The sequence below is a fragment of the Rosa rugosa genome, chromosome 3 (assembly GCF_958449725.1).
Source record: "Rosa rugosa chromosome 3, drRosRugo1.1, whole genome shotgun sequence".
NCBI classification, from domain to species: Eukaryota; Viridiplantae; Streptophyta; class Magnoliopsida; order Rosales; family Rosaceae; genus Rosa; species Rosa rugosa.
Genome location: NC_084822.1, coordinates 56,399,346 through 56,470,528, shown reverse-complemented (window position 1 = coordinate 56,470,528; position 71,183 = coordinate 56,399,346). Strand labels below are relative to the sequence as shown.

The following is a 71,183-nucleotide window of genomic DNA, read 5'->3' as shown; positions in this document are numbered from 1 at the left end:
GCCCCTGCTTCTTAAAGTGAAATACCCAAAACACCCCCTCTGCTGGGGGGTGATTGGCCCTCCCCACCACGTGTCCCTACGGGTGCCCCACGCAAGATCTTCTCCTCTACAGTTTTACAGTTAGTTTTACTAACACAAAATCCCAAGTGATTTGGGCTTCTTCAGCTTAAATTCTCATGCTGCATTTGTTGGTCCATTGGGGCTCATAATAAGGCCCAAAAGAAACTTTTTATTTGTTTTTTGATCATCAAGAAAAGCAACTAAAACCTCTGATCTTCAGGTCAAGCTTGGCCCAGAACACTAGGATGAGTCTAACTTAGACTGCTACACACAGCCTTTGCTTCGGTGAGAAGGTCCTTCCTTTATATTAGCAAAAGATTCCCAGTGAATAAAGAAATACCAAGAACATAGAAGTGATCAAACTAAACTGAAATGAATCATTTTGAAAAAATGGGAGATCCCTTATCGAACAGTTTAGCTCTCATCGTCTTTGCCCTGCTTCTCATCAAGCTTTTCATAACCAATAATAGATCACAAAAGTACAAGAATCTACCCCCAAGCCCTCCTTGCCTTCCTATTATCGGTCACCTCCATCTTCTCAGACAACCGATCCACCGGACCCTCGAATCACTCTCCGCAAAATACGGCAGAATCGCCATCGATAGTGGAAGAGTGTTTCACTAAGCACGACAATGTCTTCTCCAATCACCCGCTCCTGCTCGCTGGAAAACACTTCCACTACAACTACACTGTTAAACAACGACAAGCGTGGCCCGTGGCCCACCATTGTACCGATACTGTCCCAATTTAACCACCCGTTAGGTGTTGGGTTTTAATCACAAAAGGCCTCGGTACAATTGGATGAGATCCACCCACTTATAAGTTATATTTTATTTGTCACTTTTCCAATGTGGGATCTGAGTGAAAACCGTTATTGAATAATTAAATACACAACGGTGATTTAGTGTAAGATTTTGTGAACTAATCAATATCAACTAAAGTCACAGTAACTTATTACTCTTCATTATTTTGTTCTAATTGCATTCCTGTTACAATAAGGATATGAAGATTGTATTACATGGCCATGCCTTATTACATTAGGTAAAACTGTTCTGTACACACTTCAGGAATATAGTTCCTATTGCTAATAGGTTTAGGAAAAACTTTTATGGGAAGGAGCCTAAACTAAAGCCTATATATAGGACTACTTGGTCCTTGCTCTAGCTATCAGCAACCATCATCAATTGAGAATTCATAATCTCTGCCCATTGGAGACTCTTACTAAAGGATAGCTCAGAGGATAACAAACCAAGTACATCAGCTCACAAATTCAAACTGTTGTCTTCAACAATGGCTGCAGCTCCAGGTAAATTTATGTATTCTTATATTGAGCACAATGATCATATGCATGCTTTCCAGTTTTCAACTTATATTTGGTATCAGAGCCTTTGTGCTCAATTAAGAATCGACTTAATCTTATGCAAAAATTATTTTTGTTTTCATACACAAAATAAATCGGAGCCTACAGTTTTTCTTCAAAAAAAAAAAAAAAACACCAAGGGGGAGAGAATTAAGTCATGTCTGTTTAGGGCCTGCTTCATTAAACCCGGCCCAAATCTGGCAACCCCACCCAAAAGCCTGAACATAAAAAATAAAATAAAAACTGAACGAAGCAAATCTTCTTTTAACGTTGTTTGACTACGGTTATTCCCAATTCTGGGTTTGCTTCAGATGCCAGGGTTTCTCGATTAAGCCTTCAACAAGAAGATTCCGCCTAAATACTCTCTATAGCTTGTTGAATCCTTAATCAAAGAGCCTCTGTATCTACAATTTTTGCTTTCGGATCGTCATCAGTAATCAGACCTTCATAAATCTCAAACCCAGGTGCACGACTTATACATGCTCCAGTTTTTGATTCTTTTTTGCAAAATTTAAATTCGAATAGCCTTGTTGAGGCCTATATATATGTAATTTTTGCAGGTTGATTGTGTTTTGATTGAGTTTTGTGATTGTTGAATAGTATGCTTAGTCTCCAGTTTCATTGAGAAGGAAAAAAAAAAAAACTTCACAATAAGATTATAATCATAAAACTCTTTTCTAGCACTTAATTGTCTTGGTCCAGTTTTAGTTTAAGTTTTTTTTTTTACAGATAGTACTGTCGATAGCAGTCCCTTGTGAAAAGATTTATACTAAAACATTAGTACTGGATCAGCAGCTTGTGACATTGATTTTAGTAGCTTGAATCCTTGCTCCATACAGGAGGTATAAATGATTAGAGCTTCTGAGGTCAATGTCAGCATATAACAAAGTCTAAAACTTGCCTTAAGAAGGTAACATGAACTGTTTTCTTGCCACTCTAGGTGTTAACATGTTCAAGATACCTACAGTTGAGTTTCTTAGATTTTGTGTATATGATTAAGGCAAAATAAGTGTCAAAAGTCTTTTTGCCACTCTAGGTAAAGCATGACACATTCAACATTCATATAGGAACTTCATTCATTGCCTCTTCAGTTAACTAAATGCATTGTTTACTAATAAAACTTCTAAAATTTTCAGCTATGAATATGCTTTTTAATTGCAACCAAATGGAAACTCTTAATGGTTCAAACTTTAAGAGATGGAAACAAGACCTAGAACATGTCCTGTATGAAGACCCCCCAACTGAGTTAACACCTACCAGTACTAGGGAAGCAAAAGATAAATATGCTCAGTGGCATAAACATAACATAATGGCCCTCTAGTTATCATGAAAAGATCCATGTCAGAAGCTGTGAAGGGAGGTATACCAGATGCAAAACTAGCAAGGGAGTATTTTAAGAATATTGAAGAAAAGTATCAAGTGTCTGACAAGGCTGAAACTGGAGCATTAATGAATGCTCTTACTGGCATGAAGTTCGATGGAGTAGGGCATTAGGGAATACATTCTGAAGGGGACAGAAACTGCAGCAAAATTAAAGGCTTTAGGTGTCACCATTGATGATCCCTTTCTAGTTCACCTAATTCTGAATTCATTACCCGCACAATACTCTCAGCTAGAATGCAGCTACAACACACAGAAAGAAAAATGGAGTGTGAATGAGTTGATTTCAATGTGTGTGCAAGAAGAAGATAGAATTAAGAAGAGAAAAGGGGTAGCTATTAATCTGGTCAGCAAACCACAATTCAAGAAGAAAGCTTTTAAGTCCAAGTATTCTGCAGCATCTACCTCAAAAACACAAAATGAAGCAACTCAGGGATCTAACAACTTTAAGAATCAAAAGTCAAGTTCAGTTAAGTGTTTCTTCTGTCGTAAGCCAGGGCATGTTAAGAAAGATTGTAGAGGTTTTAACTGGATGAGTAAGAAAGGTAATAATTTCAGTTTTCAAAATAAAATTGTTTTTCATTTAGAGTAAAAAACTGTCAGTGTGTCTAGTAGCTCTTGGTGGTTTGATACTGCATCTCCAATTCATGTTATTACATCTATGCAGGGTTTTCTAAGAAAGAGGATTCCAAACAAGGATGAAGCTAGGATTAGCTCGGGGAATGGGAACTGAGTAGCTGTCAAGGCCATAGGAGTCGTTAGACTTGTTTTTACTACTGGTTTTTCTTTAGATTTAGAAAATGTGTTTTGTATTCCTTATATGCAAAGAAACCTGATTTCAGGCTCTCTTTTAGTAAAAAACAATGGTTGTACTTTTACAGGCAATAATAAAGGTTTAGATTTCTTCAAAAATTCTGATTTTATTGGTGATGCTTCTTTAATTGACGGTTATTGACATATGAATTGCATGAATTCTGTTGAAGTGTTTTTGACTGAAAAATCTGTTGGTTTTAAAAGGCCTAGACTGAATGAAAAATCTGCTTTTCTTTGGCATAAACGTTTGGGTCATATTTCATAAGAAAGGTTGAAAATCTTAATCAAAGAAAATGTTTTATCTTCTTTAGACTTTTCAGATTTCGGTGTTTGCATAGAATGTCTTAAGGGTAAAACCACCAATCTTAGGAAGAAAGGGTCAATTAGAAGTCAAGAGCTATTAGAACTTATTCACACTGACATTTGTGGTCCTTTTCCTCATAAAACCATCTGTGGAAATCAATACTTCATTACTTTTATTGATGACTTTTCTAGATATTGTCAAATTTTTCTTATTTCTGAAAAATCAAAAGCTCTGGAAGTTTTTAAAATTTTTAAAGCAGAGGCAGAGAAACAGCTGAACAAGGTTATAAAAGTTGTTAAATCAGATAGAGGTGGAGAGTTCCATGGCAGGTACACTGAATCAGGGCAAAACAAGGGTCCCTTTGCTCTCTATCTTCAAGAATGTGGAATCAAGGCTCAGTACACCACACCAGGAACCCCACAGCAGAATGGAGTCGCAGAGAGAAGGAATAGGACTTTGATAAATATGGTGAGAAGTATGATCTGTAAGTCTGGTTTGCCGAGATATTTATGGGGGGAAGCACTGAAGACAGCTAACTACATATGTAATAGGACCCCTAGCAAATCAGTTGAGAATAAAACACCTTTTGAGTTATGGTTCAACAAGAAACCTAGTCTACATCACTTTCATGTATGGGGCTGCAAAGCAGAAGCAAGGATTTACAACCCTCAGCAACAAAAATTGGATTACAGAACCTCTAGTGTTTATTTTGTTGGTTACTTGAACAAATCTAAAGGGTACAGGTTTTATAGTCCTCATGGCAGCACACAAATATTAGAAACCAATAGAGCCGTTTTTGTTGGAGAATTAGATGGTTCAGACATTGTCGATATTAGTAAATTTGAAGAAATTGATGAAACTGATACTAATGATACTTTTGAGTGGTTAGTTTACAACAGTGATGAAGGAATAAGCACTGAAGTGATGGATCAGATTGAAGTACCAGCTATGCATAATGTTGTGCCTCCAGCAGAAACACCTGCAATTGAACATGATGACATTCAACCACAATTTGAACAAAATGAAGCTGCACAACAACAAGAACCTCATGATGAGCCTCATCGACATGATGAAAATGTTCAACAACCTCAAGAAGTAGAACCACAACAGCAACAACAAGAACCAATACAATTGAGAAGATCACAAAGGGAAAGAAGATCAGCCATTCCAGATTGTTACGAAACAACTTTTCTGACAGAGACAGATTTTGATCTTGGAGAAGAAGAAGATCAAGTTACTTATTCGCAGGCACTACAATCAACATATGCAGATAAATGGATAGAGGCCATGGAGTCAGAATTGAAGTCAATGGAAATAAACAAAGTGTGGGAATTGGTTGATAAACCAGAAGGATACAAACCAGTGGGATGCAAATGGGTATTCAAGACCAAGAAAGATTCAAGAGGTAATATAGAAAGACACAAGGCAAGGTTGGTTGTCAAAGGATTCACTCAAAAGGAAGGAATTGATTACACAGAAACATTCTCACCAGTGTCAACTAAAGATGCCTTCAGGATATTAATGGCTTTAGTAGCTCACTTTGATCTTGAGCTGCACCAAATGGACGTCAAGACAGCTTTTCTAAATGGAAATCTTGATGAAGAGATATACATGGTGCAACCCGAGGGTTTTATTGTTGAAGGACAAATCGACAAGGTATGTAAACTTAAGAAATCCATTTATGGTTTAAAGCAGGCTTCTAGACAATGGTACCTTAAGTTTGATTTAGTGATTACTTCATTTGGATTTGAGGAAAATAGGTTAGATGAATGCATATATATGAAGATCAGTGGGAGCAAGTTTATTTTCTTAATCTTATATGTTGATGATATCTTGTTGGTGATGTGAATATGTTAAAAGAAACAAAGAATTTTGATATGAAAGATATGGGTGAAGCTGCGTTTGTACTTGGTATAGAAATCAAGAGAGACAGAGAAAGAAAAGCTTTGGGATTGTGTCAAAGAAACTACATTGACAGAGTGCTTAAGAGGTTTGCAATGGAAACATGTAAAGCAGGTGAGTCACCAATGTCAAAAGGGGATAAGCTACACTCAGGGCAATGTCCCAAAAACTCACTAGAAAAGAAAGAGATGGACAAAAGACCATATGCTAGACTGGTTGGGAGCTTAATGTATGCTCAAGTGTGCACAAGGCCAGACATTGCCTTTTCAGTTGGGGTATTGGCAAGATATAAGTCCAATCCTGGGAATGATCATTGGGTTGCAGGCAAGAAGGTACTCAGGTATTTACAGAAAACAAAAGATTATATGCTGGTATATAGAAGAATTGAAGATCAGGACCTTGAGATCATTGGATACACATATTCTGATTACAAAGGTTGCATCGATGACTTGAAATCTACCTCAAGGTATATCTATATGTTGGCAGGAGGTGCAATATCTTGGAGAAGTGTTAAACAGTCTCTAACAGCCACTTCAACTATGCATGCTGAATATGCGGCTATTCATGATGCTACTGGTCAAGCTTTATATATGGTTGAGAAATTTTATGAATGAAATAAAGGTGGTAGATTCAGTACAAAGACGGTTAAAGCTTTATTGTGATAATGCAGCTGCAGTGTTTTTTGCTAAGAACAATAAGAGATCCACAACCTCGAGGAATATAGATGTGAAGTACTATGCAGTCAGAGAAAGTGTGAGAAACAATGAAATTGAAATAATCAAAATCGGCACCCTAGCTCAACTTGCAGATCCTTTCACAAAGGCCATTGCAGTAGCACCTTTTCAGGTACATGTCAAAAATATGGGTGTCTTAGAGAATTTTGACATGGCTGAATGAGTGGGAGTTAATTATGAGTTCATTATATGAATCATACTTTAATATCTGAAAACTTTAAAATTGCCTTAAGTAAAATTTATTTTAGAAGTTTATTTGTTCAAGGCTCTCATCATTATAAAGGTTCTGCATACATTGTTAAGCTTGAAAGTTTAGAATTTTTCAAGAATGTCAAATATCAGTTGCAGATTTGCATACTTGTGATGAGTCAATATGAACTTGAATTTTTGTGCATGCTTGATTCTGTTATTGAATCCTTCAGGTAGGCCTCATCAAAAAGCCTGCGGATCAAGTGGGCCGATGGAGGCCCGCCGGCCCTGAGGGCTAAAAGCCCGGCCCGGCCCGTTAAAAAGCCCGCCTCGGGTGGGTAGTGGGCCGGCCCGCAAAAAGCCAGCAAAGTCCGGCCCGCCAAAGGCCCGCTAGGCCCGGCCCGTAAAAGCCAGTAAAATATTATATATATATATATATATATATATATGTGTGTGTGTGTTTATAAATATATATGTACACACATATAGATATATATTTGTGTGTGTTTATATATATATATGTGTGTGTGTGTGTGTGTGTGTTATATATAGATATATATTTGTGTGTGTGTTTATATATATATATATACAGATCCTATCCAGAGCGGAGCTTCGCTTTGAAAATTTACGTGTGAAGTTCAAGTTTTGGGTCTCTTTTCGGTCGCATATCCACATCTCGATCGTTCAGTTTTTAGGTACTAGTGTATAGATCGTCTCTGCAAATTTTCAGCAAAAATGATGATCGTTAAGGCATTGATAATTGCCTTAAAGCTAGTACGGTTCAGGTTGACAGATTCAATCCGTCCAGTGGTTTAAGCGAGTTAGATACCTTAACGATCATCATTTTGGCTAAAAACTTGCAGAGACGATCTATACACTAGTACCTAAAAACTGAACGGTCGAGATGTGGATATGCGACCGAAAAGTGACCCAAAACTCGAACTTCACACGTTAATTTCAAAGTGGAGCTCCGCTCTGGATAGGATCTGTATATATATATATATATCAATATATCATGTATGTGTGTTTATATATATATAGAGAGATATATATATATATATATATATGTGTGTGTGTGTGTGTGTGTGGAAGTTCTTATACTTCTATATAAAATATGTATATATATATATATATTCTAAATATCGGTTGACCAATTCGATCGAATTCGAAAATATGGTGAAATTGGCTAAATTTTTTACCACACTCATAATTTATTGTAATAAACTCATCCAACGGTCGGTTTTTCCATTTTGTTTGAATTGATAGGGGTTGCTCTTAGGAGTGTATGATATATAAATATAGGTTTATAAGAGTAACTACGTTTGACCTAGTTGATCGAATTCGAAACGATAACCAAATTTGCTAGATTTTTTACAACCACCATAAAATATTACAATCTCTCAATCGAGCGGTTGGTTTCTCCAAATTCATCTTCCACTTCATGGTTGTTTTAGAATGGACCTCAACAATTTAAATGCAATGTATAAGTCATACAACTTTAGGAGACAAATTAGTATAGGCCAACGTATTTGTAATTAAAAATTGAAATTTTTATCTTATGTCCACACACATCCATCGATGAATTATTTACAAGCGTGATGTAAAAAAATAAACAAGTTTTGCGTTCATCACGCCATCGGTCAACCAAGAAAACATGCAAGTGACTCCAGTTGACCAATCCGATCGAGTTCGAAACTATGGTGAAATTGACTAAATTTTTAATCACACTAATAATTTATTGTAATAATCACATCCAACGGCCGGTTTTCCCATTTTCTTTGAATTGATAGGGGTTGCTCTTTGGAGTGTATGATATATAAATATAGGTTTATAAGAGTAACTACGTTTGACCTAGTTGATCGAATTCGAAACGATAACCAAATTTGCTAGATTTTTTACAACCACCATAAAATTATTACAATTTCTCAATCGAGCGGTTGGTTTCTCCAAATTCATCTTCCACTTCACGGTTGTTTTAGAATGGACCTCGACAATTTAAATGCAATGTATAAGTCATACAACTTTATGAGACAAATTAGTATAGGCCAACGTATTTGTAATTAAAATTTGAAATTTTTATCTTATGTCCACACACATCCATCGATGAAATATTTACAAACGTGATGTAAAAAAATAAGCAAGTTTTGCGTTCATCACGCCATCGGTCAACCAAGAAAACATGCAAGTGACTACAGTTGACCAATCCGATCGGGTTTGAAACTATGGTGAAATTGACTAAATTTTTAACCACACTCTTATTTTATTGTAATAATCACATCCAACGGTCAGTTTTCTTATTTTCTTTGAATTGCTATATATTGCTCTTTGGAGTGTATGATGTATAAATATAGATTTATAAAAAATTAGTGCCTTTAAAAATTTATTTATCAATAAATTAGTATCTATATATAAATAAAGATTTTTTTTTGGTACAATATAGAATTATAGATATGTTATCTTTGATTGTATTTGATCATTATCCAATGAATTTCCAAAGCTTGATTAAAAAAAAATATATTTGTGTCTTTAAATATTTATTTATACATAAAGCCCGCAAGGCCCGGCCCAAAAAAGCCTGCAAGGCCAAGCCCGGCCCGGCCCGAAAAAGCCCGCTTTATATGGACGGGCTTGGATCCGTCTATTTTTAATAAAGCCCGGCCCGCTATTATTTAAAAATATAGCAAGGCCCGGCCCGTTGACGACCCCTACCTTCAGGAAGGACCTTATATGTGTTGTTATATTTCATAAAGCACCCAAGATATATTTTTGTGTATAGATCATTGCTCCTGTGATCTGTGGTTGCAGCATTATGGTAATGAGGTACTGCTGTTTGGTTAAACATCTGTCTTCTCATTGTCTGATGGTGTTAACTGCAGATTGACTGAGCTGTGAGGATGATTTGGAATTCATGACTTATCTAGCGCGCATTTCATAATTACAATATCTGGTTTAAAGTGATATTTCTTGCTGTGTTGAATATTGATAAGTCCAAGTGGGAGACTGTAAGGTTCTGTGGACTAATCAATATCAACTAAAGTCACAGTAACTTATTACTCTTCATACAGAACATGTAATTGGACTAAGTTATGTTGTTCTAATTGCATTCCTGTTACAATAAGGATAGGAAGATTGTATTACATGGCCATGCCTTATTACATGATACGCCCAAAATAGACGCTCACCTTAACCCTGCAAAATGTAGTCGTTAGCAATATAGAGTAAGCAAGGATGGTTCAAGCCGGGGATTGAGGGTAACAAATTAATCACACAAAATAAAAACAAACTAACTAAAACACAAATCAAACAAATAAAATCTAAAACTAAACAAAACAAAAACGTCAAATACTAGAAAAGAGAGAAAAATATGGCAGGAAACAGAAGGGGATAGAAAGGGGCTCTGCAATCCTAAGCAAGAACAATATTTTGGGGTTTTTGGTTTTTAACGAAAATAAAAGAGAAAACAAAAGGAAAATGAATTTGATTTTTGATTTTGAGAAAATAAGATGGAGAACATGTTAGAAACTTGGAAATCCACCACCAATTACTTTCGAACAATGTTAAGTTAACCTAGTTTCAATTACTAAGGTGTGAACAAAAACCAACCAAGAAACAAGTCGGAGCAGATCATGTCCCTTATTTATGTTTCCCTAATTACTTAGTCTACGTGAACGCACAATAGCTAAGCCTATCAAACATGCAATCAAGGTATAGAACACTATCCTATCAACAACACATATAGTGTCAACACATTTGAAGCATTAAGATCTCATGGAAACGATTGATTATAGAGTTGCAGTCTAGTGTAGAACGTCTACCTAGCACGCTCTTCTAGTTGTTTAAAACATCAGCTTTTGTCCAAAGCCTTGCATACTTGTGGATTAGAAAACAAGACGATTATGTGAATTATTTTCTAAACCTAGCTCCAATTACATGCATATATCCTAAGTGTCGACCCAAAGAACATAAACACATAAAAGTTTTCAATCAAGCAGAAATAAACAATCAATCCACACCAAAGATCAAGAAACTAGATTTAAACAAACATATGTTCTACATAATTGGGGCTTCAAACCTCACCCCTAACAAAAAGAATGTTAGTTACACATTGTTTGGAAAACCAAAATAAAACAAATAGAGAAAAAGAAGAAAAAGATGATGGCGGATGAATAAGAAAGAGAGATAGAAGAGAATGTGAAAGGCGTGGTCGTGCTCTGCAGCGTGTGCAGAAGCTCAATATATATCAGAGCTAGAAGTGCAGCCCTAGTTTCCTTCTTCAACAATGCTTTGAAAACCTTCCCTAGTTGCTTGAGGATTCCTTTAATTGGTGCTCAATTAAATGATTTTCAAACCTTGGTAATCTTGTCATAATCTTGTAGAATTATTCTAGAACTCTCCTTAATATTTGCAGCAGCAATAACCTTCCAGAAATGCACCCAAAATCCGTCCAAAGAAGATTTCTGCCAAACTGTCCTGTTTTGAATAGGAGTCAATTTCTGTCTCTGAAGCTTCCTTCTTGGACAAGGAACGACTTCTTTTGCCAAATTTCTAGATGGTTCTTGACTCCCACATGTTCTATCACTACAAAAAAGAATTCAATTGGCTTCACCAATTTGCGTCGGCGTGCAATTGCCGTCGCCAAAGCCTACTCTTTTGCGACGGCAAAACTTGACCGTCGCAATTGTGTAAAAGTTATGCAACGGTATTAATTTCCGTCGCCACTTGTGGTCGCCAACCCCTACGATTTACTTCGGCAAGAATTTGCCGTCGCAAGGTAAAACAATTGGCGACTGCAAAAAACTTGCCGTCACGTTATCCTAATTAACTCTGCTCCACCCTCTTTCGTCTTTCAGTTCTTTGAGCCCATAACTCCATCTCGATCTGATACCCCGATGATTACCCAGATATCCTCCTCGTCTCCTCCTCTTTCCATCACCTCCTTGAGCTATTTTCCTCTCTCGATCTACCAAATTCTGCAGAATACAACCGACGACTAAATGAACCGATTTAGGTCAACTCCATCGAGTTTATCAGGAGATCTACCAACCAGTCGTTCCTCTCAATGTCAAAAGCCTAATCTAATACATTTCACCTCACCCACCTGCAGCCCCAATCGGCTGCAACGTTCCCGAGTTCACCTATCTCTTCAAGGTATCATCTTCATGCTTCTACCTCTAATATATGGCATTTTGTTTACAATTTGCTAGGATTTGTAGCTCAAAATAGACATAGCTAGCTGCTCTTCATCCTGTCATAATAGAGGAAAAGATGAGATATAAGAGAAAAGAATAGACTAATAGAGGAAAAGAGGAGATCTCGGCGACAAGGTATTTCTGAGAATCGGATTTGTGGTTTTCAATGATAGATATCGATTGTTCAGAAAGTGGGTTGTTTTGTGTGCGAATTTCAAATCCAAAGATTCGTTATTTCAAAACAGATCTGAGGTAACAATGTTTAGAAAGAAATTTGCTTTTGTTTGTCAATTGATCTGTTTTTTTATTTGTATGTTTTTGCAGAGGAAGGTTGAAAAAGGGATTGAAATCGATAAGCTTCCAAAGTTTGAAGCTTTCATTTTGGTTAGATTTTAGAGGTTGTTTTTTTTTTTTGGCTGGAATTGGGTTTTGGGTTTGATTTGTTCTTTGGTCTTTCGTACAATTTTGAAACTTTAATTTGATAATTTTGTGAGTTCTTTCTTTTTTCAATTTCTATCTCTGAATTTGTGATTATTTATTTCTGAATTTGTGATTAATTTCTGTTTCTGTTTCTAATTGTATTAAAACAAAGAGTATGGTTGTTTCAAATGCTGTAGATACTGATAGATTTGATAGATTTTATGTTTAGATGTTTCAAACTGTTTTGGGTTTAGGACTTTGGGATCAGTTTGTACAGATTTGATCTCTTTCTTGGTTTTTTTTTTCAAAATAAATACAACATCCAGCATGTTCTTGAAATGGAAATCATATGAAAAATATGGTGATGATTGAATGAGATTATCATCCCAGGTCCAAATAGAATAAAAATAAATATTTTGATTCTAAGACTGACCCCTGCATCTTTAAACGAATGATGGTATGGGAAGACCAAGTCTGTCCTTCTAATTTGCTATCTTTCTTTGATTTTCTTCTCTCATTATCCCAGCGAGCTCACGACTCGATCTTCAATCATCCTTTCATTTGTTGGACCTCCATGGATAGCTTCACTCTGTTCTTATTCTTTTGACCCAGGTGAGTACTCTGCAGTGTTCATACTGTCATAGTCAAAATAGCTTTTGCTTTTTAACTTGACTGATTAGCTTTATTGTTGTTTGAATTAGCCATTGTATAAATCTGAGATCTTTTTTAAAAAGAAAACAGTTAGATATGATATGTTTGAAGAAAAAGGCCAGGGGGTCCAAAAAGTTTGGTTTTTAAATGTGGTTCTGACTAACTTTCATTTTCATTTTGGGTATTTTTGTCAGCCAAATTGCAGCGTTATTGATAGAGCATTCACAATCTGCATAAATAGTTGGAAGATTTAGCTATTTCTCATTTCTTTTGTGTGCTGGATTTGAATAGGGTATTTTTTTTTTCTCTGTAAATTTTCAATTCAGTTATGATTTATCGGTTGTGATACAAGCTTTGAAGAATTCATGTCAGTGAATTAACTATTCACTTACTATATAACTGTCTCATTCTCCAGTTGCACTATCTTGGGCTTAACAGAGAGTGGCGGTAGTGTGGTTTTTTTGCTGTTGGTTTTCTTGGGTGAACAAACTATTCTGCATTTCAATATTAGAGAAAAGTTAGAAGCAGAAGAGAGAATATATAAAAGCCAACAGGATCATGTACATATACCCTTGACCATGTGCAGGTGGCAGCACTATCTTGGGTTTGTTTTTCCTTCTAGCAACCAGATCATGTAGTATATGCATAAGGGTATTTGTACGTATATGATTTAATTATTTTCTCAAGTGAACCATCCTCTATTCTTACCTGTTTCGCATGATAGATTTGAGTTTGGTTTGAAGAGTAAGGATTGCAGCTTTGGAAATCCTGTATTTTGCTGTTCTGTTTTTTTTTTTGTCTTTTTTGATTGGAATCGTTAAAACATATTGGCATTTGATTGCAATGGTTTTATCAATTTTAGTAACTCTTAAAGTTCAATCAATTTTTGTGTTGATCAAGACAAAATCATACTGGTAGGTTTTAAGTAATTTTTATTTGTAATGCATCAATTAGTCTTTGCATTTCCTTGCACATGGTGCGTATTCTATTTGTTTCCTGTTGGACATGGATGCCTTCCCTTTTCTTTAGTCTGTTTTATTTTCTTTTTTCTCTTTTTTTTTTTTCGGAGTTAACTAATGGCAAATGAAATGTAGTTTTATCCCATCTCAGCTCTAATCAATGTCTCACATATTTGCAAGATAAATGAAGTGTTAGTTGTAATACAGCAATGCAATGCATGACAATTTCTATGTCATTATCATTCATATCTATTATGTATACCAAACCTAACTGTATCAGCGTGGTTGCTCACATACTTGCATCAATTTGAAATAAGAATTTGCTGTTGTAACAAAAATTCTTCTTCCTTATTTTTGTCATTTTTTTGTCTTTAGTTTTTGCTTTGGTTTACAGAAATATTGTATTGGCATTGCTTTCAGTAGTTATATAATGATGTTACAGTTATGTTTTCTTTTTACAGATTTTATGCAAAAGAGTCTACATATCATTTGGCTGCCACTGTTCCTTGGTCTACTGTTTAACGTTGTCTGCATCTTTCATTCTTATTCAGGTATGAACTTTCAATTTTTGTTAGCTCAGTTAGTGGTATAGTTTGCTTTCACTGTGTGCTGTTTTTCTACAAAATGCATTATATAACTATGTTCATTCAAGTAACTATGTTGCATTTTTGCAATTGCTTTTTGCTTTAGCTTCTGGGCACAGTTTCTACTGCCTATGCTTTCTGTTTTCAAAAAAGGCTCAGGGAGATTTTCCTTAAGCAGGATAATCTTATCTAAGGTATAATTGTTTATTGGCTTACTTGCTCTTTTCATAGTTAAGTATTGGATTCTCAAGCCATGGCTTTTGAGATGTTATTTCTGTCAAGTCTTAGAGGCATTAATTTTCATGATTATCTTTTGTTGAATAGGTCGTTTCCTTGCTGAGCTGACAAAGCAAGTGTTTTCTGATCTTTCTGCCAGTAAATATCAGGTGCTTTCATGCTCTGCTACTTTTGTATAGGTTTTAGTGGTTTTATTTCCCTTTTTTTTAATCATCAATTATGAAGAATGATAGACTGCTAGTGTGGATTAACGCTCCAACTATTAATTAATTCATACATACTTTAATTTCCCAATCTGTTGGATGTAAATACTAGTGTTTATAATAATTTAGATATCTGGATCAAGTTTAGGTTTCTGAATTATCCTTCCTTGCCTCTCTGAATGTTCATTGATATGGAACAAATGACCACTCCTCTCCATTCCTTCTTGTTTGTTTGTCTTTCTTATTTCTCTGCATGTCCAGATTGGCTCCTTGCCTGATGCTCTGTTTGTATACTGCAGATGGCTGAGCACAGAATATCAAAATATGGCAGGAAGCAAAGTGAGTGGGACCAAATGGCTAGTTGGATAGTGAACAATGAATTGTACAGTGAGAATGTTGTATGGTTGATACAGGTAAATGCAAGATTACCTTTCAGAAATAGGTCATATGAATTTGGGGGTTCTAGTAACAATGTTAGATTTAGGGTTTAGGATTCTGTAAAAACTTGAATTCTTATTATGCAATTTTTGTCTTCTTTCAGCTGCCACGGCTGTACAATATATACCAGGAAATGGGGATAGTCACATCATTTCAGAACATTCTTGACAATATCTTTATACCGCTGTTTGAGGTTAACATAAATCCAGATTCCCACCCGCTGTTGCAGGTTTTTCTGAAACAGGTTAGCCATCTCTTCGTTAAATTTTTTTTTATTGAACTTGTAGCTTAGTTAGGCTAATATACACGCTCAGTATTGAACTTGATTACTGGAAGCTACAATTTTGTTTTATTGTTTGCTTCTGAGTTTTAATTGGATATGAGACAGAACTATTCAAGGAAAAGGGAGGTTTTCTCTTAGAAGATTTAAGAATCGTAGCCAACTTTTTAAGATTAGAGAATTGTCTTCATATTCTTCGAAATTAAAGTTATCTTAGGTATATTTCTGGTTTCCCCTGCACTTTATCTTGCTTTAGAGTCCTCTATTCATCTGACTATGTGATTGTGTCATGCAGATGCGGTTCATGATGTGTCTCAGCATATGGAAGAGGTGAGCCATGATATTTTTATAGGAACTGAGCTACCAGAAACCAATCACATGGGCCTCTTTGCCATTAACTTTTTTGGGACATATTGTGCTCAGAGCATTAGAACCAAATGATAGATAATTGAATGTAATTTGAATTATGCTAATTTCATTATGCAGGATGGTCTGGTAATTTGTTTGGGTAAATTTTCTCAAATTCCTTTTAGATTAATAGGCATGGCTTAATTATTGTTGTACCTATAGCTTTGTAGTTGCTTCTACATTTGCAAGGCAAAAATTATTTCTGGAAAGAAGTTTCTGAAGAAAACTGTATGTATTTTTTTTTCTCTGTCTTTTAAGACTGATATCTAGGTAGCTTACTCTACTGCTAGGAAAAAGATGATGTAGGCCATCATTTACTGCCAATAAACCTTGCCTTAAGAATAAGGATGACTGAGATAACCTCTTTAAAAGTTTTGCCTTTTCTTGGATTTCTTTTTCATGCAACTGATGTATTATTGTTACTGGTCTCCAGCTTTTTGGTCTCTAATGCCTCCTGATCAAGGTAGAATATATGCCCCAGTTGAGCTTTCGTCTTCTTTGTCATTTAGGTCAGTTCACGTCACTATATTTGAACTGTGGTTATCTGGCTTATAGTACAACTGCTGTATGTACGATGCCTTTTATATTTCTCAATTGTACTTATGTAATCTCTCACGTTAGACATCTTACCTGTCCGATTGTCAAACTAGCTAGTTAATTAAGTGCTCAATCTAAAGATTGTCTACTTATGTATATTCCAAGTTCGAAAACATATCTTTTTTCTTGTCTGGACATTATTCCGCCATGTTAAAAGAAAAACCTTAGTTATGACTCTTCATCACATCTTGGTGTTTTTGATTTTGATGAAGAGACTTAACCAATTTGGTAATTGGTTTTTCCATACATATGACTTTGTCTAAATTATTTTTTATTGTTTTTGGTTACAGGTTCTTTGTATTATAATCTCTGTGTTCGATCTGTGGCATTTGTCTTCCTCTTACCATAAGCTCTATCTACTATGTTTTGATTCCAGGTAAGGCTCCTCTTTTCGTTATATTGTTGTCAATGACAATATTTGGTTGTAAATGTAGTGGAAAGTTATGCCCTTGATCTTTCTCTGTTGATATAAAATCTATGACAGAAATTCTATAATTCTTATTATTATTTTTATTACTCAATGTCTTCTCCAAAGTAATGAGGCTCCCTTATTGTGCATGTGTTTTATGAATTTGCATATACCTGTGCACATTGGATTAATTAGATGTTAATCTAATATACATACTGTATCATTATGTGATAGGTTCAAGATGCATCCAGTGGCCATGAAATTAGAAGGGAGTCCATAGGAGGAGTTCATCCAGATTCAACTAGTGATCAAGAATTTGAGCACGCTCCAGTACTCACCAAGCCCTCTAGTTAATGATAAATAGTATTGTGGTCAAGTCTGCTTTTGAACAATATTAAGTTTGGGAATGTTTCTTCCAGAGTTTCAGTTATCTAGTATGGTAGATTCTTAGTAGATTCGTATAATTATGAAAGACTGGTTTGTTTGGTTAATTTCAATTTATACTTGGTAATGAAATATAACTTGGCACTTATCAGTTGTGAGATAGCTATGAATGAAAGGATTATTTTGGTGCTTTATATTGTTTTACTATATCTTTTGATTGTGTGTAAAATGGCAGAAAAAATTGGGTGGTCAATTGGTTGTCGCTAAAGCTTCATATGGACAATACTTGAGGTGGCGACGGCAATGACGCCGTCGCAATTAATTTCACTTGGGGTGGAGGGAAAATTTCATTAAAAAAAAATTAGTTTATTGCAAGCGATGGCATCTGCCGTAGCAAATAGGTTACTTGCGACGGCGTTCTCAGTCGCTACATGCCGTCGCCAAATAAGCGACCAAATCATTGCTACGCTCGTTGCCGTCGCTAAATACGGTTGCGACGGCATTTTGCCGTAGCCATGAGCAATGGCGACGCCACCAACGACAACGGCGTAATTGCCGTCGCCTAGCCGTCGCCATTGGTCTTTTGCGACGGCAAATATACTTTTCGCGACGGCACAAAGCCGTGGCCAAATGAATTTTTTTTTGTAGTGTATGACATCACATCTTCTAGAATGATCAATAACCTTCTGAAAAAACTCCAAGAAAGTCGCCGGAAAAGATCTCCCAAAAAGCTTCGTGAAAAGCTGACAGTTTCTGCTTTATCGGGAAGCCTACTTTGACTTTGATTTCCTGCTGCCTCGTTGACGCTTATGACCAGTTCTTTAGCTGTAGTTGAAGTATAACATCATTTATTTAAGGATCGCTGGCCCTTTCTGCAAAGGTGCAGCTGGAAACATACGATAATTGCTCCCCAAAACAGTTCCCAGAAAGCTGATTCTGAAACTGCAGTTTTCTGCTTTGCAGCAACTGTTTTGCACAACGATTTCCATGGACTTCCCTTGTAATTTCTGGCCAAATGGTTGATCAATTTTGGTCCTCTGCATCAGTACTTCATGATACATGGCTTCGTTACTCCCTTTAAGCTCCTATTTCTCTTGAATCACTCCACGAACTACCTAAAACAAAAATAAAGTTAAAACAGACTTTTTAAAGGAAATAGCTAAGAAAAGTGTAAAGTATTGCACATTATATTCGTCGCATTTATGCTCCTATCATTACATTAGGTAAAACTGTTCTGTACACACTTCAGGAATATAGTTCCTATTGCTAATAGGTTTAGGAAAAACCTTTATGGGAAGGAGCCAAAACTAAAGCCTATATATAGGACTACTTGGTCCCTGCTCTAGCTATCAGCAACCATCATCAATTGAGAATTCATAATCTCTGCCCATTGGAGACTCTCACTAAAGGATAGCTCAGAGGATAACAAACCAAGTACATCAGCTCACAAATTCAAATTGTTGTCTTCAACAATGGCTGCGGCTCCAGGTAAATTTATGTATTCTTATATTGAGCACAATGATCATATGCATGCTTTCCAGTTTTCAACTTATATTTAGTGCTAACGGTATGTGCTAAGTATATCTACAACGATTTCTGAATAAAAGCCGTTGTACTTTATTAAGTTCAACATCGGTGAAGTACCGTTGTGGAGTGAAGTGTTAAAAGACAACACTCACCTAAACAACGAAAAAATATTTTTTCAGACAACGGTGCGGAACCGTTATCTATTTTTGATTTTGTACTAGTGCTGGAAGCCTTGTGCAAACCACGCCCTTTGATGCAGAGGCTTTAATATGGAAATTAATTAGGATATGAAAATCGAACAAACTCAAAAAATCATTCATACGTCATACGTGTGTTGTAATTTGTAACTGAACAATATTCATATCATACAATTCAATCATTGTCTAAGAGGAATGTATATAATGGTTTAATCAGGTCGAAATGTCTTGTAATAATAGCAGTTAGTACATTCACTACTACAAATATGGGCTCTACTAGGACACCCAATAAGGACATAGTTTTATTGAGGTGTCCTAATAACCTTGAGAGGACGAGTTAAACAAAACAGGAGCAGCCCCGCCCATTTTTTTCGCCAAAAGTTAAAATTTTCAATTTTTGTTTTCCCACACACATTTTATTTGACCACTCTCTCACTCTCTCTCATCTGCATCTCTTCCTCGCTGAATGAACCAAACCAAATTGAAGCTCAGATTCTTTAGCTCTGAGGAAAACAAATTCACTCACCACAGATGGGTGATTCTCTCTCCTTCTCGATCTGTCTCTCGCCTTTTCTTCTGGTCAGATTTGTATGCTTTAGTTCATGATTAGAAATGCCTTATTTCTCTCAAACCCTCATTTTCTCCCACAAACCCTCTTTCCCTTTCTCACCGATCTCAAAATCACCCACCAAATTAAGTTTCGAAGAACTTGGTGGCCACTGGGTTGACCTGGATTCAAGGATTATTTGCTTTGGGTATCTCAATTTAGTCTCATCTCTTGTCGAACCCGATTCAACTCGATGCTTCAAATTTTCAACAGCCAGGTTTCTCGTGTCAGGCTCGTCCGAGCGGCGTGTGGAAGCACTTGATCGAAGCAGCAGTAGCAACATGTTCCCCTCCACCTCTGTCGCCAATTTGGTGAACATGGTATGTAATGTCTTCTGGTCTTGAGAATCTTTTCCTTCTATAAACTTGCAATGTTGCATGTGGTTGTTGAAATTTGGGTATGTGACCCCTTTTTTTTTTTTTAGTTAGGTGCGGGATACCAGGGTAGGCTTTACCCTTCCAGGGGTTGATGTTGATGAATGAGATATCCAAGCTAGGGGTGAGCATTCCCTTTGTTGTGTTACAGTTTGGCCTCTAATAGAAATTTTGTTGCTTCTGAATTTACTAGCAAAGGCTCCTTTGATATAGAAACTCCCGTCCCACAGTTTGCAAGTTTGGTATAGAAACTCCTTTGATATACTAGCAAAGACTCCTTTGATATAGAAACTCCCGTCCCACAGTTTGGCCTCTATGTTCATGCTTATATGTTTCTTTAAGTTTAGCTGCATTATGTCACACGAGCAGTACATAAATCAAACTAATGTTGACTGGTGGTCACTTTCCCCTTTATCATATAGGAGTCACTTTCCCCTTTAAGTTTAGCTGCATTATGTCTACTGGTGGTCACTTTCCCCTTTATCATATAGGAGTTACTTTGTAGGGTAACTTACTTTGTCTGATCACTTACATAATGTTGGAAATTCAAAGCTTTTCCCCTAAAGAGCTACTGTTGGAAATTGGTATAGGGACTGGTCCTAGTTTTATTTTGTGTTGTCTATTGAGTTGTATATTTAATTTTTGCTTACAATGGCCTGCTTTTGTAACTGATTTCCATGTTGCAGGATTGAATTTTTTTTTTTTTTTTGGTTGCAGGATTTTGGTTTGGGTACACTTGTGACTATCTTGTGGATTTTCTTATTGCAGGTAATTGCTTTACTTCCTGCATCGTCTTAAAATGTAGATGTTTTTCAACTGATTTTTGCTATTTGTTATTGGTTGCGCTATTAGTAGTGAGATTGTTTTCATACAAAGCCTGCATCATATAGCATTGCTGTTTTCATGGACATGTCATGTTGGGAGACCATTGATTAGTTTTCCTCAGGTATCTTTCATTCCTTCCAATAATTTTGTTGACTTGATTAGTTTAAACTTGATACACGTACCGATATGATTGAATTGAACTAATCTGAAAACTACTTTGTAGTTCAGATTCCCCCACAACTGTACAATGCTTTTATGGTTGCATTAGAGAAAGGAAACATAAGTATTACTGGTTGTGACCTATTAGAAATGTAGTACATTAGCTCTATTAGTTTTGTATCTCGATCCTTTAATAATTGTATGCATGTAGTGCTTATGTTTTTTAGTGCAGATACATTGTATAAATTATCTAAATCTCTGTTTATTGGCTTGTTTGTTTAGGTTCTGATTTTGGCAAGGACAAATCATTGGAGTTCCTGTAGCTCTGGATCTATTGAAGGTTGATAGAACATATCTAATGAGAAAATTAGTATAGTAGTTACATATCTAACGACTGCTAGATATCTGTTGGTTGATCTTTTACTGGTTTTTCTTCATTCATTTTCTCTTACTTGACCTGTAGAACTCAATCCATTTGCAAGTATGGATAAGCATTTTGTTTTTTTTATTTTTATTTTTTATTCCATTTCTTCAGGCTTGGAGGAGCACTAGAGATTTGTGCGTACATGTTTGAACTCTACAGGTTAGGCTATTAGTTTCAGACTTTCAGTTATGTTAGTTTGCTTGTTTTGATTTCTCATACGCTTGTGCCTTGACTTAAACTACAAGATTGTTTTGTCAATTTCTCAGCTATAGGTCATACACACCAAAGAAAAGTGTGTTTAGACCTATGATGCACGGAAACGCCAAAATGCCCTCGTTTCCCGTTTCGGAACCGGAAACGGGTTGGAAACGCTCGGAAACGCGGATCCGGATTTGGAAACGGGTTGGAAACGTACGTATCCAATGTGGAAACGCCAGCAAGTAAATAAATAGGAAACGTGGGGTAATACTGACTTTTTACTCTGCAAAAATTGAAAAAAAAAAAAAAAAAAAAACAATCAAAAGACCTAGACGCGACCTCAGACCGTCGTTTCTCTTCAGATCGAGATAGACGCGACCTCAGACCCTCGTTTCTCTTCAGATCGAGATCGTTTCGCCCAGTTCGGTCGGACGAAGGAGGAAGGGAGATCGTTTCTCTTCTGCTCGGACGAAGGAGGAAGGACGAGACCCAGTTCCTCTTCTGATCGTTTCTCTTCCGGACGAGACCAGTTCGGTCGGACGAAGGAGGAAGGGAGATTGTTTCTCTTCTGATCGTTTCTCTTCTGCTCGGACGAAGGAGGAAGGACGAGACCCAGTTCCTCTTCGTTTCTCTTTTGCTCGGACGAGACCCGGTTCGGTCGTTCCTCTGCTCGGAATCTTTTCTGCTCAAGACCGCTTCAGGTATGTTTGTTCTGCTCTTCTTCTCATATTTGTTCTTCAATTTCTTCAATTTGGAGCATGGAGCTGTGGAGCTTGTTCTGAACTTCTGATATTGTTATGCGATGTGTGTATACTATGAGATATTGTTATGCGATGTGTGTATACTATGGGCTATGGGCTAGTTCTGATAACGTTACACACTTACACTGTATAGCAGCAACTATGGGCTACATAGTTCTTAATTTCTTATTGGTGTAACGTTGAGAATGGGGATTAGAAGCAATATTGCTTTATTGTTTTGGCTGAGCTTATCTGCTAATTGGGTCTACAAGTCTAAATATTGGCTTAATTTCTTATTGGTGTAACGTTGAGAATGGGGATTAGAATATAGTAATTGAATTGTGTATTTTTCAGGAACCATGAGCAGCGGAGGAACACCTCCTATTAGTTCTAGTGCCGGGGGTTTTGTTTGAAGATGAAGACCTTGAGGATGTTGTCCAAGTTGAATGAAGTTGATGGTTGTTGACTTGTTATTAGTGGTGTTAACCTTTTATTTGACCCTTTGGATTGATAATGTTTGATTGTCATAAACTAGTAATTTCTAATTTGTTTATGTTTCATATTTTTTTTTTCTTCTAATTATATATATATATATATATATATATATATATATATATATATATATATAATTGGCGTTTCCTTCACGTTTCCGTTTCCTATTACATTTAAGATTTGCCGTTTCCACGTTTCCGATCGTTTCGTATCCGGAAACTCGTACCCGTTTCCGTGCTTCTTAGGTTTAGACTCAGGGGACACTATTCAAAATGGTGTCTGCTGCCCCCTTTTGTTGTAGTGGTTACGTGCATTGTGGGATCAATGGTTATTGTAATCCATGTGCCTTAGGAGCATACTCTGAGTTCTATACATGAAATATGGACTATTGCAACTCAACCAGGTTTATGACTTTGTACTCCCTTTGGTTTCTATCTTCAATACTAGTTTGTCATAAAACTTTAGTGGTTTTTTATTAACACTTGTTTTTGTTTTCTTTTTCTACCAACGACCTTTCTAATGTACGTTGGTGCTTCACTTTCTCTAGTGTTAGTTTTGGATCTGCATTTTGAACCTCGCTATGGGCTAACAAACATACTAGTCTACTTGGGAATCTGTTATTTGATGGGTTGACTTGCGGTATCCTTCTCTTGTTCCTTTATGTCTCGTGTGTTGTTTAGATGCTTATCTGTGTAGCTGTGGTTGTAAATGATAAAATCGTGCAAGCAAGCTCTAGCTTCATCTTTGTTAATTTCATTTAATTGTTTTTAATATATTCTATATATGCATATTCTGTTTATGTCTCATGATCATACCACCCCTTCATGAATTAATTTTGTTTAATCATGCCACCGATTCATGAAAAGGCTTAATTATGTTTTTTGTCTTCATATTTTGCTTTCAAGCTTCTGGACATGACCTATGTATTATATATGATTGATTATGTCATGCACCTAGTTATGATGGGATACAACATATATATCTTTGTTTAGATGTAAATCTTGTACGTTATGTTGTTATTGTTTTGTATAGATGCTTTTCATGTGAGACAATTTGTAATTGTCAAATCTAATTAGAGGCTTGACTTCAGCTGCCAAATGATTGGCATATGGCAACGACATCATGTATTTCTTTCCTTGTAGACTAATATTAATTTAGTGCTTTTAGATTACTCTTGCACAATGATATTAGTGTTTTAGTTAGTAGGTTCAGAGTTGAATATATTTGTTAAATCTTTATTTCTGAGATTGTCTTTTTGACGATGTATTATATGATTGCAGATATGATTGCAAGGTGATGGGAGGTTCACGTACAATCTTGTTGCAAGGGAAGGAGAGGGCTGGAAATTCTGAGACATTGAGTCTATAGTGTCGAAAACTAGGAAGTGACATTATTTTGACTGAAAAGGTTAGAAAGTTTTATCTTTCATATAAATATATAAATTTAGATACACATGTATACATGAATACTGGGCTCAATTATATGTAATAGTATTTTTGCTTAGTTGTGCATGCTTACTGAGCTGCTTCTTTTTTTAGTGCAATATCCACTATAATGCATGTGATATATATCTATTGATCATTTCAGTTCAAGGGAAAAGACATTTACTCTCAAGAAGGGATTGATGTAGTTCCAGTAGGGTGGGCAAAGCAGATTGATGGATATATCCAAGATTAGCATGCATATGCAGATTTCTTATTTGTGGTATTATGAAGTTATATAAATTTGAAGTCTACTTAGTGTAGCAGCTAGCAGCTAGCAATTTTGAATTAAATTTGTCGACTATTTACAGAACTGAGGACAAATGTGTGTCCTATTATATGGAACTCTTTATATCCTCTTATGGATTTAAGGACTCTATTTTCAGATTTTTGAGGACACAAATTGTGTGTCCTAGTATAGAAAAGAGGACACATATGTAAAGTATTTTTTGTGTCATATAGATTTAAGGACTCCATTTCCAGAGCTTTTAGGACACAAATATTTGTGTGTCCTCGTATAGAAAAGAGGACACTTATTTGATAATATAAGGATGCCATTTAGGTGTCCTCTCATAGATATAAGGACACCACATCCAAAGCTATTAGGACACATAAACTGTGTCCTCGTATAGATAAGAGGACACATTTCCAGTGTCCTTGTTTGGGACTTATGATAACTCCTGGATAGAGGACTCTTTTTTAAAGAGTCCTTGTATGTATTTAAGGTCACGGTTTCAATGTCTTTAAATCATGTTATTGTAGTAGTGATTCTTAGAGGTAAGACATTTTCTACCCAATATCAGAGTCCTGTGTCGAAATGCCTTGATAGCCTATGGCATCAATTTTTGTAAATACAAGACAAACAAATCGTGCCTCAACATAATTTCCAAAATTTTTGGATTGGCGAATCTTCCAGATATCTTAAAAGCATCACTTGAGTAATAGATGATTGCCGGTCACCCGATATCAATAAAAATTAAAAAATGGCAATGGTCTACTTAATCAAGTAGAGCTAAATGTGGAAGTGTTTATATAAAGGACCAAAGATAATGATATACTGAATGTCTGATCACGTTTAGTCCATTTTCCAGACTTACCAAAAAGAACCAACCTTTCAAACAAAATGGGAGATTCACTATGGTTCAGTGCTTTAGCTTTCATCATCTTCATCACTCTCATATACAAGCTCTTCATATCCAATAGACAAAAATACCACAACCTTCCCCCAAGCCCGCCCTCACTTCCGATCATCGGCCACCTCCATCTCCTAAAACAGCCAGCTCACCGAACCCTCCAAGCTCTCTCGGAAAACTACGGCAAAGTCCTCCTCCTCCGGTGGGGCTCACGTAAAGTCCTCCTCCTCACCTCCCCTTCCGCCGCAGAAGAATGCTTCACCAAAAACGACATCGTCTTCACCAATCGCCCCCGCTTGTTGGGCGGGAAAGTCTTCCACTACGACTACACCACCGTCTCCTTCGCACCCTACGGCGACCTCTGGCGCAACATCCGCCGCGTCATGACGCTCGAGCTCTTCTCTTCCTCTCGTCTCGCGGTGTTTCAAACCGTCAGACAGGAAGAAGTCCGGGTGGTGCTGGATCAGATCATGAGGAGAAGCAGCAACGATAATGGGATGAGAAAGGTGGATCTAAAGACCAAGTTCTTGGAACTCTCGTTCAATGCGATGACGATGACGATGGTGGGGAGGAGGTTCTACGGCGAAGATGTGGTGGACCAGGCCGAGGCTAAGAATCTCAGGGAGGTCATTAGGGAAGGTGTGGAGCTATCTGCATCGACAAACTTGGGGGACTTTTTGCCGTTCATGCAGTGGATGGATGTTACCGGATTGGAGAAGAAGATGGTGGGGTTGATGCGGAGGATGGACAAGTTCTTGTAAGGTTTGCTCGACGAGCGTCGGAAAATCATGGCAGTCGAGTCTGACGGTATAGATCAGGTTAAGAGTAAGTTGATGATTGATAACTTATTGTCACTGCAAGAAACAGAAGAGAAATACTACACCGACGATATCATCAAGGGCATCATTATGGTACGTAACTGGCTTAATTTCATTAATTTCTTATCTGAAACGTAGTGGTGGTGAGAAACTTGAATTCCCACCTTTGACTATCTTTATTTACCCACTGCATGCAAGTCATTAATCAAACTTGATCCAAAGGCTAGGAAATTGACAACATCTCTTCACCATTCATTGGTTGTTTAAGTCTAGTTGTTCAAATATCCTTGTCATGAGTCATGTCGTGCATAAATTTGGATGGGTAGATAGATGCTACACAACCAACAAGGGTTGGCAGGATTGGCAAAAGTAAGGTTCTTGCCTTGGTTGGCACCCCCATCCAAGGTTCGAACCCCAGAGTTGTTAATTTATCCTTTGTTGGTAGGTTGCTGAGTGCCGGGGTCTTGCGGGACTCATGTGAACGCTGGTGAAACGTGCCAAATTCACGGGTGTCTAAGTCCATCGAGGCTTGATTGTGGATGCCTGCGAGTCCTACCACCTGACCACTTCAGTGTGGTAGTGTGGGCTTTGGGACGTTGCGGGGTCTGTCTACTCCCAATTGTAACCGGTTCGGGGCCCAGATGTTAGTTGGGCTCCTGCCAAGGCCTGCCTCGGGTAATCGGGGCAAACGGTCGATCATAAAGTTCCTGGGCCGGGGGACCTGCCTCCCCCCTCCCAAATACTAGTTGTCAAAAAAAAAAAAGATAGATGCTACACAATTAGAAATTGGCTTCTCTGCTATAACTATAATTTGCTAGAAAAAAAAAGTGCATCATCTGGCCCTTAAAACTTCTTGATGTTTCTTGATGTGGCATCAGCTGACCCTTAAAACTATATCTGATGGTTGTGATAGAATCCAAGCAAATTATAGCATGTCATATTATAGCAGAGAAGCCAACTCCACACAATTATGGTATTAAATGTTGAGATAGGGTTAGATTATTTTGCCCGCAGCTGTCTGAATCCCATATTCTGCACCGGCCAAACCCAAGAAGGAATAATCGAAATTATGCATATAGAAATGTAGCTCCAAAGGTACGTAAGAGACAGTTATAATTAGAGATACTAATTAAACATGTTTGACCTAGCAAAGTTTCAATATCTTATGTGTTATACTCAAGATAATTAATTTGATTCAACTATATGTAACAGTAGGTGGTACATCATATTCATGGACCATATGCAACACTAGATGATTAATTTGATTCAACCATATTCATGGTTTGGTAATGTGTTTTTTTGATCTCATGTCCTCCCATTTGATGTTGCTCTCTCTTTCATTTAATAAATTTTTCTTTGCAAAATGCAAAATGCAAAAAAAAAAAAAACAGTAGCTGCTACAACATTCAATAAGACACTTAAAGCATTTGTCTATAATTCTAGTTCATTCTCTTATAGAGACCATAATTAATATGGACAAACACGAGTCCTCAATGCTACTGGCGCGGGGCAATGATTTAATATTGCTCAAAGCAGGAAATTTTATTTTCTTTTGGAACTACTTACGGTAACATCATTTACTCGAATCTATTTGTTGTGAATCCTGTTAATGTTAATAGTAGATATAAACATGCATGTCTAATTACACATGAGCAAAGCTAGCTAGTAAAGCATGCATCAAAATCGCTACTAACTGCTTTAAGTGTAGGTATTGCTGGTGGCGGGGACTGACACGGCATCAACGACAATGGAATGGGCAATGGCTCTATTGCTAAACCATCCAGAAAGGATGAACAAAGTACGAGCTGAGATAGACGCAAAGGTTGGAGAAGATCGTCTATTGAATGAGCAAGACTTGCCGAAGTTGAATTACTTGCAAAATGTGATCACGGAGGCACTTCGCTTGTACCCACCTGTTCCGCTCCTAGTGCCTCGTGAAGCTTCCGAAGATTGTGTGGTTGGGGGATTCGATGTTCCACGTGGCACGATGCTAGTGATTAATGCATGGGCCATTCACAGAGACCCCGAGTTTTGGGAGGACCCGACAGAATTCAAGCCGGAGAGGTTTGAGGGATGGAGCGGTGAAGGTGGCGAGGGATATAAGGTAGTCCCGTTCGGTGCTGGAAGACGAGGTTGTCCCGGGGATGTTCTAGCCAAACGGTTTATTGCATTGGCACTAGGAACCTTGGTTCAGTCGTTTGAGTGGGGGAGGATTAGTGAAGAGAAAGTGGACATGAGTGAAGGGTTGGGTCTTACAATGCCAAGGATCCATCCCTTGGAGGCTTTGTGCAAACCACGCCCTGTTATTGAGGCTTTAATGTAAACGTACCACGAGAAAGTCCCATTTAAAGGCCGAAATGCTAAATTCTACGTACATGTGTCCTGCATAACCTGTAATTTTTATTATGTATGAATAAAACTACGTTAAGAGCTTTCATTTAATTAGAGCGAAACTTCTATTTAGGTACTCCACTGAGTTATTAAGCTATAGTGTCGGGAGAAGAAGATGGTGAGCATGATGGCCAAGATGGACAGATTTTTGCAGGCCACGGTTTCGGATCTTCACGAAACTTTGTCACCAAATTGTGATCAAAATAAGGGAGGAGAGGTCAGGAAGATACTGCTCGATCGATAACTTACTGCTGCTTCAGCAAACAGAACCAGAGCTACACTACCAGAAAACTACTCTTTCACGACGCACAATTTACGGCGTGCATCTAATGCACGCCGTAATTGACAATCATTTACGGCGCACTTTGATATGCGCCTTAAAAAATATGAGATTTTGGTCATTCACGGCGACCATTTAATTTATGCCGTAAATGTTGCTATGCAGTTATGGCGCCCATATTTTGCACGCTGCAAATGACTTGTTTGGAGTCTTTTATGGCCTGTCTCTTGGTGCGCCATAAATGAGGTTTCACAAGGGCGCCTAAATTTTTAGCCAGAAATTGAACTTCCCACTTTTTTTTGTTTCACCTCGCTAGAACTCTTTGAATACTAAATCAGAAGGCTCAAGTGACAGAAGAGAGCCCTAGATTGAAAACCCTCTCTTCTCCAATTCTTCAAGTCCTCTTTCTCTCACATAATCCATGGCGGCCTCTCTACATATGAGCAGAAGAACCTGAAGCTCGAGCTCCTTCGACCCATGAATAGGTGAAGAGGATCTGGTCGGTGCGTAACACAGATGACGAAGAACCCATCGCAGCAGTCCAGCTCCAAAGCTGATTCTCTCCCGAAAGGTAAACGTCCCCAATTTAATTTCAATTGAAATTTGTAGGGTTTTTAGTATAGGGATCCCAATTCCATGGCCTACCTCCTCTCAAAAGATTCAAACTTATGCAGCAACCAGCACCGCCACCACCTTGATGATGTCATTTTGCCTATTCTTCCTGTCAAGAAGAGAAATGAGACTAGGGACCAGCCCATTCTCCCTAACCCAACTCCTGCCACCTTCGCCGTCACCACCTATTTGTTGTCGGCGAAGAAGAGGGTGTGGGCACTTCCACCCGATTTGTTCCCCAAGAAGCCAGTTTCGGAGCTGGATTTGAATCTTGAGTACAAGCCGGATCTCGGGGAAGAGTTAGAGGCTGGTGGAGAAACTGCTGATTGATAGCGGTTCTGGAGTCAATACTCGGATAACAGTTCAGCTTTGACTAGGTTTGTTTCTATGTTTCATATCGATTTCTCTGTAATGTAATCACTATTATGCAATGCTCGAATTGGGTTTCTGTAGTGTTGAATTCGTTGTCTCGGATGTCGGGTTCTTTAAATCAGGATACAGATAACTTTGTTATACATCACATACACAAAGAAAGCACTAAAAAGGTAGGACCTTTTTAACTCCAACAGTGAAGAAGGAGATGTGTTTCCATTCCCTGAGTGGACTAACTAGATGTTAAGAAATTGGCTCGAGGGATTTGACTGATTTCAAAACTGTGATTTGATACCTACTGATACCACCGTATATTGGGGTTATTAGGAGAGGCCTTTTCATTTATCATTGTCTACTCTTGAGGATAACTAAACAGTTTATGAGAACTTCATGACTGAACCAACTTCGTTGTTGATCGATTGGTGCTATGTGCAAGGAGTGGATTCAGTTGACCATTGACTTGAGCATCCACGTAGTTGCTCAAACCTTTGCCTTTGTTTTTTTACCCAACTTCCCGTTCTTCTTTTGTAATTTAAAGATTTGTATTTTATTCTACCTGCAATATTTCTTTCTTATATCTTTTTTGTGGTGGTCTATTTTTAACTAAACTTGTTTGCATAGGTTACATGTCTTTTCTTTTGGTAGTGTTTTCCCAATGGAACCAAAGAAAGTCCCAGGCAAATCTTACATTTGACTTTTATAATGTTTAAATGTCTGTATATTGGCCATTGTAGAATGCTTTTATTTTCTTATTATCTATGAAACTAATGCATTCGTCCAAAACTAAAATAAAATGAAACTAATGCAGAATTTGTGATTGTAATTCTCTGCAGCTCCATAATATTCTGTATGGTGATGCTAAAGGATGGTTTAAAAGAACCTGTTCTTTTCTGTATCCATATGTTCTCGGAGTTGTGAACCCTGATGCTAAAGCTACGAGGATTCTCGGCTAATCAAACAAAGAATCTTCTCCGCCTGGCAGACTAGATTTCAATATTTTCCCAGGTTGTATAGGGTTTTGCCCCTGCCTGCTGGTCAATCTCCAAATGGCTTCTTTGTATTCGAGTCAGCTTGGACAAATTTTTTTATAAACACTCTCACTTTCTTGTTGGTTGGCCATGTTATTGGGTCATACTGGTACCTCCTTGGCTTACAGGTGTGTGGAGTTCCTTTCCTTCTCTAACCTAAAGATGCAGATTCCCTTATCTGTTTGATAATACATTTGTAATCTTTCTTGTTCCAGAGGGTTAATCAATGTCTTCGAGATGCCTGCCATAACTCTAATCTGCAGTCATGCGGGAGTTTAATAGATTGTTTTAATGCTCAATCTATTCCAGAGTCAACTAAATGGAGAGAAAATGAGGAGGCTGCTGGTTGTTTTAATCCGGAAGGAGATTTCTCCTATGGAGTATATACTCCAGTTGTCAATCTCACTACAAGAGATAGCATGACTAAATATTTATACTCACTGTTTTGGGGATTCCAGGTACCTTACATTATATCTTCTAATTGTTTATAACAGAAATATGTTTAGCTGTTTGTATAGTTAAAAACAAAAAATATGAATCCATGGTGTCTTTCGATTTCAACTTTCCATTTCTTTTGATGGAAAAGGGTAAATTAGTTAATGATCAAGGAAACTTCTATCTGTTCTCAACATCAAGAAAATGTCAAATAGAAGTGAAATTAAATGGAATGCCGGATATCCGTATAGGGAAATTTGCCTCAGTATATTTTTTTCTTCTTATTGATGATGATGAGTTAATGATGTTGCCTCTAGCACTACCACCACTTGCCCCCTGGTTGGGAGTAATAATTTTCAAATTTGGTTGATAGTGAGTCTACAGATGTTTTGGTCAATTTTATTATGATTCCATAAATAAATTAAACCTTTCTGCTGACATATTATCTCCTGTGGTTTATGAAGCAAATCAGCACTCTGGCAGGAAATCAAACTCCAAGCTATTTTAATGGAGAAATTGTTTTTACCATGGTAATTATTGGACTGGGACTCTTCTTCTTTGCTCTTCTAATTGGAAATATGCAGAATTTTCTTCGGTCTCTTGGACGGAGGTACTACTTTTCTCTATCATATCTGCTTCTTTATTCTTGTACATACTAAGGCTGCCTGAAAGGGTAATATTCTGACTGCATGTTTATTGTTTGATCTCGTCTTTATGACTACTCTCTTTCTTCTAGACGTTTTCCTAGAGAAAGAGGTTACTGAAAGTAAAAATCTATAGTATCATATTAGTTAAGTGCCCTTTCACTAACATGTAGTAGTATGCCACATTGCTGAATGGCCACTCGGTAGGATAAATTACCAAGAAACAATTTTACTGGCGTATTTGAAAATGAGTTATTGCACATTGCAGTAGCGCTGTTGAGAAAAGATATCCAACACCAGCATCCCATTTGTGTTTGTTTCACTTGTTTGCAACTACATGTGATTAGTCATTGTCAAAATTTCTAACTGAATATTGATGCAATGTGTATTGCTTCTGGAAATGTGATGTAGTCTTGAAATTTCAGAGATTGTTATAGTTCCCACTCCTGTAAGGTTTGTTACAGAGGAACTGATTTATGGCTTAATAAATTCGTTTGTTTGCAGCTTTTAACTGATCTTTTTCATTTGCTTTTGTGCATGTTCCAATCTTTGTGGGGTGCTGTGATTGTGACACATTCTGGTTTACTGACTTTACTGTGTAGAGCTGTCATAAGCATGGAGTGATGTTGATACTTTACTCCATAAGCGAGTTTAGTAAACTTTACGCATCCACAGGAAGTATGATTGCATGGCCTATCAAGTACGTCAAAGTGAATTAGGCATTTCGGAGGTAATTGCTTCTATTTGCTTATGATACATTAATTGCTAAATTAGAATTTTAGCTGTATATGTTGTCCTTGAATGAAAAACAAATATGACAGACTAGATTCATTGCTCTCTGTGTTTGTTTTGGTTATGCAGGTAAAAGTTGGCATCAAGCATAATATGAAGATGTTTAAAAGGCCACAGGATGGGTCACTAGCTATATATTTATCTCGTGCAATTAACAAAGACAATGGAAATCTAAGATGCTCTCTGTTAATCTAGAATGTTTTAGATTTTAGCATGGTGATGATATGTTGGTTTAGTTAAGTTGTTTTTGTACAATACTCAATTGTTGTTGGCATATTAATTTACATTTTCTAATGTGATACTTGCAGTTAATGTTCTCTCTCTTTTTATCTCAATAAATTGTATAGATTTATTTTGATTTTGAAATGGTATCACAACATTTACAGGGGAAAAAAAAATTAGTGCAAATGTTACGCGTCTTAAATATATCCTTACGACCACATTTACGGCGTGCTTCAGATATCACTTACGGCATGCTTTCCTATTTGAAAATCGAAATAAAAAATCTATAATACTCTTTTACGGCGCTCATTTTTGTCTTTTACAGCGTGCTTAAGCGATCAATTACGGCGCACTTATTGGTCATTTACGGCACGCTTTAATGTTTCAAAATCGAAATTAAGAATTTCTCAAACCCTTTTACGGCGCTCTTTTATATCTTTCACGGCGCGCTCGTGGGGTCTTTTACGGCGTTCTGGAAACATGCCGTAAAAGAGGTTTGTCTTTTACGGCATGTCCATTTACGGCGCGTTTTTGTGTGCAGTAATTTGTCATTTACGGCGCTCTTTGTGGGCCGTAAAAGACCATTTTTCTGGTAGTGCTAGCTCTACACTGACTCTACACTGACGAGATCATCAAAGGCATAATTCTAGTAATGGTTTCATAAAATTCCGGAATTATATACTGAATTAGACGAAATTAGTGGGAGGTTGTATAGTGGTACACAATATTGAAATTTCGGAGTCAAGAATCAATGGATTAGATGATTTGTTCAAGACACACCGGAAACAATTACTTAATCTAACGAATCAAATCCTCCATAGCACTATAGACTGCTGGTTATAATTCATCATAGGGACCAAAACGCTTCATGGCCCTTAAATGGGGAAGGCTGGTGTGAAAATTTGTCTCATGTTCAAGTAAATCCATAATATGTGTATGGCCTAAACTCTAGGTTACTTGACCTAGTGGTAATAGGGTTAGAATTAGAGATAATCTCGGCGAATCTTGGATATATCCAATCAATGTAATATTACGTTTTCTTTTACAACTCTGATTCTATGCCTCATAATCCTCTATATAAAGAGGCCCCTATTATCAATGAAAATACGACTCAATTTTCTCCAAATTTCAGTTTTCCTTAAACACCTCCTAATTTGTATACTATATATTGTAGGAGTTGTTGGTGGCCGGGACCGAGACTGATTCAACGACATTAGAATGGGCAATGTCACTATTGCGGAACCATCCAGATCAGTTGGATCAAGTCAGAGCTGAGATTGACTTCAAGGTCGGACAAAGGCGTCTGTTGGATGAGCAAGACTTGCCAAATCTGAATTACTTACAAATTGTGATCAATGAGACACTGCACTTGTACCCTCATGTTATGCTTTTAGCTAGGGGTTCTTGATGTGCGTACGTAGTAGGAGGCTTTGATGTGCCTTGTGGTGTGTTGATGGTGATCAACGCATGGGCTATTCATAGGGACCTTGAGTCGTGGAGTGAGTCCCGGAAAAATTTGAAGGATGGAGTGGTGAATGTCCTCAAGGATATATGCTAATTGCCTAATTCCATTTGGTGGTGGAAGGCGAGGTTGTCCAGATGGCTGGTCTAGCTAGCCAACTGGGTTATTGGACTTGTGCTAGGAAGCTTGATTCAGTCATTTGAATGGGAGAGGATTAGTGAAGAGAAGGTGGACATGAGTGAAGGTTTAGGCCTTACCATGCCCAAGATCAGGCCATTGGAAGCCTTGTGCAAACCACGCCTTTTGATGCAGAGGTTTTAATGTGGAAATTAGGACATGAAAATTGAATAAACTCAAAATCATTCATACATGTGTTGTAACTTGTATCTGAATAATACTTTTATCATAAAATAATTTTTCTTGTCTAAGAGATATGTATATTATGGTTTAGTATTTTTTTTTTCTCTCGAAATAAAAGGCTGGTGCGGCTACCTCAAGCCTTTATTAATGAAACTGTCAAATACAGGGGGGGGGACATTGAGCCTAAACCCTTGATTTGTATGTGAGAACGTTCTGAAATAATAACGGAATTCTCTACCAACTAAATGTACTCAACTAGGCACCAACTAGCAAAGAGTGCACCATTAGCTACTCTATTTGTTTTGACATAACGGAAAGATAACTCGATATGTAATCCGATTACGACGTAGCATAATTACCATAAGCACAGCTTTCCCTACTATATTGTTGTTTGAAAGTAAATCCGACGACACTTAGTTGCATCCTGCAATAGGAGGTTGCAACCATTTAACAATGGATCGTCGCCTCGCTAGGCCAGATAAGACACTTAGAGTGCATACACAGACATTTAGCCCAACTAACCCTATAAGATACCTGCAGGCAGAGCCGGCTCTGAACGTGTACAACTAACCCCAATTTTTTTTTTTAATGTTTTATGTTTACATAAATAAATATTAAAAACTAGGGCCCCAGAACCAACATATACTCTTCTCTTCTTTCTGCGTTCACATGCCTTGATTGAGACTTGAGAGGGCCCAATTATTTTTTTTATGGCTTTGTTTTAAATAAATAAATATTAAAAATTAAAACCCCATCCGGCCAAAACTTATCCTCTCCTTTTTGTTTTTTTTTTTTGCGTTCTGTCTCTCTCCCCTCCTCAATTGAGTCAATTCCATCCGATTCTCATCGACCTCAGTACCTCACTACTCAGCCGCTCACTCTCAGGTATGATTCTTTGATTTGTTATTTACAAATAAATTAATGTTTGCTTTAGTATTCCTAATGGTTTGATTTGGTTTTCAAATTGTAAAGGTCGTGGCTATCTAGCAATTTTCTGGGATTCTGGAAATTGAGAAAATTGGAGGAGGAGCTGTGAGCAAACTCATAGTCTCATCTCAGTCATTTGAGTCTTTGATCTTCAAGGAATCAGGTTCTCTTATTTACATTGATTTGCTTCAATTTTCTGGGAATATTTTTGCAAGGGGAAGTCTTGATAGGTTCATTACTAGAGAACCATAAGGTTTGGGTGAAGATTTAGTTAGTGAAGAGGCATAAGAGCACACTGAGAGGGAAGATAATGTGGAAGAGCACACTAATAGGGAAAATAATGTGGAAGGGCACACTGATGGCAATGAAATTGTAGATGATTTGGATCATGGTGAAAATGAGAATGACGAGGGACATGATGATAATGTGAACGATGCGGATGTGACTCCCGTGAACATTTTTTATCCAAGAACTTGGGATAACTTGGATAAAAAGTTGACAGATTTGCTGGTAGAAAAGGGTCCTCTTAGAGATCTTTCAATAGAGAATGGCCCTCAAGACAAGTTCAATAGACATTTCAGTTCAAAGTTTTACACTCAGTTTTTAGGAAATGGAGAGAAATATGACAGAGAGTGGTTGGTGTACTCAAAGGAACTTGATAAGGTCTTTTGTTTTTGCTGCAAGTTGTTTAAAAGGGGGCCAATACAGCTAAGAAGGCAAGGAGATAAATTTTCAAATGAATATCAATCAACACTGCTGGAAGAACGTATTATTTTGAGGGTTTTAGATCAAGCATCTTTTTGTAATATTTTTTGCCGCAAACTTTACACTTGTATTGACTATTTAGCCTCTATTGTAGGCTCATCTAATGTTGGCTATTTGATTTTATATTGTGAGTTTGTTCAAGTATAAATTTCATGTAAGACTAAAGCTTGGAGGGCCACATTTTAAGTTTTCTCACAGGGCCTTCGAAAAGTTTGAGACGGCCCTGCCTGCAGAGACTTATTACACGCTAACGGCAAGACAACACTAACCAAAAATAATAAGGGAAACTAAAAACATAAATAAAGTTACTAGCCCAGGCCGGGGCCAAGAGGACGGCCCAAGCCCAAGCAGCACTCCCGGCCGCAAGTAGATCACAGGCTGCTAGCCAACCTTGGCCCAATCCCACCACCGCCGACAGCCACCTTCGCCGGATCGCCATCAACCTCACTCCATTCCCGCCGCGTCGTGGAGAAGCACCGCCCTTTCAAATGGTTTATTGCATTGGCACTAGGAACCTTGGTTCAGTCGTTTGAGTGGGAGAGGATTAGTGAAGAGAAAGTGGACATGAGTGAAGGTTGGGTCTTTCAATGCCAAGATCCATCCCTTGGAGGCTTTGTGCAAACCACGCCCTGTTCAATGTAAACATACAACGAGAAAGTCCCATTTAAACACTACACCAAAAAATGAATCAGACGACAGTTTTTCACTGTCGTCTGATAAGGCACATTGCTGTTGTCTATCTCAATGCCGTCTGATGGGTGAATCAGACAATAGGAGGTAACTGTCGTCTGAGGAAATTTTGCACAACAGCAACGACTTACATGACTATTGTCTGAACACCAGAAAGAACAACAGCGATGAGTATCTTAACTCTTGTGCAAATCAATTTCAGACAACAGATGCTAGAAGAGAGAAACTTGTGAAGAACAATCAGAAAACATTGGCTTGTAAATAAACTGTTGTCTGAATGAAGGTTGTACATCATCTGACTAGCTGTTTACTATTGATTGAATTCAAACAAGACGATAGAATAAGCGTGTAGCCATTGTATATCATTGTTTCATAATATAACATCTTCTAATAAACTGTTGTCTGAAATCAAGTCATACAATAATAGCTTTCCTATTCTCTGTGGTTTTCCTTAACTTCAGACAACAAATTATTTTAATTTTTTGTTGTGTTATATCTAGTTGGACAATTGATTAGGTTTGAAAACTATTGTCGATGGATGGTTCACACAACAGTTTTTTGTTTCTCTTTTTGTTATGTTCATTTATTAGACAATGGTTTGCTGTTGGTATTGAATTGTCAGCTATAGAAGATAAAAACATACATTCTGCACAATAAAAACAACACATCCACTGATTCCAGAAACGCATTCATTAATTCCAAAAACTATTTCATCCCAACACAGGAATTAACATATCCATTGTTTAGATAGTTTCATATCTGCATTTAAGTGCTACAGACTAGTCTAACAAAAAGTGAAAGTACTTGTACAAAATTTGATTGAAGCTTGAGCATCTCTGATCTTCCCAAGTTTTTGGGTAGTCTTGCATCATATACTAACCGAGTTGAGGACTTGAATGAAGTCTTACTAGCATCCTTGTATCTGCAGTAAGATGAAAAATACTAGGTCACGTGATGTATACTAAAAATTTAAGCCTAATATAATAAATAAACATGAGAAATGAAGTAGAGCATTGACTAATTGGGAAAAAGCATATGAACATTACTCAAATCTACTGCCACATAAAGTGATAAGTTAATACAATGAGTTGAGTGTGTGCAAATAACATTTCTCATATTGTAATAATTTAAGTCTAAAGCATGCAAAGATCGAGAAAATTTGAGTTGCGGCAAAACTCCAACTTAGTTGCACAACATTTCTGGTAAGTTGTGCATTCACAGCCTCATTGGTTTCATAGTACATGAACTGGCCAAATGTACTGACCTTGATTAGTTATTTATTTATGAGATTGGTACTGCAAGCTTAGTGCAAGTTAACATTAAATAAAGAGATGCCCATGAACTCACCTTGACAAATTAACTGGCCATATCGGACCCGCTGGCTATCTGGAAACATATAGTAGATAGCAAATCCTGGCATGTTTCCACACTCGCACTCATAAATAGATTATTCACTCTGTTAAAGAAGCATGATACCATAAATCCAATCAAAAATGGGAAAAGAATATACGAGAGTTTCAAATGCTATCAAAAGACCCTTTTATATGACACATAACTCGTAAGATTAATGCGCAAGAATGAAAAGAAATAAATTATCACCTTCCAATAGTAAGCAATTTTCAAGGTCTCACAGAGAAACTTCCCCAATCTACCAACTTCAGATTCAGTGCAGCAACATATCATAGACTGTAAGGTTCTACATATAAGAACATCCATGTGGTTGACTGTGTTAAAAAATGGTGTCCCAAGGGAATGAAGAGTGTGCACAAACATGGCACAATAGACAACATCTGGCATGCTGAAAGTACAGCGAGGAAATATACAACACTGAAGGAATTCCATGTTGATCTTTAAAGTATCAAGACAAGAACTCAACCATTTGCCCTGCAAGATGCAAACTTGTTTAGTGATATGAAGTTTGACAATGGAAGGAAGAGAGAGAGAGAGAGATAGAGAGAGAGAGAGGACTTGGTACTCTTGGAAGTATATAATAGGTTTCAAAGGAAGCTTTCCATTTGTTCCATCACCTTCTAGCATTGAATGCCTCTCTCTCTGCCAAAACAGATAATAAACAATTCAGATACATAATTTGCATTTCAAACTAGGCACAGATTACATAACATTTAAAAGAACAACTTATATACAAGTAAAAGAAACGCTATCGTTAAGACAATTGGAATCTAAAGTTGCTACTCAGTTGTTCTAGCTGGAAAAATACAAACGAGAGAATGAAGTTTTGAACAGAACCACATTACTTTCAAATGGCCCCATTTAGGTTGCCCCAACATTCCTGCATAAAGAAAGAGATGAATTTTCATGCTCAAGTAAAATAATAGTTATTTATAGAATTACTACATCAAAATTTGACCTTTAATTACTTTAAGGTAAAGAAAGATGTGAGAGAGATGATGAGGGTTAGCTTTACAGCCCTTGATATGGGAAGCTTATAAGATAGAATAACATTAAACAAATTAGATATGATTTTCCAACTAAAGCAATGTCCAAAGATTGATCATTTGCCAGACAAAGGATACATGAATGACAAGGTAACATATCCCATCCAAAATGCTTTGTGCGTACCATATTCATCCATAGGAGCATCGTAATCATAACTAGCAGCGATGAAAAGACCACCAGCTAGCAGTTTGCCCAAAATTTGTTCCTCCATGGTACTGGAATCATAAAAACATGCAATTACATTTATTGAGATGTTCAGGAATATGATTTAACTTGGTAACTTCTATAATATAACCTTACCATGTAATAGTTAATGAATGATCCACCCTTTTGTATAAACTTCGCAACTGAAAATGCCAAACCCTCAACTGGTCGGTAAGGAACTGCACCTCCAATATATCTCAGTAAACCTGCAGAAACCGAGTAAGTATAGCCAGAAGAAACCTATGAGCCATTTATCAACCTAAACCTTACGATCGAGTAGGTTCTACAACTAGTACACGAACTTATTCGTATTATAGGTCACAAGCCTCAATAACTTACCATCCAGTCTAGGCTTTAGTCCACATCTTTGGTTTATAAGCCTTGTTTGGAGAGAAGTAGTCACAATATGAAACAAAAAATAAATAAAGAATTAATCTGTTGAGACAAACAAATCATTATGAAACAAAAAATAAAGCGAACAAAAAATAACGCTTGATATGTCTATATAGAAGCCATATCAAGCGTTAATCTGTTGAGACAAACAAATCATTATGAAACAAAAAATAAATAAAGAATCAAGATAACAAGCCACACTGAGGCAAATGACAAAACATGTTCTTAATAGCTGAAAAATTTAACCACAAACATGACTCTCAAATCAGGTTACAAAATACAAATCAAATGCATCTCCAGATCTCTAATATGAGAAAAGGCTTTAGTAATGTATACCTACAACACTACAAATCCAAGCACATAATTAAACAAAAAGACCTAGCCATCATTCAATCGTTACAAAACAAAACCTCCATGAAAAGATAAATAAGTAATGACAATATGACCAACAGAAGAGAGAGAGAGAGAGAGAGAGTAAAGATCAACCATGTCCAATGAAGAATCATTATTCATGTCTACCATGACGATCTCTAATTAAGAAGACACACCATTAAATAGCAACCCCACTAAGAAGACGGAAGACTGGTTCTACATATAAGAATCATTATTCATGTCTACCATGACGATCTCTAATTAAGAAGACACACCATTAAGTAGCAACCCCACTAAGAAGACGAAAGACTGGTTCTACATATAAGAATCATTATTCATGTCTACCATGACGATCTCTAATTAAGAAGACACACCATTGAGTAGCAACCCCACTAAGAAGACGGAAGATAACATGAACGCCATCCGCAAATGGATTCCAAAACATGACAAGTAAAAGATTAAGAAGGATAAAAGTCAGACAGACTTACAACAGGATCAGGGGCATCATCTTGTTTGCACAGGACCCAGGGGAAACTAGTGTTCCCACAACCATTTGAACTGCCCAATCAGTGTAGGCTTTACCTGGTGCACCAATTTCGTATTCCATGGGTCCATACTCATTTTCAATCTGTCAAAACAATGATAGAAATAGATATTTCTCTCAGTTCGCCATTCATCTAGCCATGCATCAAAATCAAACCACACAAGCAGCTAAGTCGCAGACTCAGAGACACAAACACACAGGCCGTAGAAAATTTAAACAAAACGCAGGAAAAAGATAGAGTGATTCAGAGAAATTTACGGAGGAAAAAGGAGGGAGTGAGAGAATCGGGAGGAGGAAGAAGAAGAAGAGGAGGTTGGATCTGGGAGAAACATACCGTGTTTTAGGTTGAAAAGATGGCCGGAGATCGAAGAGGGTTAAGGAACAGCGACGGCATAGCTTTAGGGGTCGTGTACGGTGGTTCGGCGATCTCGATCGAGGGCGGGGTGGCTGGGTTTTGTTCTCCATCGCCTAGGCTATCTTTTGGTGGTGGCAATGCCAAAAGTCGACGGCCGGAAGTCGAGCTTTCAGGCGTGACAGAGAGATGGTGAGAGGAAGAAGGGGGGAGCCGGGGAGAGAGATAGAGAGAGGGGCGTGTGCGACCGAGAGAGGAAGAAGGAGCAAATGGGCTAGGGTTCTTTCCTTTAAATACTAGTCAATGTGAAATGTAAAATTGGGTGGAATGGAGGGAAATGAAAATTGAAAATTTGGCAAAGTGTTAACTAGCTAGCATATATACTGAACCCTAAAACTCAGACAACATCAATTCAGGTACATTGTCTGAAAGAGAGTGACACAATAGATAACTAACAAACTGTTGTGTGAATTAAAACAATCAGACAACATATTTTTCAACCATTGTATTAATAGCAATTGCACAATAGAGAAGTAATAACTGTTGTGTGATTAAAAACAATCAGACGACATCTTTTTTCAACCATTGTATTAATCAACCTTAAACAACCTCAATGTAATAACTGTTGTCTGAATTGATTGATTCAGACAACATCAAAAAAACAACCATTGTCTGATTTACAATTGCACAACAGTAATGTAACAACTGTCGTCTGATTTAAAAATTCAGACGACATAATTTTTTTTGCTGTTGTCTGATTATTTCAGACGACAGTTAAAATGTTTGATGTCGTCTGATATGTGTTGTCTGATTCATTTTTTGGTGTAGTGAAAGGCTGAAATATATGCTAAATCCTACGTACGTATGTCCTGCATAACTTGTAATTTCTATTATGTGTGAATAAAACTACGTTAAGAATTTTTGTTTATGTGGAGCACTCTTTCATTAAGTTAATTACTCCACTAAGTTATTAAGTTATGGTGTCGGGAAACGAAAGAATAGTACCTTCACCAAATTAAGTTAGATAAGCTTACAAATCTATGCAGTTTACTCTGTCGTAAACATTGTGTTGTTACTTATATGACAATTAATATCTAGATATACCATGACAATATATCTATAGTACGGTTACCCTAGCCTATTTGTTAGATATATATTCCTCGAGATTGATACGTACGTAGTTGAACATGCATATCCATGTCCAGAATAAGCTTTGACAACGTTTGCGTTTTGGATCCACAAAGTACTAATGAGGTAGCTATGTCTTGGCAAAAGATCAGAATAAAAAAAAACCAAGCATAAACATGCATGGTTTGAATGCATTTAAAGCGCAGCATGCATATGATGGTGTCAAAGGGCTTGACGTACTATATAGCTATATACATATCCTTTGGTCTGCAGGCACCGAAATCTTCAGCAAGAAGGAATGAAAGAAGTCAGAAGTACTGAAGCTTATCGATTGGGATGGACTGAAGGCCGATGCGGGGTTACTGGTTCTGCTGGCATAGAAGTTATTGCTTTTGTCTGCGGCAGTGCCACTTGGTTCGCGCATGTATACAGCTATATGTTACGTGTAATAAGGATTCATCCATGTGATACTATACCCGTTGGCCTCGTGGTTAGCGGAAAGGACATCACATTTTCGGCCTTTTTGATGGGTATATATATGAAATGATTAAATTCAGTTTACCCCCTGAACTTTAGGCCTAAAATCAGACTGGTCCTTAAACTTTTTTTTTAATCAGACTAGTCCTTGTACTCTCAAACAACATCACCCAAGTCTAAAATTTGAATCCGGGTCCAAAAATGACATCAACTGCTGAGTTGGAGCCGACAAGGGGGCCCACACTTCAGATTTTTAAACCCTGAAGGAGGGCAGAATGGACATTTCTTATTTAATATAATTTTTATTTTTTCTCTATATTCTCTCTCTCTCTCTCTCCACTGCGCAGTCCTCATGGAGGAGGCTCTCTCTCCCCTTTCTCTCTCTTCACTGCGCAGTCCTCATGGAGGAGGCTGCAAAGTCTCCGATCCGATCCGATCCCAAATCCTCCAACTCCGATCCGATCCCAAGTCCTCATCGCCTTCTCTCTCTCCTCATCCTACTCTGCTCTCCGCCAATCCTCCCTGATCCACGCGCCGCACCTCCCTACACTTCGACGCCCTCCCTCCTCCTCCTCCTCTGACCATGTCAACACCCCCAAATCTGTTGCGCAACACAAGAAATCAAAGAAATCGAAGCACAAGGAGAAGAGCAAGTGGAGTAGAGCTGAAGTCAATTTCTCGCCGGTGTCGCCAGATGGAGGTGAGTTTGAGGTTGGTGATGATGTGTATGTGAAGAGGAGAGAAGATGCGAGCTCCGACGAGGAAGTGGTTCAGGTGGAGGAATGTAGTTTGAAATTTACTTTTAGTTTGATCTGGAAATTTTGGATTTTGGATCTTGAAATTGCATATCCAGAGTTGCTTGAATTTGTTGATTTGGGAGGGAGTTCAGGAGTAGATTACTTCGCGGCGGAGCAAAGATTGGAGACGGTGAGGGCGGTGGTGAGGGGTGGAGTCATTTGTTAAGCTGGTTAAAACTGTGGAGGCGAAAGTTTTGCTTGGGATGAGTTTTGGGGACATGGATACGTGTATGTCGAGATTGAGAGAGAGTGAGAGTGTTGGAGAATGGAGAGCTGGTCTGGTTTGGGTGATGAGATGAGAGTGGTGAACATCGTTTCGAATACGAATTCGGATGCAAATGTAGGGATGAGGAGAATGGGAATTGAGTGAGAGAGTGAGGGAGAAGATGGGCTGGTTGGGCTTCTGGTGAAACGAGTCTTTGGAGGTGGAATGAAAGAGATGATTTGCTTCCGGCGGCGGCGGAGAGAGAGAGAGAGAGAGAGAGAGAGAGAGAGAGAGAGAGAGAGAGAGAGAGAGAGAGAGAGAGAGAGAGAGAGAGAGAGAGAGAGAGAGAGAGAGAGAGAGAGAGAGAGAGAGAGAGAGAGAGAGAGAGAATTATAAATTATATTAAATAGGAAATGTCCATTCTGCCCTCCTTCAGGGTTTAAAAATCTGAAGTGTGGGCCCCCTCGTCGGCTCCAACTCAGCAGCTGACGTCATTTTTGGACCCGGATTCAAATTTTGGACTTGGGTGATGTTGTTTGAGGTACAAGGACCAGTCTGATTAAAAAAAAAGTTTAAGGACCAGTCTGATTTTAGGCCTAAAGTTCAGGGGGGTAAACTGAATTTAATCCTATATGAAATTAGAGTTCATAGTTTTCTATGCCAGTGTTTGGTGAGGTTAGAAAAGCACTTAGAAAGTCGATACGTAATGTAAAAAAACATTCGAGGAGAAAAAGTGAAACCCTTCAGGTATAAAATGATGAGAAAATTAGATATAAACTCATAATATTAAGTTTGTATTAGAAAAAATCCACCCACATATTTTTTTTTCTAATCTACACCCAATTCACTTAATTGAATCTTCCTTATAGAGTATATGTCTATAAATAAGTTTTTCCTCTTTTTTTAATTTAACTATTTAGCCCTTCTGATTAAATAGGATGTAATCTAAATAAGATCTTCCTTGATTGTTTATGAAATTCTCAAAATCTAAGTTAGAGCTCCACTTTTCGGGGAGCCTTATACTGAAACCCTAGGTTTCGTGTAGCAAGGCCACAACAACCCGACGAGTTTTCTGACTGATGCGTCTCTTGCGTCGGTTCTTGCAGGTGAGAGAATCTGGGATTGACGCACGGTGATTACTCACTGTCGACGTCGATTAGGTTCTGGGATTGGATTGAAGTTAGCCTTGAACGGTGATCCTCGTGCGTCCGTGCAGTCGCAGCAACGACGTGGGTTTGCGGTGGTGCTCAGATCAGTGCAGCGGTTTTGGTAGTGAAGCCTTGGTCGGGTTTGGAGCTGGACTCGGTTTGCGGTGATCTGAATCTTCCTGTGGCTGAAGGGCGAGGCCGATCGCCGGAAGTGTTGTCATGGCAGAGGCAGTTTGCGTCGTGGTAGCAGCGGCTCCAGCGAGTTCACTAGGGCTCTGGTGCTCTCTGGTCTGAATTGCAGAGTGGGGGCAGTGGGAGTTGGGCTGCGCTTCTGGGTCTAAGCCCACTTTCCCTCCTTTCTCTAATTTGGGCTGGAGTTGGGCCGAGCTCTTGGTGGGCTTGTTATGAGCTGGGACTCAACATGAATCTAAAAAACGAGGCTATTCACTGCATTGACGGGTGGAGGGGTATACCAAGATGGTCTCTAGGCCCTAAGCTAATCAAGGCAGATGCGGAGAGTTAGGGTTGTGTTAGAATAAATTTAGTTTTTGTGATTTTCTTTTGGATTTTAGTTTTTTATAACTTCCTTTTGGATGTTAGCTTGACTCTTTGTGCAGTCAGTTGAGCAGTGAATGTAATGGGTGATTTTTGGATTCCCTAGATTGACCTTGTAAGGTCGTATGACCATTTGATCATAGGAATATATATTCCTTTTCCCTCAAAAAAAAAAAAAAAACTTCCTTAATTGTAGTCGGATGTTTACTATTTTTTGAATTTGAATTATGATATCAGTAATGACTTATAACCACAAATTTGAAACTTATTACAATCGATTTAATTCTTAATTCTTCCCTTATTATAAATGAATAATTGCCCTTTATTTCTTCATGAGTGTTGCTATTAGGACCTCCAAATTTGCTCATCTGACCTCTCTACTCTCTACACGTCCTTCTTGCTTTTAAATACCCAATGTTTGCTCACTAGACCTCCCTTTGAATTCCTAAAATAACCTTAGTTATATTATTCACATACAAAACAATAAATTACTCATTATACCTCTAATTCACTCACTACACCTCCATTTATTTTTTTTTTCTTCTTTGCATGCAAACACAAAAGTTACCCAAACAAAATTTCTAGAATTTTCGTTCATGAATCAAACGGTCAGAACTCTTTCATTTAATTGAAACAAAATTATTTACAACATAATCTGACAATTAAGTAGCACCCCAACTGAATAGTTTCAAAGTAAAATGGTTGCTCTTAAGATTTGACAATAACCTTGTAATTCTTCCTATACCCATGTACAATATTACAAGTGAAATAAAAAAATTAATTCAAAACATGAATCATTCTCACAATCAATTGTTGTGTAATACATATAGCAACTCAACAAAAAAAATTATTCTAAATGTAAAGAAAGGATTCAGTAATTCTATATAAAAAAAAAATCATTCAAACATAGTCTCATCAGTCTCAAGAGTTATAATTTCGGAAATAGCAGTAACTCTTTCTGGATGGGGTATTTGGGTTTTGAAACAAATCAAAATCTAGTTGGTAAATTCAATCCGTAATGAAAAGCAGAACCCAAAAAACTAGGAAGCAAGAAGAAAGAACAACATCAGACCTTGATGGGCAGTGGAAGAACATCAAGCCTAGTTGCAATACCTCTTATGCACGTCACTGGGTTTGACGTTGTGATCAGAACGGGACTGTTATCATAGATTAGAGCAACATCATAGGTCTAGGGTTTAAACCACTGTATCGTGAAAACTAGGTTGAAAAATTTGTAAAGAAAATACTAGTTAATTAAAATTATTGTCTATAATTGTCATTTTACAAGAGGATATATATGTAATTCAATAATTCAAAAGATGTCCGAATTCCTGTCATCGGTCGCCGGAGTCCCCACCGGAGTCAAGTTAGGTCTCCAATGACTTCTTTCTCTAAGTGACAAAGAAGGAGAGGGCAAAATTGTCCCAAAAATAAATAAAAATGAATTAAAAAAATACTTAATTGGGTATTAGAGAAATAATCTCTTAGAGTGTTTGGGTAAGTGGACAATCTCTTAGAGTGTTTGGGTAAGTGGACAATTTTTAAGCTAAAATTGGGTAAATGATCATTTCCCCTTTAATCTAATATGTCATTAGCAAATTGGGTGTGTTTGAACCCAAAATAACATTTTTTCCCTATATGAGGGACTCGAAGAGAACCGGGCCAATATCCGTGGCCCAAACGATTTATTTTCGATAAGCTCGGAAATATATTATCTAGAGGCTAAATAAAGCCTACTTGGAGGCGAAGCAATTTTAAAGTAAATCTGGATATTAATCGATTTACTATTAATTATCAAATATTTGATAATTAATGATGATCTATTTGCTTGATTACCAAGGTTGAGCAAGAGGGAAGAATGCGGACGAGTCGGTTTGCTCGCGAAGATCAAGCTGGCTATACTTCTCTACCCATATTCAAGACCACCCCTGCAATTAAGGTCTTTGGTGGTTCAATTAAAGAAGGAGTCAAGGTGGGCCATTATCCTTCGCTACCAGCGGCATGCAAGCAAGCCATGCAAATATTCATATATTCCCATGCAATTAATGTGCAATGACATATATGGAAGCATGCAATCATGCTTGATGGAGGTCAAAGAGGAATATATATATATATATATATATATATATATATATATATATATATATATATATATATATATGATGTATGTATGGTGGCTCATGCATGGTTCAAGTAAGGAAGATTCCCCATGTAATTAAACATGGCAACGTGCTGTCCTTCTCCACTTATATTCAAGAGTATTCATGCAATTAAATAGCATGGTGGGCCATCATTCACCAGCCAATCACATGCAAGCGAGCAAGTCTTCCATGCAATTAAGGTTTCATGAAGGTGGAGCAGTTTGACTCGCGACCAAGAGAAAGATTACGTCCAGGACTCTAAAAGGCAATTAACCTTGCCTACATTCTAGCGATGACAGAGGCAAATCTACGATAGATATCAAAACTATTAAGAGTTTTGATTTGATTCAAGGCCAATAACTATGGCCTAAAATATAGTATTTCATTCCTATTAGGAAGGAGAAGCTGCAGAGCCTATATATAGAGGCTAAAGACTATACAGAAGACCTCTCTCTCATATCAATCAATCCTAGCGATTACAAAGCCTCCCCGGAGCAAACCTTCAACCTTGTTGAAACCCGGTGACCGTGCGCCAGTCCTAGTCTCTCCAAGAGCCGACTGTCAGCATCACCAGACCAACCCGGCGACCGTACTTCCAGTCCCAGTCTCCCAGCGAGCCGACTGCGAGCGCAACCGCCACCGTTACTGCCAGCGAAGCAAGGGTAACGCCCTCGCAACCCAGCGAAGCTAAAGTCACGCTTTAGCGCAACCCGTGCTTTCTCCCAACTTCCCAGTGATTGCTCTGCTTAGTCTACAACACTAAGTATCGATTCGGTGAACGCAAGAGACCACAACCAAAGTCCTTATCCGTAAGACAAAAGTCCTTTTCCGAAAGGCTAGAGAAGAACCCTGTGACGAGGTTGGTGCTCTCCTCGTCCACAGCGCTTGAAGAAGAAGTCAGGTCAAGGGACTACCCCAACGACTGCACCCCGCGGTGCTGGCACGCCTGCGCAATCACTCGCTCAAAAGAGACAGTTTGCAAGCCAACTGGTTTTGGAGCCAAACAGGGTGTATAATAAAATTTCTCTAAAATGATTCATTTTTCGTCATTTTTTTTTCCTCTTTCTACGACATAACATAAAAAATGATTGAATTTTCTTCCACGCTCAATAAGTTAGGTAGAAAAATAAAAAAGAAAGAGAATTTGATGTAGAGTAATTCATTTTTCTTCATTATTATTTCTCTTTTCTGTAAGAAACTCTAACTCAACATATAGAAAATTTCGCAATCAATAAGTTAGGTAGAAACATAAAAGAGGAAAAGAGAATTTGGTGTAGAATGATTCAATTTTCCTCATTAAAAAAGGAAACCTTTTATGTAAGAAACTATTACTGAACATATAGACAAATGATTGAATATCTTTATTTGTTGAAATTTCAGTGCGCATGCACATGAACAAAGGACCATTGGGGGGAATGCCAGAGAGTAAGACTACACATGAATGTGAGATAGCTTGCCAGGGACCATTACATATTTTACAAATCCTGGTTTGATTTCGACTAGATGAATTAGTCCCCCAAGTAATCTATAGCATCATTAATGTTCACTTGCCCGCCGCTTGGAAAGTCGTCATCAAAACTACAAACGGTAGTCGTCACCACCCTTTTGGGTAAACTAGGCCATTTGATCTCATGAATGACGATGATCTCCTCCAGCCAGATACAAAGATAACGATCGACTACCCTATAAAACTGGGATCAAGCGCTTGTTGAACCAACCAACCAATCACTTTAGTCATGGAAGAATTTCTCTGGTTATTCAATAGCGTAGCGTTCTTTTTCATTATGTTTGTGTGCAAGTTCATCACACAAAAGTATGGGGCAAGTAGCCCTACAAAAGTACTCCCACCGAGTCCACCTTCAATCCCTATCATAGGCCATCTCCACTTGCTCAGAAACAAGAAAGAACCTCTTCACCGGACTTTCCATAAACTCTCTCAAAAATACGGCCCCGTTCTCTTTCTCCGGTTGGGGTTTCGTAACCTGCTCGTAGTCTCCTCACCGTCTGCGGTCGAAGAATGCTTCACTAAGAACGACGTCGTCTTTGCAAACCGTCCGCGTTCTCTTGCCGGAAAGCACCTGAATTACAACTACAAGTCGCTGATATGGGCTCCTTATGGTGATTATTGGCGCACCCTACGACGCCTCACCACCTTGGAGCTCTTCTCCACAAAGCAGCTCAGCATGCTCATTGAATTCCGGAAGGAGGAGGTTCGTGTTTTGCTGAAGGAGCTGGTTAAAGACTTCGGTACCAGCGGTTGGGCGAAGGTGGAGTTGAGACACAGACTCAAGAAGCTGAGTTTCAACGTCCTGATGCAGATGATAGCGGGGAAGAGGTATTATAGTGAAGAAGAGGCGGACCAGGAAGCGAAGCGGTTTAGGGAGTTGATGAAGGAATTGTTGCAGATTCATGGGTTCTCAAATCTTAATGATTTTTTCCCGGTTCTTCAGTTGGTGGATTTTCAAGGGGTGGAGAAGAGGATGATGGAGTTGATGAAGAAGATGGATGGATTTTTTCAAAGCTTGATCGACGAGCAAAGGAGGATGGGGAGTGATGGGCTTTGTATTGAGGGAAAGCCTACGTTGATCAATATAATGCTCTCTTTGCAACAGCAAGATCCTGAGTTCTATACTGACGAAACCATGAAAGGTGTTATAACTGTAAGTACATACATATATGCTAGTCCCCTCTTGGCCTCTTCAGTACTACAGCTTTAGGTCTTAAATGAATTCTCTAAATTTACATTCAAGAAATCAAAAAACGATACCTTACAGGAGTGAGTAGACATTCTATTATGAAACCATATGGCCGGCATATATGAGCATCCTATATTTTACGTTATTTATTTATTTTTTTCAACTAATCCAGTAATTAAAATATGTGGAATATATATGTCATACAAAATTGTATGGTCGAATTTTTGGCCATACAATAGGGAGTCCAAATGATTTTCTTGCAATAAATTAAATATGTTGTCCATCATATTTTTATTTGTGTATTTATTGTTTTTGTTGGAATACATCATACAGAAGTTATATGGTCGATTTTTTGGTGATACATCTCTTTGTATTTATTGTTTTTTTTTTTTTTTTTGAGAATTTTGTATTTAATGTTTTTTTGGTAGCATTACGGTTGATTTTTCATGACTTCTCCAAATATGTGTAGACAATACTACGTGCCGGGACTGAATCAGCATCAACGGCCGTGGAATGGACAATGTCACTTCTTCTCAACCATCCAAATGAAATGGAAAAGGCTCGAGCTGAAATCGAAGCTAATGTTGGACAAGACCGACTATTGGATGAAGCAGATTTGCCGAAACTAGAATACCTACAGAAAATATACACGGAGTCCAAAAGGTTATTTCCACCTGCTCCACTTCTTGTGCCACACGAATCATCCGAGGCATGCATGATCAGTGGTTTCCATGTACCTCGTGGCACGCAGCTGTTGGTCAACGCTTGGAGCATTCATAGAGATCCAGACCTGTGGGAGAATCCAACAAAATTTATGCCGGAGCGATTTGAAAGCGGAATTAGTACTGAAGGATTTAAGATGATTCCTTTTGGCGTTGGGAGACGAGCTTGTTCTGGAGCTCCCCTAGGAAAAAGACTAATGGGGATGGTATTGGGAGCCTTGATTCAATGCTTTGAATGGGAGAAGATAAAAGGGGAAGAGATTGACATGGCAGAAGGATTATTTCAGTCCATGTCAAAAGCTGAGCCCTTCAAGGCTCTCTGCAAACCACGCCATGATGCGCAAATCTGGTGTTGAGCTAACATATAAGAGTCTCCTATTTGAATTACATCTCAAAAATAATAATTGTATTATGATCAGTATCGTTCTATTAGCTGGCTAAAACATAATAACACATGAAGCTGCTAGAGACTTCACCTTTTATGCTGCCTCAATTGATAGATATAGCATGACAATATGACATGTTCAAGTCAATGAAACAACCGCAATAAGTTCGTTTGAATGTTCCAACTCGATCATTACTCATTGATAGGAGGAAATAAACTGATTGATAGATTTGGAATGGCTATGTTATGAAGCAATCAAAGGCTATAAAGGTGAGAAAATAAAAGCCATAAAGGAGACTCCCTCACCTAAAACTTAATCGTTTCTCCATATATACCCCCCATATATAGAATAGTGAAGATTGGGAGGGGGTGGAATTGTGATATTGTCATCATTTGTACTCTAAAGTTCTTGCACAATACTCCGTAAAAAAACTTGCTTAAATTTGTGCTAAAGATGTCGAGATAGATTTTTTCATACAAAAAACAAACGAGTAAAAAACATTTTCAATTTTCAACATTATGTCTATTTTCATCATTATAGTGTCACATCCACGAAATTTTACCAAACAATTAATACTATTTTTTATAATCACGTCCATTTTAAAACTCAATTTACTAAACACTTGACTATATGACATAGTAAAAAGAATTAAATACTGTTGACTCCCTATACTTATAGGGTTTCATCGTTTCAGTCCCTGATCTTTGAATTTCACCTAAAAAGTCTCTGAACTCTCAATTTCCTCCCAATTGGTCCTTGCCGTCAAAATTTTCTGTTAAAGTTGCCGAAAATGTCTATTATGCCCTCACTTACTTTTTTTTTTTAATTTATTTTTTCTTTGTTTTATTTCTTTTTTTCATTTCACCTCTTGAACGTCTGTGGATTGGAACCATCTTGATGAGGAGATGAACAGAAGGAGGCGAAAGAGCCGGAAGAAAAAGAGGTAAAATGAAAAAAAAAAAAAAAAAAGAGAGGAAGAGAAATATTTTTTTTATAAAGTAAATGAGGGTATAATAGACTTTTTAGGGGAAGATAATGGAGTTTTTGAAGGATATTTGACGGTAGGGACCAATTGGGAGGAAATTGGGAGTTCAGAGACTTTTTAGGTAAAATTCAAAGGTCAGGGACTGAAACAATGAAACCCTATAAGTATAGGGAGTAAGCAGTATTTAACCCTAATAAAAAACACTAAGATGACCTAGCTCTGCTAAGGTTTGTGAGCTGTCGTCCCTAGTGGACGTAGCTCTATACCTTCTCCTATCCATGGGTAAATCTGCAGGTCTTGGCCTGATTTTCTTCTCTCTGTTTCCTCTCGTTGGGGCTGGTGTTTTGCTGTGCTCGTGGGGGGTGTGGACAGGTTTGTTTGCCGGTTCTGATCTGGTGGATGAACTGGTGTCTGTCGGCTGCTGGTGTCGATGTGAGGCTGATCGTGGTGGTGGTGTGATTGGCGGTAGCGGCGTTCGTCGGGGGGCGCCAGATCTGCGGTTTTGGAAGGCTGGGAACGAGGTCCTTCATTTGGATCTCAACTGCCTGGGTGTGCCTTGGTTGAGGCATAGTGGTCGTGGTGCAGATGGGATTGAGGCTGCTGTGGTACTGGGTTTGTCTTGCCGGCAATGGAATTGGGTGGTGCACCTCAAGTATCGGGTTTGGGACCGGGGCAAGAGAGTCAGGATTTGGGATCCGGGCGGGTCAGGGGTTTGGGCTCTGATCCACTCTCAATTTTGGGTTTGGCTTCCGACCCAATTTCGCAATTGGGCTTGGGTTCAGACCCACTCTTTTCGTTGGGATTTTGTTCAACAGTTGGAATGGCATGGGGCCCCTACTCGCTGGTACTGGATTTGGGACCCAATGCTATGGTATTTGTTCGTGAAAGATCGTCTGCCAACATGGCCATGTTCTGACACCCTTGGCCGGCTTCTCGATCTTTAGGTGGGAGAGTGCCTTCATTCCGATGCCAAGTTGATTTTTGTCAATTTGTGCGTTGGGGTTCGATGGATAGTTAAACAACCGACTACTCAATTCACTACACGGCTGCAATCCGTAGTGTAAAATCAGCGCTGCGTCTCGACGTTGCTGCTCTTGCATTTTTAATTCTTTGTATTTCAAATGTAATTTTTGCATCTTTTCCTTTCGCAATGTTTATTTTCTTTTTTATGCCTATTGGCATGGTATCATTGTAGCCTTTCAATTTCAATAAAGGACTGACCTCATTTTACTAAAAAAAAAAACACTTGACTATATTTCTCTACAGCTGAGTATTCTAACAGCAATACAAAGCCAAGTCTAACAGCAATACCCAAAACATCAGTTTGCCCATCATATGCACTCCAAACAATTTGTGAAAGGTTTTTGAAGAGACGCATCCCTTTCAATGGAATAGAAAGAGAAGAAGCCCAATTAGTGATCCACCGTCATGAAGAAGAGGCCCAGGCCCAACCTTACCTATAACCCTTAATTTCGAAGGTTGAAGATAAAATAAGAAGAAAAAGGTAAAGCATTGATATCAATGTCAGCTCTCACTGTCCAGCGTCCACAATCAGAGAGACAGAGTAATAACTTCTAAGGTAACCCATCCCTTCACCTTTTTAATCTCTCCTATATCTTCACCACAAACACTCCATTCCAATCTCACATTTGAATCCTTCCTCATTTTTTATTTATTTTCAGCAGAGTCCCCAAATTGAAATTGAAATTGAAATTTCAGCTCAAAATGTCAGACGCCGAGAGCACCGTGGAAGCCGTCGATTCCCAAGAGCCACCCAAGCAGCAGGAATCACAGGATCGGAAGCCCAGCTCCGGCGCCGCCTACAGCCTTTGGCCTCCGACCGACCGCACCCGCAACGCCGTCGTCGACCGTCTCATCGAGACCCTCACCACTCCCTCCCCTCTCTCCAGACGCTACGGCACCTTGTCCGCCGACGAGGCCAACGAGGAGTCCCGCCGAATCGAGCAAGACGCCTTCGCCGCCGCCGGGGGATCCGCCGCCACGGAGGTCAGCGGCGAGACCGGGATGAAGATCCTGCAGATCTACTCCAAGGAGATCAGCAAGCGCATGCTCGAGGTCGTCAAGGCTAAGAACGCCGCTGCTTCTGCTGCTGAAAACGGCGCGTCCGAGACCGCCGAGACTGGTAGCACCGCCGCCGCCGACGATGCCGCCGCCGCCGTTCCCAGTGAGGATGTCAAGACTGAGGAATTGAAGACTGAGACTGAGTCAACCTGATCTGCGTCAGTGTTAGGCATTTCTAGCTTTAATATTATTAGTATTAAGATCTATTTCGTACTGATTGTGGATTTCTTATGATGCCTACCCTATTATAACAATCTATCACACAGTTTAAATATTTAGGTATTGTCGCAATGCGCTTCCATTTTCTCTGTTTTATATGATGTGGTGGTTTGGTGTTGAGTATCAATCTGCTTTGTTACGAGATGCTTGTGCTAAAACAACATAATGAAAGGGATGCATTCGCAATTGCAAATTTTGAAAGTTATATATTTACTGCTACTGTCTTTTTTAGTGCTTAGCCTAAATTACAATCTGAATCAAATAATCTGTTAGTATGTGGTTATATTACAAGAATATCGGGGGAGGAACAAGAAGAACGTTCCCTGATCTCTTATGTTCTTTGGATAGCAACCCTTTTGAATGTGCAGATTTGGGGTGTCTTGAGTGTTACTTGATTGTTTTTTTATTAGACCATAACCAACTAGAGTTATGCATGATGATGATCATATGAGGTTAGCTTGTTATCAGTATGGTAGGATTGCAATGGTAAAAGAGTTTCTTATTTGAGCTTGTCAAGTTAAGCTTTTTGGTCAAAGGGGATATTGGCCAATGTCCCTCGAAGCATTCTTATATACAGTTCTATTTCTTGTTCATGCATGTTAAAACTGGTCTGTGTTGATGCTTCTCTACTTTTGTATCCCATTATGCTGTATCAGTTGTAGATGATTGGGAAAGGAAATGTGTTTGGTGTTTTCATGGTTTGCTGGAATTCCACCTTCATTTTGTGTTAAGCTAATTTTTACCTTTTTGTCATGTGATAGTGCAAATTCTTCAGTTTCTGTGCAAATGCATGTAATTTCCAGTCCTGCTTTTTGATTGCTTCTATATTATTATGAGGAGGTAATGAAAGTAGGTGATTCATCAACACGTCTAAGCTCTGCACTAGTTTGAGTTTGTCTGGTGGGTTGAGTCAATTGATAGTGTATATCGATTTTTCTTGATGTGCAAGTGCTACATTCTGCATGCTTACTTTCAAATTTGAGTACCTTCTGTTTTTTCTTGAAAGTACAGTGGTTAAGCAGGATTGTTCAAGTGAATGACATGACATGCATTGTATCTGCATTATAGGCTTTAGATTTTAGATATTTCATTTGTGTATTGTGATTATCCTATCCCTTCCTCATTCATCCTTCTAATTTATCCTTTTGTGTCTTGCATTATCTCTTGTACATCTCTACTAATGTATCCAAGAGCCAGTAGCGATTTGAAGTTTTGTTGTGCTTCCCTGGGTTCCTTGGCATGAAGGTATTTAATTCCAATAGTGGAGTTGGTATAGTCCGGTCGTTGTCTTAGCACGGCAGCGTCATTTTCAGACAACTTTGACGGTAGTTATCCATCCACAGCACGGGGTTGTTTGGGTTGTTGATTCTCGGTTCTGGACTCTCTGTTTTTTTCTCGTGGAAACTTGACAATTTTTTTTTTTTTTTTTCATAATGGGAGTTAGACTGTATAAGTAGCATCTTGTTAGATTTGCAAATTGTAATGCTTTTATACATTTACAACTAATTATGTTTATATATACCCTTTTTTCCAACCTCGTGAGAATTAACTTCAGAAGTTTTCTCTATAGGACAAAAAATTAAAATTTCGGGGGTCATTCCTGTCCAAAATTGTGAGATTATGGTACACGATGTTTTGACTAAAATAGCATGTTTTTATTTTCTCACTAAAATCTTTGAACTCTCAAATCATGATTTTTAAACGATTCTAGAGTTGATGGAGCTCAAAAATCTCAATTTTCAATCCTTTTTTTTTTTTTACAATTTTTCAAATTGAAAAACTGAGACAATCGTACATAAAATCGAGTCAAGATTTTTGTGGTATGTCACTTAAAGCAGCTCCTAACTCATATCTTAACATTGGTGAGATTATAAAAAAATACCAATCAAACAACATAAAATCTCAAAATTAAAATATAAGTTTTATCATAGGTACGAATAAATTAGTACCATAAAGTTGTTGCTATTCTGAATCGCAGATGGGAATTTCCAAACTTCATGGTCAACTCCTGAACATTTTTCCCTGCACTTATAGAAACTTTGATCCATAAATTCACTAAATTCTAGCTCAAATGCCCAATATCTTCAAACTTAGATTTAGAGACTGTAGATGAGTCTCGTTATTTTGTTTTTGATCAATTGATGACGCTCATTATTTAGCAGTAATTACGCCCACTTGATTAAGTGCAACCTCTCTCTATTCCGACAAGCAACAACTTGAATATCATAACACAAGTTACACAACGATGAAGAGAAAAGGGAGTGAGTGAACGAACAAACCGAAAGCGTAGCCACAACTAGGTTTCTCTCAACCAATAAATCTTCTGATTGACTTGCACACGTCCTCCTTTTCTATGTTATCGTATCATGAGTTCATGACCAATCTCCACTATAATATAATGGTTTCAATTTACGCTTCTAAATTTTTGATGCTAGTGCGAATCTTTTATGAACTGATTGATGAATTAATAGGGCAGCGAAGGAGGAAAGGGAAGAAACTGTGTTCATGAGAGTGTAGGAGACTCAAGGGGAAATGACTATAATTAAGGACTTTAACTGGTGCAGGTATGAAATGAACCAAGTAATTAAGAGTGAAGAACAAGAAAACAGTAAGGTAAAAACTATCAAGGAGTAAAGAGATCTTAATTCGTCTTCTCTTTTGTTTTCAATTGGATTAAATAACAGTGTCTATGATTTCACATGCAAATTGTATGCAAACCAACTACGCACCCATTAGTCGTGTGAATTTGTAAACATTGAAAAAGTGTTGGTAAAATAAACAAGTTGAATAATCATGATGAACATGAGCTTTTGTTTTGCTAGTTTTTTCTATTGCATTTTATCCGCGACCAATTTTTTTCTACTGCATTTTATCTGTGACCAATCTGTTCTTTGTTCGTGTCAAACATGGAGCGCTTGGCTTTATAGTAGTAGAGATAGGTAGGTGGTGATTGGTGTTACATTCACAAATGTATATATTCACCCGTGTGGACTAGTCCCATAATTTCAAATATATTTGACATATAAATTAAATTTAATTGACAATAAATAAAGATATATGAATATTCATAAGTCGTAGACAAAATCTTACATTTTCTATAAAACAGCATACTACTCGCAAGTCTTAGTAATTCTGTTTGAGCCCAAAAGTAATTTTGGCAATATCCTTTAGTGGATCTAGCACAGCGGGCCGATACCTGCGGCCTAAAAATAAGCCTGCTATGGTTTGGGTTACAGCTTCGCCCATTCCGGAATCCATGAGGAAAACGAAACCTTATTGGAGGTAAGTAGCAGAGATCGATTAGGAAACTTCAATCAATGATCCTTCTACAACAAGGAGCAGTCAGAAACCCTAGGTATATATACCGGGTTTCAAGGACGAATTAAAGACCTCTCTCATATCAATCAATCCTAGCGATTACAAAGCCTCCCCGGAGCAAACCTTCAACTTTGTTGAAACCCGGTGACCGTGCGCCAGTCCTAGTCTCTCCAAGAGCCGACTGTCAGCATCACCAGACCAACCCGGCGACCGTACTTCCAGTCCCAGTCTCCCAGCGAGCCGACTGCGAGCGCAATCGCCACCGTTACTACCAGCGAAGCAAGGGTAACGCCCTCGCAACCCAGCGAAGCTAAAGTCACGCTTTAGCGCAACCCGTGCTTTCTCCAAACTTCCCGGTGATTGCTCTGCTTAGTCTACAATACTAAGTATCGATTCGGTGAACGCAAGAGACCACAACCAAAGTCCTTATCCGTAAGGCAAAAGTCCTTTTCCGAAAGGCTAGAGAAGAACCCTGTGACGAGGTTGGTGCTCTCCTCGTCCACAGCGCTTGAAGAAGAAGTCAGGTCAAGGGACTACCCCAACGACTGCACCCCGCGGTGCTGGCACGCCTGCGCAATCACTCGCTCAAAAGAGACAGTTTGCAATCCAACTGGTTTTGGAGCCAAACATTTTGGCACGCCCAGTGGGACCTACTAAGTGTCTCTTCGTGAACGTTAGCCATTGGGAAGTCAAGTGAAAACCCTTACAAAAAGGGCTACGCTAACTGCTCAAAACACAAGACCTCCAGTTACAAACCGTATCCTCGCGCGGATTGTCGTGGTCTGTCAGAAGAACAAGTGATTCAAAGATTCTCCCTTCATCCTCAACTCCCCGATATGTCAACTGAACAGGAAGAGAGTCACTCGACCGCTACTGAGGGTCAAACTGTCATCACTAATCAGGCCAGTGAGACTGTCGCTACCCCTGTCTCCAATACGGTGGAGAGTGAGGAATCAGAGGATTTCATTGAGAAGCCTATTCCAGAGGGAGCGACTGTCGAGGTTGCATGCGCGATCATCTTAGAAAACATTGAAAACCATCGCAAGAAGATGGCTGCTGATCTGAAAAGGGAGAACGCGAAAACAGATAGAATATTACGCGAAATAAACCAGCGTATTTCCCAACAAGCTACGGAAACTAAGCAACTGATGTCGCAAACTGAGAGTACATTAAAAGCTCAAGCTATAAGCATCGCAGATGCCCAGAGTCAGCAGTAGAAAAAGATCATTGATGCTCTTGCGAATCATACCAAGCAAACAGCATCAGATATGGCAGGTCTTCGCAAAGATGGAGCAACTCTCGCAACCGAGGTGGCCATGCAAAGAGCTGAGTTGAACCAAGCCAAAGAAGTGTTGAATAAGACGTTAGGAGATCCTAACGCTATCCTTGGTTCCCTGGGCCAACCATCTGGTTCAGGTAAATATGTGCCGCCAAATCAGCGGGAAAAGGGTAGCAGCAGTACAGCTACGCCTGCCGCAACCGCTGCTACCACGCAAGTGAGAGATAAGGAGCGAGCTCTGGTTATTGGCGGCAGCAAGGAAAAAACCACACCGTCAGGTGGACAGACCGCCAGACAGAAGCAGCAGGCATCGAAAAATGCTGACACTTCGTCCGACCCCGCTGTGTTCATTCAGTATGACAGCGATGGAGCAGAGAATGTATACCAAGAGCTGCCAGGAAGCTAATATGTGATTGACCAGGCTGGTAACCCGATCAAGATAACAGCTTTGGCGAAAGAGATGTCTATGCCAGCAGTGACTCTTCAACAACCCGCTACAACCCGCGTTGTGCAGATAGGAGAAGGGACAGCGACTGTAAACCAAGCAATACCTGTGCAGCCTGCTCGCCATGCAGCGGCCATACCACCTCCTCCTCCTTCGGGTCCAGAATATGTGAGACGAGATGAGGTAGAGGAGATGATTAGACAGGCTAACCCTAGGGCCCAGATGGATGGGGTCTATGAGGGACCTTTCCCACCGCACATAATGCTCGCGCCTTTCCCCAGGGGTTATAAAAACATCATATTTGCTACCTTTTCAGGGGAGGATACCGAGAATGCGGCAACTCATCTGGCCAGGTTCAGGGTACAATGAGGCCAGTACCAGAATGATGACATCCTCAAGTGCAGGATCTTTGGCACTTCTCTATCAGGGGCTGCCTTTAGATGGTTCTCCAAACTGCGACCAGGAACTGTGGCAGATTGGCCTGCAATGGAAAAGCTCTTCCGAGAGACTTTTGGGGCCACAGAGCCTGAGGTAGACTTGGCTTCTCTCACCCAAATGGCCCAACAACCCACGGAGTCCGCTGTGGCCTACCTTCAGCGCTTCCAGATTCAGAAGGCCAAACTGAATGTGATCCTGCCGGAGAAAGAGTTGATCAAGTTGGCGATCAAAGGCTTAGAGCCGCGCCAGCGAAAGAAGCAGCATGGAAGCAAGATTCAGTCAATGGGAGAGCTCATCACAGAGGTGGGAAGCTTCGAACATCTCCTCAGAGAAACTGATGCCAGGAAGAATGCGTCCAGAGGGACATATGTACCAGGGAAAAATCGCACCGTAGCGGCCCTGAGCTATCAGCCGGCTACGTATGATCCTTACTATAACTATCATAGTGAGGATTTGGTTCAGGAGGACGATGAAGAAGATGAGAGCGACATCGCTGCTTATGAGCTGACAGGGAGAAAGAACCCAGCCTTGAAGCAACTGAAAATCTCCAAGGAACCTGTCAAGCTCAAATCGATAGCCTTCACTAAACCTGAGTTTGCGGCGTATACATATGATGCCAACAAGGTACACGAGATTTTAGATGAGATGATCGCCGCGAAGATGGTGAAGACCGACTTTGGACCTTTCCCTCGACCAGATCAGCTGAAAGGAAAGAAATATTGTAAATTCCATAACTTGTGGAACCATAATACAGCTGACTGTGTGAAGCTCAAGGACCAGATCCAGGTATGGCTCAATAACGGTAGTCTTCAAGTGGAGGCTCCAGTAACTGCAGCAGCGCTTGTTGACCTAAACCCTTTTCCTGATACTGGGATCAACATGGTTGATGTGAACTGGACCAAGCAGAACCAGAGGAAACCAACCCTGGATTTGAACACAAAGGGGCGAGAAGGAGAGCTTAACGAGGCCCCTGCCCAGAAGAAGGCTAAACCATTTGGTCAAGCCTCGCCCGTCGTGTTATGCTCGCGGTGCAAGGAAGAGTGTGGCATCCAAGTGTCGCACGAAGAGGTCGAGCAGACATTTCGTTTTGGCTCTCTCCCGCCCATCAAGTGGGCCTCGCCATCGCGAAACTATCAACCTTCCAGCCCGAGAGGAAAAGAAGACTTGGGGTCACCTACAAAGGACTCCAATCTGTTTAAGAAGCTGAGGGCAGCTACGGTTGATCAGCAGACGGCGGAGAAGGCTGCAAACAAGCACAAAGACATTCTGACAAAACCCTACATACCACCTGCTTCAACCGCTACTATCAAGGAAGGGAAGTGGTACACCAGGGAGAAGGGGAAGGCAGTGGAGATAAGCCCTTCCAGAAAGCGAAAACTGCAGCGCAGGTTTGGGGAAGCCAAGCGCGCGCTCGAGGCTCTAGACCAGGGCCTGATCAAACCATCGCAATTGGTCAAATCGCCTGAGCAATATCAGAAGGAAATGGAAGCACTTGCTGCCAAGCCATTAGTGGCCCCTCGCAGTTTGCGAAAGCAAGCGAGCTCAGCGATAGGGGTTTCTGAGCCCAGTGTTTTTTGCAGAATTACCAAGGAAAGAACACTTCCACCAGCCAGAAAGGAGAGCTCGCCGTCCAAGAATGTAATACCCCGAAAAATCCAAATTAAATTCCATGGATTTTTAGAAATGATTTCACGATAGTAGGAGCGAGTACGAAGCTTGGAGAAGTTGTGGAATTAGTTCGAACGATTTTATTTTCGAAAACGAACGTTTTTTAGGGGGTTGAGAAAGTTGACTTTTTATACGTTCAAAATTTGGGAAAACTTCCTTCATGAAAGTTGTAGAGCTCGTCGATACGATCGCGTGCATATGTGGAACGCAATATTCGGAGTTCGTATGAATAAGTTATGAATATTTGAAAATTGGAAATTTTCTATAAATAGGGGAAAAATTCTGATTATTTCATTAAGGACGGAAAAGTTTCAAATTTGCGGAACAGTCCCTCCGAACTCTCTCTCTCTCTCGACCTTCAGACCCGGCAGATTGCGCTCGACCCGACCCGGCCGAACGGCGGCCCTCCGGCGTCCTCAAGCCCCGGACCCGACCCTCACTGGACTCGCCTCTGCACGGCCAGCCTCCCTCTGGTGTCGCTTTGCTCCGCCGCTGCCCCGAAAGCTGGATCGAAGACACCCAGACGAGACGAATCGACCCGGTCGGAAAACCACTTTTCCGGCGATGCATGGGCCGATCCTTCCCATTTTCGTGATCTCCTCCTCATGCTGATCATCCCCATGTAAGCCTTTCATCACGATTTTGTGTATAGAACGCTAGATCATGGTTTGACTTTTTCAACGTCCCAGATTCAATCTGATCAAATCAGACGCACCAGATTAATCCAAACTTCAAAGCTTGATCTAGGACGATCTAGGCCGAACCAGACTTAGCTCCAGGTATGAAAGTTCATCAACCCTTTATTTTGAAGAAGTTTGTAGTTGACAACTTTTGCATCGGAGGTGGTTGACCGCCGTGTTGACCACCCACTGACCACCGCTTGTGGCGGCGCGTCAGACCATATTTCGAGTTTTCATTATCTAGGCGATGATCTATGCATCCATACGAGCGTTTTGATATATAACAAGGTTATGTTAGAAAAAGTTGATAAATAGTGGATTTACGTTTTTACGTTACTATTTAACGTTTTTACGTTTTATCTTAAGTTTACGATCTGCGAAGATCTGACCATCGGTTTTACTTCAAATTTAGATATGATGATCGTATGACTGTCCCGATGACTTTGTGTGGTCACCGGCGAAGATCCGACCGTTGGATCTTCGTATAATTGAGAAATAGTGATTCGGAAGGCGATTCGTGAGAATCCGACCGTCGGATTTTCATATAATTTTGTGGAGATGTTAGTAAGGGCGATTCAGGAAGATCCGACTGTTGGATCTTCGTGATAATTTTGGAGGATGGTCCTAAAGGCGATCCGTGAGGATCCGACCGTTGGATCATCATTAAATTCAGATCCGACCGTTGGTTCATCGTTTAATTTGAATCCGACCGTTGGATCATCATTATATTCAGATCTGACCGTTGGATCGTCGTTTAATTACATTTATGAGTTGTTGGCTAAGTTAAGATCATTATTGGATTAGGTTATCGACGGATTGATTTGGCGGACAATTCGGGAAAATTGTTGTTTTAGCTGTTAAGAAGACGCAGCTGGATTAGAGGTGAGTAAACCTCACGTGGTTCATATTACGAACCGAATAAATTTAATTACTTTATTTTTGTCGCAATTGTGTGAAAATATTTGTGGAATAAATATTTGTTTTAAATCATATGGACTTGATCAACTACGGTCCATAGGTAAGTAAAATGATTTCATTTATACAAATGAATTTCACGGCTTTTATGCTTGAACTATAGTTGATATTAGTGGTCATCCCTGAGCGGATGATTACGTATATATATATTTACGTGGAATGTATATATTGGTTAATGTGTGATTGGTGTGATGAAATGATTGAGAATGGATTGGATATTATTCAAGCTATTAATCTCGCATTTTAATTGTTGAATAATGAAATGTTGATCATGTGGTGTGAAAGCTATTTTATATGCCCAAATGTGATTATGTGGAAATTATTTTAAGAAATAAAGATTTATCTTGAAATAATATGTCTCTTTATGTGGGTGTACATATACAAATATACGATCTATAAATGATAAAGATTGTATTTTGTGAATTTGATTATGTCTGAGAAGTACAATTGTGAAGCCGGGTGATTCCTACAACCCCGTGCTTAAATGAATTACTGGTAAATATGTTTTGGTGTTATGAGACGTTAAGCCTGGGCCCTAGTCCCTACAGATAGTGCACTATTATACTCATAGGAAGGAAGTAGCCGACCTTGGGTATACATACTTGGGTATAGTACGTTGGACCCTAGTATGCTGCGGCTTTCCCGTACTTTGGGTATAGTATGTTGGACCCTAGTACGTGGATTTGTGATTTGTTACCAGTCAACCTGGCTTACTCGTGCTTTGGGTATAGTACGTTGGACCCTAGCACTTGTATTTATGATTTGTTACCAGTTAATCCGAAAATTCACTAAAAAGAAAAGTGTACTTATATTATTTTGATCAAATATCTATTTGTGATATATTGTTAATATGTGAAGGTGTTAGTGAAAAGAGAATCAAGCATGCTTTGCTTTAATGTTATTTCACATATTAATGTTGCAATATTTGTTGGTTGTGATCAGTCAAATGTTGAGTTTTAAAAGAAAGCATCGAGAATATACTTATATGTTTCTGTGATTTTTGGAGTTACCTTGTGAGTGTGTTGATTGTTTACTTGAGTTATAATAAATATAATTGAATAAATCAACAGTTCTTTCTTGTTTACTCATACGGGCTGTCAAAAGCTTACTGGGTTTTGTGTTGTTGCAACTCCCGGTACACTATTCAAATTGTGTAGCGGGTAATCCTACAGGTCAGGAGAATCAGGGCAGTGATCGTGCGGTTTAGAGTATTAGTATTAGATTTATAGCATTTGTTTTGTGAGGAGAATTGTGCTCTCTTGAGTTTTATAATTTGTTTTGGTGAGAGTGTGCTGTAATAAGTAGCTTGAGGATTTGGTTTATGTAATTATCGAGAGGTGTAATGTGCAGTTGATTTTGAGAAAAAAAATTCTGAGATTATAAACAGGGTATTTGAGGTTCATGCTTCGAATATGAATTACTTAAATTCAGAATTCGGGGTGTGACAAAGCGACCGCACGTCAAGCGCCGTGTGTTTCGCGATGAACCGGAAGCCAAATCCTCAGTTTTCGAGAGACTGGGGGGCAAGGATAGGACTACCGACACTTTACAGTGGAGACCTAAAAAAGTCCAGAGTGTAGTAGTTGCTCCCTCAGATTCTGCTAGGGAACCAAAATCAGTTTCTCCTGAACACGCTCCCGTGGTTCAGGAGCATGAGCAGTGTGAGATAAAAGGCCTCACTGAGGAGTCCTTAGTAGACAGGTTGGCTAAACAGTTCAACACGGTTATCCCTGTCAATGAACCCAAGCTCAACCTGGAGGACGACATAGGTGAATTAGACACGTCCTGCAATATGGTTTATGTGCTCCCAGCGCGGTATGCAATACCGGTCGCGGCTCAGGAATGCGTAGAAGCTGAGGAAAGTAATACACAGCCTCTGCAGATCACATCAGCGGTCCCAACACCGGTAGAAGAGATTGTCTGTTTGGAAACAGAGGACGCCAACGGTAAAGAATTCTTCATGAGCTTCACTAGGCCAACGCCTGCTATGGTCCAGCACATGAGACCTCTATACATCACGGCGGACGTTGGCGGTACCAAAGTTAGCAAGATCATGGTTGATACTGGAGCTGCGGTTAATGTCATTACTACTAGAACCATGCACTTGCTTGGAATCAAGAAGGAGAAGATCCAGTCAACGTCCCTCACTCTCAAAAACTTCGCAGGGACTGTGACAAAGACCTTGGGATTACTTTTCTTGCGTATCAAGGTAGGTCCAGCAGAGGGAGTTTATGCTTTCTTTGTGACAGATTGCTATGCGGCCTACAGCGCTATCTTGGGAAGGGACTGGATTCACCGGAGCTACTGTGTTCCGTCAACCCTCCATCAGGAACTTATTATGTGGAACAGGGAGACAGATAAAGCTGAGGTAATCAAAGCGGATCCTCGTCCATTCCCAGTTTCCGCAAACTATGTAGATGCCAGGTACTATTTGGAGCCTATCGCTCCATTGCAAGTCAGTGGACTCGATAACAAAGGCCGCCCCACAGGGGTGACGGCCTCTGAACTGGCACAGTGGGGGCTTACGCTCGCAAAAGAAGGCTTGGAAAGGCCTGGCCACGCTGTGCCTAAACCCTTAAACGATTAATGGATTACGACCTTCCAGCGGAAGGGATAGAGGCACTCCACTCGCTGTACGAAAGATTATCATCATATCTAGTGGAAAAAGAGGCCTATGAGCGAATCACGACTTTGGAAATCGTTGAAGAGGAACTCTCTGATCAGGAACAAGAGGATGAGGTGGAGATTCAGCTCGCTCCGGCAGCGTTGGACGACACGCCCCCCAAGTCAGAGACCCTACCGAGAAAGTCAATCTCAGGACAGCAGATGAGCCCATGGAAGTGGCTATCAGCGCTTACCTAGAGCCTAGCGAGAAACAGAGGCTTATCGACTTATTGCTAGAATTCAAAGACTGCTTTGCGGAAAAGTACGAGGATATGCCCGGCCTGTCACCAGACTTGGTTTGCCATCAGCTACCAACACTCCCTGACAAGAGGCCTGTGAAACAAGAGCCGCGAAGAATGAATTCAGAAACGCAAATCCTCGTCAAAGAGGAGGTTGAAAAAATGCATAAATCAGGCATTATCAGGGTGGCCAAATACAATCAGTGGCTATCTAACATAGTGCCTGTCCGCAAGAAGAATGGCAAGATGAGGGTCTGCGTAGACTATAGAGACCATAATACTGCTACGCCTAAGGATGTCTACCCCATGCCGGTCGCGGATATGTTGGTCGACGCCGTTGCGCGACATGACTTATTGTCCTTCATGGACGGCACTGCAGGATATCACCAGATTCCGGTCGCAGAAGAAGACAGACACAAAACCGCGTTCCGCTACCCTGGGTTCGCGGGCGTTTTTGAATATGTGGTTATGACTTTTGGGCTAAAGAACGCTGGTGCGACTTATCAAAGAGCCATGAACCTAATCTTCCATGATATCCTTGGAAAGATTTTGGAAGTTTACATTGATGACGTGGTTGTCAAATCTCAGAAAAGAGGGGATCACATCACAAATCTCAGGAAAGTGTTTGAGCGCATGCGACAACACAAGCTTAAAATGAATCCCGCTAAGTGCGTTTTTGGGGTTCAGGCAGGAGACTTTCTTGGGTTCATTGTCCATCAGAGGGGAATTGAGGTCCCTGAAGACAAAGAGAGCGCAGTCATTAACGCGTCTCCGCCACGCACGAAGAAAGAGTTGCAGCGTTTGCTCGGTAAAATCAACTTTTTGAGACGCTTTATCTCTAACTCTGCAGGTAAGATCCAGCCTTTCTCTCCTCTGTTAAAGCTACAGGGCCAGAGCGAGTTCGTCTGGGAGCATAAACACCAAGAGGCTTTTGATAAAATCAAGGCCTACCTGGCGAGCCCACCAGTGCTCGTTCCTCCTAGGGCTGGATTCCCATTAAAACTATATATTTCAGCGGCTGAGGCCTCCATTGGCAGCCTGCTCGCCCAAGATGATGAGGATGGTGTCGAACATGCTATATTCTATCTTAGTAGGACACTCACAGACTGCGAGACAAGGTACACTCCGATGGAAAAGTTGTGTCTCACATTGTACTTCTCCGCATGCAAGCTGCGCCACTACATGTTATCCTTTACCACGTGCATCATCGCTCAGACTGACTTGGTCAAGTACATGTTGTCGCGGCCTATTCTGAGAGGCCGCATTGGCAAATGGGTATTGGCTTTATCTGAATTCTCGCTACAGTACGTGCCACAAAAGGCAGTAAAGGGACAGGCTATCGCAGATTTCCTAGCACATCACCCTGCCTTGGACATCCTCGTAGTGAAGGAGTTAGAGATAGCAGCTGTAACCATAACTCGGCCAGATTTAGCGCGCATCCCAGAATACGCTGTTCAGTATCAAGCCACAGTCTCCTTGCAGCCATGGATACTGTACTTTGATGGTTCAAGAACGGAAACGTTAGCAGGGGCAAGGATTGTTCTGGAGAATCCAGCGGGCGATCGTTTTTCTTATTCTTTCCAGTTGGAGTTCAAATGTACAAACAATCAAGCAGAGTATGAGGCCCTGATCATTGGCCTGGAGGTGCTGCTAGAGTTGGGAGTCAGGGACGTTCAGGTACACGGCGACTCTTTGCTTATAATCAATCATCTCCAAGGAAAGTACAAGTGTGAAAGCCTTTTGCTTATACCTTATTTGCATCGCGCCATTGAGCTTCTGGATCAATTCGATGAGGCGGATTTGGAGCACATACCCCGTGAGCGCAACTTTGCGGCCAATGAGCTCGCTCAATTGGCTACAGGCATTACATTGAAGTATGGCGTTCGCGAGCGCATCCTGAAGGTCGAGCGCCGCACACTGCCTTCGTGGCTCGCGCGGCCTGACCCACCAGATGATCCAGTTGTCGCGGTTCTCGAGCCTATTGACGTCGATTGGCGCATTCCGCTGATTGACTACCTCAAGCAACCAGACCCTACAGCAGACAGGAAGACTCGTTTTCTTTCCTTAAATTATTTCCTCAGAGGTGACGAGCTACGACGTCGTGGGGAAGATGGCGTAGACTTTCGCTGTGTCTATGGCCGCGAAGCCAAGAGGCTGATGCGCGAAGCGCACACGGGAGTATGTGGCGCCCATCAAGCAGGCCCCAAGATGCGTTGGCTTATCAGAAGACATGGATATTATTGGCCCAGCATTCTGAAGGACTGTATCGCGTTCGCGAAAGGTTGCCAAGACTGCCAGGCACATGGTCCAGTGCAGCACATTCCCAATATTCCCATGCAACCTATTATTAAACCTTGGCCTGCCCGAGGATGGGCTTTGGACTTGATTGGGATGATTCACCCTCATTCCTCGCTCCAGCATAAGTTCATCATTGTAGCCACTGATTTCTTCACGAAATGGGTTGAGGCTGAACCTTTGAAGGAAGCTTCCGGCGCTACCATTCGCCAGTTTATCTTTCAGAATATTATTTACAGGTTCGGCATCCCAGAAGTGTTGGTCTCAGACAGGGGGGCCGCATTTATGGGCGGCGAGGTAGAGAAACTTGTCACGGACTTGGGCATCCAGTTCGTCCACAGCACACCATATTATGCCCAATCCAATGGTCAAGCAGAGGCCAGTAACAAGATTATTATCACCTTGCTCAAGAAGATGCTTGTTGAAAACCCTAGACAGTGGCACGATACGTTGTATGAGACCTTATGGGCTTATCGTACCTCCAAGAGAAATCCCACTGCTACGACCCCCTATGCACTAATGTTCGGTCATGATGCCATCTTACCGTTGGAGATCAACGTCCAGTCTCTGCGCGTCCAAGATCAGCACCACTTGATCGGGGAAGATTATGTTCAGGCGATGTGGCAAGAACACGAAGATCTCAGCGCACAACGCTTGGCAGCTTTGGACAACTTGGTTTTGGAAAAGCAGAGGATTGCTTGCGCCTATGATAAGAGGACACGTGGCCGTAGTTACAAAGAGGGTGACTTGGTTTGGAAGGCTGTTTTGCCTTTTGGCGAGAAGTTAACCGGTCGCGGTAAATGGACTCCGCGATGGGAAGGACCCTTCGTTGTTCATCGCATTCTGGAGCGCGGGGCCTTTCACCTCAAAGATTTGGATGGCGACCTCCACCGCAATCCCATTAACGGGCGTTTCCTGAAGAAATACTACCCTAGTGTTTGGGAGTTTGAAGATCCACCGGATCAACCTTCTTCTCAGCCAGGGGGGGCAACTTTAGTCTCCCCAGGTTCGCTTCATCCATATTCAGGCCTTTTCTGTGGCCTTAGTATCCTGTACTTGCTTCACCTACGCATACTAGGGGGGGAAACACTCTGTACATTCAGGCCTTATTTGAGGCTTTTCGGTCAACGATTTTAAATTTCAATTTTTCTTTTCTTTGACATTATGGTGGTAAGAATGCATGTAATGGCCTATACCTGAGGCCTTGTTTTATACTTTGATTTGCAAAAAAGTGTTAAAAACCTTCCATTCATAAAGTGGCTTTGCGGCCAAAGAGCAGTACAAAGTGCAAATCAAAATAATTACATTTGCGGCTTACAAGGCCAGAAGTGGCTTAGAGTAAAAATCATAAAGTTACAGATCTACTGAGAGTTTCTGGATCTTGTGGCAGCGAAGGGGCTGTGGACATTCATACTCTCCCTCTCTTCACCCACATGCCTCATCTGCTCTGAGTTGCAGCCGCTACCGTCTGTACCGGACCAAAAAGGAAGGAAATAATCCATCGCAACCCTTTTGGTTGGATTACCCTCCGGGATGGAGATGGTCTTCACAGAGAACCGCGACTCACAACCACATCTACCTCCAGGGGAAAAACATAAGTCACGCAGTCAGACCCTGGAAGTAGGCTACGGAGCAAGAACAGGCGACCCATATTGGTCTTCCGCTCTTCTTCCTCCTGCTCCACGCGGGCAATCTGAGAGAGGAGACCCCTCAGAATCAGGTTCCGCCGCGGAGGGAGCACCACATGTTCTTCGGTCTAAATGAAACCGGTGGATTTCACCGCGACCTCCAGAGACCAAAGACATGTGGTTAGACCTGAGGTTAGGCCATAAGACCTACCCAGGTATTGAGGTTAAGCCATAA

General features: G+C 39.6%; 4 protein-coding genes, 3 long non-coding RNA genes and 1 pseudogene across 21 annotated transcripts; 7 read left to right on the top strand and 1 right to left on the bottom strand.

Annotated features, from left to right (window-relative positions):
• The first annotated feature begins 5,803 nt into the window (after positions 1-5,803).
• LOC133737990 (secreted RxLR effector protein 161-like) lies at positions 5,804-6,716 on the top strand. Its single transcript, XM_062165434.1, has 2 exons — positions 5,804-6,395; positions 6,490-6,716. Exons 1-2 carry the CDS (start codon positions 5,804-5,806, stop codon positions 6,714-6,716), a joined length of 819 nt encoding a protein of 272 aa, XP_062021418.1.
• A 4,814-nt stretch (positions 6,717-11,530) lies between these two features.
• Positions 11,531-17,695, top strand: LOC133740821 (uncharacterized). Of its 14 annotated transcripts, none has more exons than XR_009861441.1 (14): positions 11,531-11,890; positions 12,256-12,315; positions 12,878-12,963; positions 13,197-13,294; positions 13,418-13,588; positions 14,423-14,512; positions 14,652-14,739; positions 14,870-14,931; positions 15,285-15,398; positions 15,527-15,667; positions 15,999-16,033; positions 16,545-16,620; positions 16,999-17,084; positions 17,352-17,695. It is a non-coding gene; the product is annotated as an uncharacterized LOC133740821 (long non-coding RNA). The 14 variants fall into 14 exon arrangements; XR_009861434.1 differs by having other exon boundaries at positions 12,256-12,329; XR_009861435.1 differs by having other exon boundaries at positions 12,256-12,329; positions 13,418-13,606.
• A 3,207-nt stretch (positions 17,696-20,902) lies between these two features.
• On the top strand, positions 20,903-24,813 carry LOC133735799 (uncharacterized). Its single transcript, XR_009859265.1, has 5 exons — positions 20,903-20,974; positions 21,473-21,530; positions 21,726-21,773; positions 24,325-24,451; positions 24,632-24,813. It is a non-coding gene; the product is annotated as an uncharacterized LOC133735799 (long non-coding RNA).
• A 683-nt stretch (positions 24,814-25,496) lies between these two features.
• On the top strand, positions 25,497-28,941 carry LOC133739053 (cytochrome P450 81Q32-like; annotated as a pseudogene).
• Positions 28,942-29,464: 523 nt separating this feature from the next.
• LOC133735412 (uncharacterized) lies at positions 29,465-33,297 on the top strand. Its single transcript, XR_009858989.1, has 6 exons — positions 29,465-29,718; positions 29,822-30,136; positions 30,965-31,617; positions 32,059-32,204; positions 32,841-32,968; positions 33,100-33,297. It is a non-coding gene; the product is annotated as an uncharacterized LOC133735412 (long non-coding RNA).
• Positions 33,298-38,903: 5,606 nt separating this feature from the next.
• Positions 38,904-41,489, bottom strand: LOC133737989 (uncharacterized). The gene is made up of 7 exons (XM_062165433.1): positions 41,402-41,489; positions 40,209-40,323; positions 40,037-40,128; positions 39,712-39,746; positions 39,425-39,508; positions 39,056-39,340; positions 38,904-38,912 (listed from the first exon to the last, which is right to left on the bottom strand). Exons 1-7 carry the CDS (start codon positions 41,487-41,489, stop codon positions 38,904-38,906), a joined length of 708 nt encoding a protein of 235 aa, XP_062021417.1.
• Positions 41,490-49,661: 8,172 nt separating this feature from the next.
• LOC133739770 (cytochrome P450 81Q32-like) lies at positions 49,662-52,208 on the top strand. The gene is made up of 2 exons (XM_062167570.1): positions 49,662-50,889; positions 51,395-52,208. Exons 1-2 carry the CDS (start codon positions 49,966-49,968, stop codon positions 52,001-52,003), a joined length of 1,533 nt encoding a protein of 510 aa, XP_062023554.1. The 5' UTR covers positions 49,662-49,965; the 3' UTR covers positions 52,004-52,208.
• A 2,281-nt stretch (positions 52,209-54,489) lies between these two features.
• Positions 54,490-55,458, top strand: LOC133740423 (MFP1 attachment factor 1-like). Of its 2 annotated transcripts, none has more exons than XM_062168376.1 (2): positions 54,490-54,597; positions 54,704-55,458. In XM_062168376.1, exon 2 carries the CDS (start codon positions 54,744-54,746, stop codon positions 55,251-55,253), a length of 510 nt encoding a protein of 169 aa, XP_062024360.1. In that variant the 5' UTR covers positions 54,490-54,597; positions 54,704-54,743; the 3' UTR covers positions 55,254-55,458. The 2 variants fall into 2 exon arrangements, with proteins under 2 accessions (XP_062024360.1, XP_062024361.1); XM_062168377.1 differs by having other exon boundaries at positions 54,492-54,597; positions 54,701-55,458.
• Positions 55,459-71,183: the final 15,725 nt, after the last annotated feature.

Excerpts from the sequence above, each read along its gene's own strand:
- LOC133737990 (XM_062165434.1), top strand. The coding sequence starts at position 5,804 with ATGGGTGAAGCTGCGTTTGTACTTGGTATAGAAATCAAGAGAGACAGA. Across the intron at positions 6,396-6,489 it reads GGCTATTCATGATGCTACTG|CTGCAGTGTTTTTTGCTAAG; the intron begins GTCAAGCTTTAT and ends GTGATAATGCAG.
- LOC133737989 (XM_062165433.1), bottom strand. The coding sequence starts at position 41,489 with ATGGAATACGAAATTGGTGCACCAGGTAAAGCCTACACTGATTGGGCA. Across the intron at positions 40,324-41,401 it reads ACTAGTTTCCCCTGGGTCCT|GTTTACTGAGATATATTGGA; the intron begins GTGCAAACAAGA and ends CGGTTTCTGCAG. Across the intron at positions 39,509-39,711 it reads CTAAATGGGGCCATTTGAAA|AGAGAGAGGCATTCAATGCT; the intron begins GTAATGTGGTTC and ends CTGTTTTGGCAG.
- LOC133739770 (XM_062167570.1), top strand. The coding sequence starts at position 49,966 with ATGGAAGAATTTCTCTGGTTATTCAATAGCGTAGCGTTCTTTTTCATT. Across the intron at positions 50,890-51,394 it reads CCATGAAAGGTGTTATAACT|ACAATACTACGTGCCGGGAC; the intron begins GTAAGTACATAC and ends AAATATGTGTAG.
- LOC133740423 (XM_062168376.1), top strand. The coding sequence starts at position 54,744 with ATGTCAGACGCCGAGAGCACCGTGGAAGCCGTCGATTCCCAAGAGCCA.